The sequence below is a fragment of the Armigeres subalbatus genome, chromosome 3, assembly GCF_024139115.2.
Source record: "Armigeres subalbatus isolate Guangzhou_Male chromosome 3, GZ_Asu_2, whole genome shotgun sequence".
Lineage (NCBI taxonomy): Eukaryota > Metazoa > Arthropoda > Insecta > Diptera > Culicidae > Armigeres > Armigeres subalbatus.
The window spans coordinates 73,509,346-73,581,434 of record NC_085141.1 but is presented as its reverse complement, the minus strand read 5'-3'; the positions used below and the strand labels follow the sequence as shown (position 1 = coordinate 73,581,434).

Here is a 72,089-nt window from a genome sequence, read left to right as displayed (position 1 = left end):
CCCCGGATCAGAGAAACGACTGGTATGACGGCGAAGTGAGCAGTTAGTTGAGGAGAAGAATGCAGCATGGGTGAGATTGCTGCAACACCGCACGAGGGCGAACGAAGCACGATACAAACGGGTGCGGAAAAGACAAAATTAGATTTTTCGGAGGATAAAGCGCACGAAAGTTCTAGGAGTTCTCAGATAAACCGTTCACGTAAGGGCCACGTGCCACAGCCCGATATGTGTAAGGACATAAACGGGAACCTTCTTACAAACGAGCGTGAGGTGATCCAAAGGTGGCGGCAGCACTACGAAGAGCACCTGAATGGCGATATGGCAGACAACGGTGGCGGTATGGTAATGAACCTAGAAGCACGCGCGCAGGAATTGCGACTTCCGGCTCTGAATCTCCAGGAAATCGGCCGGCTGAAAAACAACAAAGCCCCTGGAGTTGACCAACTACCAGGAGAGCTGTTTAAACACGGTGGTGAGGCACTAGCTATAGCGCTGCACTGGGTGATTACGAGGATGGAGGAAGCCTACATCAGACTGAAAAGCGAAGCTAAACGGATTGGACTAGTCATCAATACGTCGAAGACGAAGTACATGATAGGAAGAGGCTCAAGAGAAGACAACGTAAGCCACCCACCACGAGTTTCTATCGGTGGTGACGAAATCGAGGTGATTGAAAAATTCGTGTACTTGGGCTCACTGGTGACCGCCTCATCACGATACCAGCAGATAAATTCGGAGACGTATCATGGCTGGAAATTATACGTACTTTGGACTCCGCAAAACGCTCCGATCGAATAGAGTTCACCGCAGTAGCAAAATGACAATCTACAAAACGCTTATTAAACCGGTAGTTCTCTACGGACACGAGATCTGGACGATGCTCGTGGAGGATCAACGCGCACTGGGAGTTTTCGAAAAGAAAGTGTTAGGTACCATCTATGGTGGGATGCAGATGGCGGACGGTACGTGGAGGAGGCGAATGAACCACGAGTTGCATCAGCTGTTGGGAGAACCATCCATCGTTCACACCGCGAAAATCGGAAGAATGCGGTGGGCCGAGCACGTAGCCAGAATGTCGGACAGTAATCCGGTGAAAATGGTTCTGGACAACGATCCGACGAGAACAAGAAGGCAAATTGCACAGCGAGCAAGATGGATCGATCAGGTGGAGTATGATTTGCGGACCCTCCGTAGACTGCGTGGTTGGCGAAGTGTAGCCATGGACCGAGCTGAATGGAGAAGACTTTTATGTATTGCACAGGCCACTCCGGCATTCCGAATTTCTGTTTCTATCGGCCTCTGGTGACAACGACGATGAAGTTCGTTGATTGAGATCCAGTTGTAAGGCCACAAGGCCCGAACTATATATCCCAGGCATCTGTCGATGAATACCTGCAACCCTTGAATGTTCTCCACTGATACACACCATGTTCCGCTTGCGTAGAACAGCACAGATTTCACGTTAGAGTTGAAAATTCGAATTGTATTGAAAATTCGTTCACTTATCTGCCTGTTTTCCAGATATTTCTTTTTAAAAACAGGCAAATAAACGAACGCAGAAAAATCCAAAGCAAAAGGTGAAAAAGGTCTGATTTCGAGGAATAGGAGAATTAGAATTCCGCACAGTTGACCGAATTGCTGGCACTTCATTCAAGTATCACATCTACTACAGTGGCGGCGAGAAGGCGGAGCATGGAGTTGGTTTCGTAGTGCTTGGTTAGTAGCAGCGTCGAATCATTCAGGCCGTTAAGTATTCGCATCTGCGTGTTGAGAATGAAGGGCAAGTTCTTCAAATACAGCTTGATCAATGCGTACGCACCAACCAACGGCGAGTTCTATGAGCATCCAGACAAGACCTACGGAGAATGCCCAAAACACGACGTGAAATTCACAATCGGTGACGCAAATGCACATGTCGGAAGGGAAGAGTTTTTTCGCCCAGACATTGGAAAGGAGAGCCTCCACGCAACTAGCTGAGGTCCGGTTTTCGCGACCAATCGGTAAAACGACCAGAACGAATGTAAAAACGAATGAGTGACAACAAAGCGAGAATCATCACTTTTATCCGATTTTGATTCTGCACTTGTATCCTACAAATTTGATAAATTTGTTTTAATGGCTTATTATGATTCGAAACAGTGTTCGTCTTTCTTTTATCGTTGTTCGTTATTTATTGAGAGCGATTTCTGCAAACCTTGATCATGGCATCAAAAGTCGGCGGCAGCGACGATGGTTGCATAAGACAGCTGCAGAAAGGCTCAAGCAGCATCGTCATGAGCGACAAGCAACTAAAGCGGAAGCCACGGAGGAATTAATGCTATGACATCTACATTTACATCGTTGATGGCGTCCAGCATCATGAACTGCTTTGTAAACGACAAATTCGAGCGAATCGTGGCTGAGGCTTCCAGTTTGGCCTACTATAGCAAACGCTCAATGATCTCCAGCCGACTCGGCTAAACCAAAGCCGTCACCAGCAACACCAGCACCAAGTGAACGAGAATGAGAACGTAGCTCCACCCAAATCGGTCCTTTTCAAGGCTTCTGCGCTCACAGAAGAGAGGGGATTTTTTACCGCCTACTTACTCATGGATTATTGATGATTATGGATTATTGAGACCGCGTCGCCATGAGCCTCTGGGTCTGTCTCTGCTGCAATGTTTAGCTGGATTCCAGTCTAGTGCTTGTTTGCAAATTTCGTTTCCGTCCCTACGTAAGGTGTGACCGACCCAGACCCACTTCCGTTCCCGCCTGGTGACAACTACGATGAAGCTCGTTTTTTGAGACCCAATTGTGAGTCCACCAGGCACGAACTTTATTCTACAGGCATCTTTTAATGAACACCTGCAGCTGTTGAGTGTTCTTCACTGATACATGGTATATGTTTCGCTAGGGTATAACAGCACAGATTTCACGCTAAAGATGAAGATTCGGAGTTTGGTGCGTTCGCTTATCTACCTGTTTTTCCAGATATGCCTTAAACTCGCAAAGGCAGCCCTTGGATTCTTGATTCGTGCGCCTATGTCGATTTTAGTACAGCCGTTTGACGCCATTTGGCCAACATATTGCAAGCTCTCATCATTATCCGCGGATTGATCAGCTACTGTGAAGCTGGAAGGGTTCACCGTGTTCACATCCATCGATTTGGTTTTGTTGACGATGATGACTAAACCTGCTGAGAAGGAGCGCGTTCGGCAAGACTCTGCATATCAGAGCATCGTTCAGCTAGGAGTGCAACGTCACACCTACCAGAGTCTTGTCGAATACGATGAGGAACAGTAGCGGTGATAGAATACATATTTGCCTCACACCGTCTACGACCCGTATGGTGTCGAACAAGACCCCGTTGTGCAGCACTCTACACGAGAAAGTCTCGTACTGTGCATCGCTAAGGCCGATGATTTCCTCAGGAACCCCCTTGCGTCTCAGAGCGCCTAACATTTTCTCGTTATTGAGACGATCGAAAGCTTTTTCGTAGTCGATGAAAAACAAATGAAGGGTGATTCGTTGACCTGCTCCAAAATGATCCAATCTGCTGACACCAACGTCAGCCACTCGATTATTTACAGCTGAAACACGATTTTGTAGCGTCTGACGTCTCTGACGAGTGCTTGCGCTGCTACCGACGGACAATTTCTGCCGTCTATTATGATTCGCGCTTTGAAAAATATTTGTCTCGGGTCAACCTTCTCTTATGTAATTGTAAATTGTAAATTGAGGTTCTGAAAAGAACCGATTTTCAATCCAAAATGCGCTTTTCTAATCGCTTACAGCAACCAAACGTTAGTCCGGACCTTGCGTAAAAGTTTCACTTGACTGCTGCTGCTGTTCAACAGTCACTCGATGATTTTCCGCTTAGACCATTTAGAATACATTTTCAGTACCACCACTGATATCCCGGAACCGAAACCGACACCATTTTTTTTATTCAGCCCTTTATTCTCATAAAATGTTGGTCCTAAATAGAACCGATTTTCTTTTCACAATGCGCTTTTGTAATCATTAACAACAACAACCAAACGATGGTCTGAACCTAACGTGCTGCTTCTGTTGCCGACGGCCTCAAGATGATTCATTTTCTGCTGGGACTGCTAATACCGGCGACATCGTTGTGACAGTACTGTGCGGCTCTCGTGTCATCTCTCTTGTGAAGTCTGAATTCTCGCTTAACTTTTCAAAAGGACCTAAGTAACATTTTTTTCATGAATTATTTTGAATAGCGCAATCATAAGAAGAACATGAAAGCTATTGATTGCAGTATTCAAATTAATTCATGAATAAAATGTTACTTAGGTCCTTTTCAAAAGTTAGGCGAGAATTGTACTGAGGATTATAATCCAGCCGGTAAGATGCACGATTTTGATGTGTTTGCGATGCACATACGAGATTAGTTGGTTTACCGATTTTTAACAGTGACTTGCGAAAATCGATTTTTCAATAGATTGGCGCTTTGAAACAGTGGGTTTTGATAGTTGAGCAAAATCTTGAAGAGTTCAATTCACACTAAAATCTTCAAAATCGCTTGGAAAATTAGCTTAGATACTTATTAGTCCATACTTCCTGACTTTTTTTCGTGACGGTCTCAAATTTGAATCTGCCCCCTATCTTCCCGAAAGACGTTATCCTACGTCAAAAATTTTGTTTGTTCGATTCCCGTGGGATGGATTTTTGACATCCTCCACTGCTATTTGCAACGATATTCGATTCAAGTAAAACTAACCATGTTTTCATTTAGCATTTGTGACCATGAAGGACAACCGCAAGTGATTGCTTTTCGTTCCCGCGCGTAAATTGGTGCCAATATTTGCGTAACGATTAACTACGTAACCTCAGAGTAGTGTTTTTCTCTTGAAGCAATCACGCTTGGAATTTATATAGGGAAGGTATAACTGCGGGCAGCAGGCACTCCACTCACACTTCTCTCAGCATCATCGCCAAAACAGAAACCAACCAGGCCTTACCCGGTAAGTGCAGTTCGAGCGAATATGTACACGAAAGTGCTGCGTGTGGAGGCTTTTAGGTAACCCTAACCTCCAGGTACCAACAATTTAAGAAGTCCTGCTCAAACACCGTAGCTACATAACCAAGACCCTCGAAAAGGTCTTGTCTTTACACGGCCACTAAACCACCCGATAACCAATGTGTGATCCACATCCATTAAATACCATGTTAAAAGCATCGTTCGAGCACAGCCCAGACAAATGTGGTTTGGATAATTATAGTACGTCACGATGTTCGATTGCACGATTCCACCGGCGACCGCGAACGCTCGAACCACACTTGAAGCCCAAGTCTCGAAATCATGAGCACGTTAATCTTTCGCTCAAGCGGTACATGAGATAATGAACTGCTCCAATCTTGACCAAGCCCAAAAAATATGTAGCTAAAATAAACAAAAACATAACATGTAAAGGGGAATCAGGTAGAGGCGCTCATCTTGAAAAGAATATCTGAAGTTTCAAAATTAACATTAAATCAGTTGTATGGGAATTACCAGTTAACTCAAGACACCTTGTCAGTTTAAGCTTTACGTATTAAATTTGAATTTGATAAACACAGAAATTATTTTTGTCCAAGAGTAGACAATACAAAATAGTAAAATCAATTTCAACTATTTCTAGGTGATCTTTGAAAGTATGCAGTCAGAACAATTGAACATGGGCATTTTTACGTGTTCTACCCGTTTGCCTCGCTCGGGCTTCTCACCCCCTATCCCCTACAGAGGAGTCACGCGAGGGCAATGTTCCAGTGATCCACTGACAACGACGACCATAGCTATCCACCCGTGTCCAGTTGAGACTGACGGGCTCCGTCATCACCGCCGTTTAAAGAAAAAGTAGGTGAAAATAGTTTATCTTGTTGAGCGAGACGCCATCACGTTACTGGCCGATAAACAGTCGCTGTCTTCGGTATGGTCTGGCAGCGTGTTTACACCGGCATACACATGCGGATTATGCAACGAGCTGGACAGCAACCACGCGCCCATCGTGACTGGCCCGTTGCTGTTGTTGGCTGTTATCGGAAAGCTCGATGTGTCGTAATTATGATCATCGTGGCGCGGGATTCAGAATCGGGTGGTTAGTGAAGGAGCAAGCATTGCTATTAGGAATATGAAAGATGAAGTAGTTGATGATCACTGTTTCATTAGTTGTAATAATTTATTAGATTAACAATTTGTCTGATAGCAATTCATGATTTTTAAAATGTTACTTTGGGAGATTACGCCAGTATTGCTCTCTTGTAAACAATAGTTCATTTTAGGTTGAATTCGAAACACGAGGTCTCCAATAGGGTGCAAATGCCTAGACAAAAATGCAGATACTAGACATACAGCCGTCAGCAAAACCTCAAATATTAGCAACATCGAGATACATATAGCATGATTATTAGCATGAGATTAAGTTTCTTGTTCCCATGTTGTAAAATATTAGTGAAGAGGACCGTGTGAATGTTAAAACTAAATTGAACATATTTCAATTCCTGCCTTTTTTATCATTATTTATTACCCTATAAATCAAATTAAATGATCTATTAGATTTCTGTCAACGAATACTATCACAATGGCTTCCCGTACGCAAGTAAACAATGGTAAACAATCTTTAATAAAAAAAAAAACAAAAATGTTAGCTGAAAAAAAACAAAATCAAGAGGAAAGAAGTCTTTTATTTCAGAAAATCCTTCGCATACTTTATTCAAGAAATGATTGAATAAGGGATATGGCAAAAACACTAAAAAATAAATACTAATGCCGATGCGACCCATGCAAGATCAGTTTCAATAAAACTAATTCTGATAGCGAATGAACTTAATTTTAGGACAGAATCAAACCGATATACCGAATTTTTTTTTGGTTGGTGCAAACAATATACACATTCTTCGTATGCAATGAAGAAACATCCAACAAAAATCAAGAGCATTGTTACATGCACTATAGTGTATACACTATTCGGATGATTTTCATTCAGGTGGCTGTGTCAGATGCACCAGGCCAGGTGTCACTATTTTAAACTTAAACATTACCTAGGTTAATAATGAAGAAAAAAGCACCACCGTACGCTATATGGTCGTGCTAAGCTTTTATATAATTGTATGCAAGTTAGCGCCACACACCACATACATTTGAGGCTAAAGCCGTGAGCTCAAGTGCTATAATATATAACAAGCGCGGCGAAAAGGCGAAAAAGCTTCGATCTGGTTAGCTCTAGTGTCAAAACTTTGAAAGTCCGATTAACTCAGATGCTTGCTTATGAATCTGTATACAGGGTGTAGTTTACGTCTATTATTACCAGGGCAATTCTGTCGAGCTAAGGCAGTAATTCAATTTCAATCAGATTAGCGAAACAAAGCGGGTTTGGCAGTCATATGGCTACTGCTTCTGCCTCATATGCAGGAGGTCGTGGGTTCAGGAGGTCGTGGGTCCGTTCCATTCTCCTACTTTGTATCTTTCTCTATATTTCTCATGTTCTAGCAATCGCTAGAACTGGAAATGGACTTCCATACCGTTTCCATCTCAATTCCTATACCTTCAACTTGAATATTCTAACAGTAATCTGCTAGAATTGTAAATGAACTATAAAACGCGTATTACGAATCATGATCACTACTACTACGACTCCTAGTACCTCTAATCTGTATGACACACGGCTATTTTACCTTGTATTTACTGTCAAGCAATATAAATAAATAAATTAAAAAAAAACTAGAAACCGTATCCGGAACAGAATCTATAAACAGTTTTTAATCATGGGCGGATATCTATTCTTAAAGAAATCAAACTACTCGAGAACGTGTGACCTTTCGGATCCTCAATAGCACCATACTTATTGCACACTTAATTCTATTTACTGAGATCGGTTATCAAATAACCGATTTCTCAACAGCTGAGCTCTCGGCAGTTACCTCAGTAAAAAGTTTGAAAATTTACCGAGGTCCCGGTTCTGCATGTCCGGTGGTGAAATGTCAATTATTACCGAGTTGTTCTGTACAAAATAACTGAGCGCTCGGTAAAAATACTGAGAGATTCTGCAAAAAGTAATGCGGACTTCGGTAATATTAGTAATAAAAGGAATGTAAATTAGTAAATAATAAAGCTATAGACGAATTTCGCGCCAACCCTTCTATGGGGCTGGCAGCACCATCTCAGAATCGAATGAAACTTGGTGGGCATAAAGATATGGTATTTCTAAGCCACTCTGCATACTTAGTTTTTCAAAAATTGTCAAGAGTAACATTTGATGAGGGCCTAATTTTTTTCATGGATTTTTTATAAATCGATGTAACTCTAAAATGACAAGACCTACAAAAAAGTGTTGTATGGCGGACTGTCGTGAAATTCCCAGAAGTTTTTTGGAAAAATATCCAAAAAATAAAATACCGATTTCTACACTGAAAAAAATAGTTTTAAAAATTAAAATCGATATTACAAAAAAACCTCATCTCAGAAATCGATGAAATTTTTTCTGCAGATAGGTATTTTAATTATCTAACTTTTCTGGAAATAATGTTTTTGTGACATATTTAAGGAAAAAAAGTTTTTCTAACAAAAACTTTTTTCATGTCCATATTGAGTGAAAATTTATCAGCGTGTTTTATGCCTACAGCGCCAATCATAGGTTCAGCAGCCTATCATCAACCAACTACACATTTTGGAAGTATCAAAATTTTTTTGGGAAGCAATTTAGCATAATCTAACATAATTGTGGACTAACATTTGAAAAGGGTTTATGTTTTATTTGACTTTTTTTTCGAAGTAACTTAAAAACAATTACAAAAAAATAATTACTTTGAAAACGGGCAATGTTGCCGAAACGAAACTGAAGTGATATTTAATTGTAATAGTGGAAAAGATGTTTTTCAGCAAAGGCTAACCACTGAACGGTGTAATTTAGAAACCGTTATAAAGCCTGTAGATGATTTTGTATCGTATTTTATTGAACAAATTGATAAACTTAAAACTTATGACATTATTTGCAAACAGCAATACACTTGCACTGTTAGATTTCTCTGAAAATTATTCATTCATTATCCAAAATGCTGCTCAAGGTTGGAATAATTCCCAGGCAACAATACATCTATTCGAAGTTTACTTTAAAAGAAACGGTTAATTAGAAAACGTTAGCTTTATTAATCAGAAGTAATGACCCATGACACAAAATCTGTTCACTTATTCATTTCAAAATTAATTGACTTTTTGAAACAGTCGATCGATTTTACAAAAATTACTTTTGTGTCTGGGTGAGCTGCAGCACATTATAAAAATAAAAGGAACTTTGCAAGTCTGTGTAATTTAAGTTCAAAATATGGCTTAGAAGCAGAATGACACTTTTTTACAACATCGCACGGAAAAGGCCCTTGTGAAGCTATTGGTGGCACTCTCAAACGAATGACAAAACGCGCAACTCTTGCCAAAGATTATGGAAATACTATCAAGACTCCTCGGGAGTTGTACGAATGGGCGAATGGGCACGTTTTCAATCAAACAAAAATATCACTATATTACATTTTTGTTATATCACGAATGAGCAATAACGCCATCGGGGGTGGCAATGGGTCTGGGGGTGAGAATGGGTCATCGCTCTCACCGCGAGCATGGAGGGCGTAGAGCAAAACCGTTCAAAAAGGTCTCTTATATTTTTGTCTTCTTGTCCTCAGATACATCCATTCTACAAGCATTCTAAGTAGTTGAAACAGTGACCCATTCTCACCCCCATTTGACCGATTGTCACCCCCGACGACGGTACTCAACAAGAGTTTGATGAACTTTTCAAAAAAGCAACTATAATTGGCACACAAAAGCTTCATTCTTTTATACCAATCGCTCATAATAAAATCCTAGCTTAAAATATTCCAACTCAGATGAAGACCCAAAAGTCTTTGAATTGTTCGACTAAGTTTACAAATTAATGAGTATTCAAGTAGAAATAAGAATTAAATGCAATAACAAATAAAATTGAAGAAATAATTAAAAAATGCGGAAAATTTATTATTCTTTAAATGTGCGTTTACCGGAAATCCCCCTAATGAAATTACCTACCGAGCTTCATCGTTTGGAATCAAAATATTTATCTGATTAAAAAAATCGACCTCCATTTTTTTTTTGCTAAACCAATTTTAATCTTTACATTCATTCATTAATTTTTCTCGGTGAACGAAACGCTCTTTTATGTTTCAGACTTCATAGTTCAGACAAATTTACAAACATCACAATTTTGTAAATCTGGTCATTTGTGTGTAACATTGATATAAGCAATCTAGGAAAATATACGCCCTTTCCAAATGTTGGTCCACATTAATGTTAGATTATGCTAAATTGCTTCCTAAACAAATTTTTATACTTCCAAAATGTGTCGTTGGTTGATGATAGGCTGCTGAACTTATAATTGGCGCTGTAGGCATAAAACACGCTGATAAATTTTTACTCAATATGGACATGAAAAAGTTTTTGTTAGAAAAACTTTTTTTCCTTAAATATGTCACAGGAACATTATTCCCAGAAAAGTTAGATAATTGAAATACCTATCTGCAGAAAAAATTTCATCGATTTCTGAGATGAGGTTTTTTTGTAATATCGATTTTTATTTTTAAAACTAATTTTTTTTAGTGTAGAAATCGGTATTTTATTTTTTAGATATTTTTCCAAAAAACTTCTGGGAATTTCACGATAATTCGCCATACAACACTTTTTTGTAGGTCTTGTCATTTTAGAGTTACATCGATTTATAAAAAATCCATGAAAAAATTAGGCCCTCATCAAATGTTACTCTTGACAATTTTTGAAAAACTAAGTATGCATAGTGGCTTAAAAATACCATATCTTTATGCCCACCAAGTTTCATTCGATTCTGAGATGGTGCTGCCCAACCGCTGGTCGAGTTGGCGCGAAATTCGTCTATATTGAGAATTTTTGATTTTATTTATTATTTAATACATCCATTAAATACACAATATTAATTCAATTGCAATTTATTGTTTTGAACGGTTCAATCCAGCGATCGAAGCAGCGTCTGCAAAAACTGTCGGTACAATTGTAGGTCATTGCGGGTCATTGTCTGGAACTTTATTAATATAAGTTAATATCAAACCAAATTTGCCAACTGGTAAAAGGGTAAAAGTTTCCTGATGGGTCATACAGGCAAAACATTTTTGAACTTACCTGAAACCGGAACCAAATTCGTAGCAGCAGCACTAATAACGCACTGAATACAAAACACATGTATGCAGAACGGACTGCAGAACTTTTTGCAAAAAAAAAATGGCGTCGTGTCAAGCGGCATGTGTTTCGGAACTGAGTGCTCGCTATCTACTATACCGGGTATACTGCAAAGCGCGTTGATTTTTATTTTTTGAAAAGTACAGAATATTTTCTTACAACTGAGTTGATCGATAATAAATATTACCGAAACTCAGTATTTAACTTTAAATTACTGAGAGATCGACAAATTTTTTTTCAAAACTCAGTAAATTCACCAAAATTAACTGATCACTCAGTAAAAATCTTTTTTTACCGTATAAAATCGGTAAAAAATATTATCGAGCTGAAATTCTTGATTTAAGTGTGTGGGGACGTTCGACCATCGAAAAGAAGAAACACGTAAAAGTGGGGTCACACCACGCAGAATTGTCTATATGCTCAAAAAATCACAAAATCATGAACACCCCCTTACGGTGGGGATTTTAGATCGCCCCCTAATACTGTTCTTCTTGCGGGCGTCCCACCAACGCAGAAGAAGAATCTCTTGAATTCGGGCCGCTAAATTGTGATCATACCGATCCACAAAAATACTATTCTTCTTGTTTCGCAGAGAAAGAAAATCTTGAATGCAAACTTCTCACCAGGTGGAACGTTCGCCCATGAATCCCGCCTGGTACTGCCCCACGAACTGTCTTGCAATTGGTGTAAGTCGACGGCATACAATTTGGGAGAGTACCTTGTAAGCGGCGTTCAGCAATGTGATTGCGCGGTAGTTGCTGTAATCCAGCTTATCGCCCTTTTTGTAGATGAAACACACGACACCTTTTATCCACACCTGTGGCAGTATCTCATCCTCCCAAACCTTGGTAAAAAAAACCAGTGCAGCACTCTGGCCAGTGCAGTGCCTCACGATCGTGTTTAAATAGCTCTTCTGGTAGTTGATCAACCCCAAAGACTTTGGCTTTTTCATCCGACCAATCTTCTCCTGGAATTCTTGGAGATCCGGAGCCGGAAAACGTGTGTAATGCGCGCGTGGTCCCCAGTTCGCCACAATGCCGCAGTCGATCTCTGCCACATCTCCATTCGGAAACTCTTCGTAGTACTGCCGCCACCTTTGGATCACCTCACGCTCGTTCGTAAGAAGGGCACCGTTTATGTTTTTACATATGTCAGGCTGTGGTACGTGGCCCTTACGTGAACGGTTTTATTCATTTACTACTTGTCTTCGAACTAATCGTACAGACAGATACTACTAACTAATTATACTACTTTTAAACACACACTTGGTCATATTATTATTAAAATAAACATACACTTCATTAAAACGTTCATTAAACAAATATCAAACAGGTTATTTTGTCCAAAAACGATGCGGTGTGCTGGAAGACGTAGGAAATCTGTATGGCGGGTTGATCTCGCTGGAACGTTGATGTTGACATTACTCAGCAGCGTCGAACAGTCAATGTTATGAGACAGGATATCGAACACGAACAATCGTTGAAGAAGGATTCTCCTGCTAGCCAGAGATGACAGATGAATTAATCCACAGCGATGCTCATATTGTGGAAGGCGGACGGGGTCATTCCACGGAAGTCGACGAAGCGCAAATTGAATGAAATTTCGTTGAATTCGCTCGATCCGATTACTCTGCACCACATGATATGGAGCCCACACGAGGACAGCGTATTCCAGTGTACTGCGGACCAGGGCACAGTAGAGAGATTTCAAGCAGTATATATCTTCAAAATCCTGAGCGTTTCGTTTTATAAATCCATTTTGCTGCTCATACAACTTTCGTGCGTTATTAGTGCGGTACAATTACTCGGTCTCGATCTTCCTGCTGACGCTTTTTCTTCCGGAAAATCGAGTTTTGTCTGTGCGGTGTTGCAGCAATCTCGCCGGTGCTGCATTCTTCTCTTTCACTAACTGCCCACATTCGTCGTCTTTTTATTTATTTATTGCCAGACTAAGGCCGGAGTGGCCTGTGCAGTACACAAAAGTTTTCTCCATTCAGCTCGGTCCATGGCTGCACGTCACCAACCACGCAGTCTTCGGCTGATCCGCAAAACGTCCTCCACCTGATCGATCCACCTTGCTCGCTGTACACCACGCCTTCTTGTTCCCGTCGGATCGTTGTCGATAACCATATCGATAACCATGTCGATAACCAGTCTTTCGATTTTCGGGGTGTGAACGATGGATGGTTCTCCCAACAGCTGATGCAACGCGTGGTTCATTCGCCTCCTCCACGTACTGTCCCCCATCTGCACTCCATCATAGATGATACGCAGAATTTTCCTTTCGAAAACTCATAGTGCGCGTAGGTCCTCCACGAGCATCGTCCAGGTCTCGTGTCCGTAGAGAACCACCGGTTTAATAAGCGTTTTGTAGATTGTGAGTTTGGTACGGCGGCGAACTCTATGCAATCGGAGCGTTTTGTGGAGTCCAACGTACGAACGATATCCTGCCATGATGCGTCTCCGAATTTCTCTGCTGGTATCGTTATCGGAGGTCTCTAGTGAGCCTAAGTACACAAATTCTTCAACCAACTGGGTGGCTTACGCTGCCCTCTATTGAGCCTCTTCTTATCATGTAGGGGATCGGTTCAGCACTTCATCTCATAGCTCCCATTTCCATCCCATCGAAAACAAAGCAATGAAAAGGAATTTAATTTGTTTTTTTTCAGCAGTGAGCACGCATGTTAGCAAAAAGAAGCGACAATATTGGTAATGTGTTTCTCTGTTTTGCAATAAGATGAATATATGTTCAGTGAGATGGAAAATGAAACAATTCCCCTACTTCGTCTTCGACGTACTGATAACTAGTCCAATGCGTTTAGTTTCGCTTTTCAGTCTGATATAGGCTTCCTGCATCCTCTAAAAGTTACGTGCCATAATATCGATATCGGCGGCGAAACCAAATAATTAGACGGACTTCGTGAAAATCGTACCACTCGTGTCAATCCCTGCCCTTCGTATTACTTCCTCCGAAGCGATGTTGGATAGCAGACACGAAAGACCATCTCCTTGCCCTAACCCTTTGCGCGTTTCGAAAGGACTCGAAAATGCCCCTGAAACTCGAACTACTCATATCACCCGATCCATCGTCGCCTTGATCAACCGTATTAGTTTATCCGGAAATCCGTTTCCGTGCATTAGCTGCCATAGCTGGTCCCGATCGATTGTACTATATGCGGCTTTGAAGTCGATATAATACACGAATTGGTGTTAGTCGGCGGCATAAATTTTGGGTGAGTACCTTGTAGGCGGCGTTCAGCAATGTGATTGCGCGGTAGTTACTACAATCCTGCTTATCGCCCTTTTTGTAGATGGGAAACTCAACACCTTCCATCCACTCCTGCGGCACAAGTTCATCCTCCCAAACCTTGGTAATTGAACTTTCGTGTGTTTTTAGCGCGGTACAGTTGCTCCGTCTTCTCGAATTCTCGATCTTCCTGCTGTCGCTTTTTCCTCCGTTAAATCGAGTTTTGTCTGCTCCGCGCCCGTTTGTATCGTGCCTCGTTCGCCCTCGTGCGGTGTTGCAGCAATCTCACCCATGCTGCATTCTTCTCCTCAACTAGCTGCTCACATTCGCCGTCATACCAGTAGTTTCTCTGATCCGGCGACAGCGTGCCTAATGCAGCGGTTGCGGTGCTTACAATGGCGGATCGAATATCTCTCCAGCCATCTTCAAGAGACGCTGCGCCTAGCTGCTCTTCCGTTGGGAGTGCCACTTCCAGCTGCTGCGCGTGGTCTGCGGCTAGTCTACCGCCTTGTAGCTGCCCATTGTTTAGCCGCGGTGGACGACTCTAATGCGTATTGTACACCGTCGAGAGTTTTGAGCGCATACATAGTGCAATGAGGTAGTGGTCGGATTCATTATTCACACTGCGGTAAGTGCATACGTTCGTGATGTCGGAGAAGAATTTACCGTCGATTAGAACGTAGTCAATTTGTGGATATTCTTGCTGGGGAAGAAAGTGCTTCGGATTACCATTCCGCAAAAGGCTGATGGCACCGATGGCCGTTGTCGTGATGCGGTATGCAGACTGTCCTGTCCGATGACCGGTCTATACATTTCTTCTCTTCCTACTTGACCGTTCATGTCGCCGATGACGATTTTGACGTCCCGCAGAGAGCATCCATCGTATGTCTGCTCCAGCTGTGCATAGGACGCTTATTTGTCGTCGTCGGGTCTCCCTTCGTGTGGGCGGTGAACGTTGATGATGCTATAGTTGAAGAAACGGCCTTTTATCCTCAGTATCCTTACGTTGATTGGGTGCCACCCTATCACGCGTTATCGCACCTTTTTATTTATTTATTTTTTCTAGGGAGAATGCATTTACACACTAATTCAGCATACGTGCATTGTAGTTGCCAAACTGGAGTGTCGGACTCGACCGTACCGGTAATACCTTCTGGAGGATGGCAGTACTTAACGTACTCGCTCATTCTCGCTCACACAGGCACCCGTTCCATGCGAGTCTTAGTTGGGTGCTCGCTCTATCGCACGATCTTACACACCCTACATGCTCTGTCACACCCTGTGAGTCTGACTTGTATGCTCACCTTTTTCATGCCGTGTTAGTCTGACTTGTGTGCTCACCCTTATCATACGTTGGCGCATCTTGCCCAGCACTATGAAGCCGGTTCCCAGATCGTTAGTGGTGCCACAGCTTTGATAGAAGGTAGCCGCTCGAAGCCCGCTTTTCCACACTTTTTGTTCAGCAGATTTTCTGCAGCGCTATGACGTCGAAGTTGCGGGGATGTAATTCATCGTAGAATATCCTGTCGGAGTCTGCGAAATCTAGTGACTTGCAGTTCTGAGTTCCGAGCTTCCAATCGTGATCCTTTATTTGTCGCATGTGTCAGGTCTGTTTAGTGTTCCACCTAACACCAGGACTTGGGCTTGTGCGCTTTGAGCGGTACACGGTCGCTTTGGCGGAGCCTGCTTGCGGATACATGCAGCTTTTTATAGAAGCTTAACAGAGCCCACTGTCGGACTCCACCACATTCTGGGCATGCACCACAAAATAATCAAATGCGAACTTGTCACTATTTCCGCAAACACAAGACATAATGATGATGCCGTTTATCCGAAGAGTCCACTCCGCCACCATCGGATAGTGATCCGAGCTGAGTTCTTGGTAGACGACCGGCAGTGAGATGAGAGCGTTCATAGTGGTGATGAAAAGATCGATTGTATCTTGGACATGAGGGGGAATCCGGGCTCGTGAAGTGACCGTGAAGTGAGGGTTGCAGGTGCATTTCAGAAATGTTCGACACGTGTGTATCTTCTTCTCCTCGAGAAAATCCGTCAGCTCGATGATTTTGCTTTTGAGTAAGCAAGCGTTCCAGTTGGCCAGGTTTGATTATGAGCATTCCAAGATTATGAGATTATGAGCATTCCAAGATTGAAGACCTCGTCTAAACGAGTCTTGTAGCTGCGCAGACGGGTGGTGGCGAGCTGAGGAAAGATCAGAGTCAATTCCTCAGGAGTGTAGAGCGGTGCTGATTCTTTCGGAGAAGGAGTTTAATTCTCTGGCTGGCTGAAGTGGCGCTATTCGTTGTCGGAGCAGCTGGATGCTGCTGCAGCCGCCAGTCGCTTACGTGGTTTCAATAGTGGGAATACTGGGGATCACTCTTCGGGGAGCTAGGATAGCAGGAAAGTTCGCCTCGTCACTAGAAACCTCCATCGTGTCGCACTTATCGGTTAAGTGACGGTCGTCATACTTGTGGAGCAGTAGGTCATATGGTAATTGCAAGTGCCATGCCTAAAATTGCAGCAGTTTATGCACTGTGTGAGTGTGTATGACAATCCACGCGAAGCCTGACCTACTCAAAATTGTGTCGAATCCAACTCATTTTTCTTAAAGATTATTTATCCCAAAAATTTGTTGGGATGATTAATTTTTAGCATATCCAAATGTTGGAAGATCATTCTTCACTAAACCATCATTTTACACAAGTAGTATCTTTTATTCAATTTATGCTTTGTTGCATTATATGAGAAAGTGAGTCGAAATCGGCGTAACTGTCAGTTAGGATATACTCAGTAGGTTGGACTTAGCGTGCATTTTACTTTGTATTACAATAATCACGTTTACTTCGACCCATATCTCATTTAATGTTATTGCGAAGACAATAAGGTTTGTAAATATCACGTTATTGTAGATAAACTATTACCAGATAAAGTAATTGGGAAGAAAAGAACTTACACATTTGTGTTTTCAATATTCAATTTATTAAATAAAAATGTTACAATTTTAACAGTATTTACACCTCTCGGAAGCGTTTCTCATCGCGATATGTTTACCGCTCTGTGCCATAATGTATGCAATAGTTAATAAGTTGATCACCATTTTGCTAAAGTTAAACTTAGCGTTTTGATTTAGATTTCCCTCTGCAACCTACAATCATTTTTGTTTGAAAGTATTTTTTTGTCGCTTACTCTAAAATCGCTCTGACTGAGCAGGAATGTCCCAAACATTATGGGAATAACACCTCCTCTGGGAATCGTTCCAGAATTTTGTTCCCCGTCCGCTTGAATATCCTCTGGAGGGCCTTTTCGATCAGTGGGATCAGCTCGTGGCTCAGAAGGGAAAAGTTCTGGTTGATCGTTTGGTTAATTATTTCACCTGAAAGCGAAAGTTGTATTGCGTCACGTTTGTCCCTTCGATGGCGAAGGGTGGTTTCAATGTGCACGAGTCCTGCTCACCTAGCACGCGATCCCCACCGAACAGGTTTTCCAGCTTGATTTTCCCGTCGCCGACCTTGATCTTGATGTCCAACTTGGCAAGCGAGAGGTGATTCCTGCCGTTGATCACTTTTCGGTCTCCCTTGATGCGCACGTTGCCGAATCCTTGCGCTGTGTGGGGGAATGGGAGATGTTTACGTTAATTGTTTCAATTGTTTAAAAAAAAATCCAAATGCGGTAGATAAAAATATCGAACATTAAAAAGGAAAATGCCTAGACCAGATTTAAATTTAGAAACTATCCACGTTTTCTGAAGACCGTGTTAGTTATATAGGGGAACTACTCCTGGAATTCATCTCATGACTCCGGTATTCATCCCATCAAAAACAAAGCAATGAAAAGCAATTTGATTTGTTTCTTATTTTTGTGATTTTTTTAGCAGGGAGCACGCATGTTGAAAAAACAAGCAACAAAATTAGTTCTGTGTTTCTTTGTTTCGCGTTCAGTGAGATGGAGATCGGGACAGTTCCCCTATATTGAAATTGTTTTTGAGCGTATTTTTTAAAACTTGTTGAAAACAATACGTGAAAACCACAAATCATTGTATAACCATGAGATTCGATCTATAAAAGTATGAACAAAGGCTGATTAATTAGCAACAAGCACTTACTGAAGTTTCCGGTGAATTTGCCGGCGCCCTTCACTGGCAGTAGAAGAATTCTACCATCCACTACGTATCGTCCTTCGACGTACAACTGAGGAAGCTCCAACTCGAAAGTATAAACTTTGCCGTACTCAACCACACTGAAATAAAAAATATATGATATAATGAGCCAATTACTAATACCTAAACATTAATTTGAGATTTAAAAAAAAATGAGCAACAAGCATCATCATCATGCGTTGTAATAACTTGTCGAAAGGAGTTCGGTTCATTATTCACTTAAGCTTCTTCAGACGATAGTTGGACGGGCCGTAGGCTTTGATGTCCTTGGCCGTAATGCTGATGCCCTGACCGGGTACACTTTCTGCCACAATTAGGTCCCCCAGGTTGATGGGTTCGATGGCGGGTATGTCCAGCTCCGGAATGCCCCGTGCCAGGTAAGGTCGCAGCGTTTCAATCGATTCCTTCATACATTCGGTCAACTTTGGGTCCTCTTTGTGGCACACGTGCAGGTATTCGGCTAAAGAAGGGTAATGAGATGAGTGTTGAATTATTAAACATACTGTATCGCATTGGTAGCATGAGAGCGGATCTAAGGTTTACGGTTTTCTAATATCGTTGAACTCAGCTCACGCTTTTGAAGGTTGAATGGGTTTTGAGAAGCAGAAAAAAGTATCACTTGCTCTGAAACCTTGACTCATGGTTTTGGATAATGGCTAATGAAGATGGCTATTGGTACGGATCCATTCTCAAATAACCTTAAAGTTTTGAAATTATAACTCATTATTATCTCTTTTTAGGATGTCTAACGACAGGAAACATTTTTGCCTTCAACAATTTTTTTTACCGATTTCCCTTGAATATGTTTTGTAAAAGCATTCAAAACGTTACATACGTAGATCAAGTGATCGAACAGATTCTATTGAAACTAACACCACAAGGGTCCAAGAGAATGGTGACGCCCACATTTTGTGATCTGCAATGATAAAGGAAAGTGAAATTGTTTAAATATCAGAATACGTTTTTTTTGTTGAAGGTATATAATAGATGACAAACTAAAGAGCACATTACGTGGTCTAACTATGAAAGCTCAGTTGTAAAATGATGCATGACACATGTTTACCGGCGCATATAACAAGATGTATTGTTCGGTTAATAAAATGTCTACGGCCATAAAGATCTTATCGCAATGTAATTGCGATCATATTGCTCCATCCGGATAAATCTGGCAACAAAAGTTACCGAACACAACTTTATTGCAGGTTATCAGCGACTGCAGCTCAATACAGAAAGCGTTATGACTGATATCGTAATTTACTTACTTCTGATTTTCTGAAAACAAACTTCAGGTCAAAAGGTGCATATAATTTGAAATGCACGTGAATTATGATTTACAGCAAGCAGATCCGCAGGCCTCGCGCGAAATAATCCTAGCAATCATATACTGTTGTTACTTTGAAACTTATAGATGTAAGTGTAAGATTTTTGCTCAAAACATATACAAATTTTTAACTTGATCCAATTATTTTCTGATCATGAATTGATGAGTTCAGCCTTATACCAAATTTAAAGGATCCTTACTTTCTCATGAGTCTATCTCCATCTACTGGCAGTACAAACTAAATACTATAGCTCTCATGACATCTAGCCTCAACTGGACCTCATTCGGCAAGGATGTGCATCTTTAAGAGCGCGGATGTGCATCGTGAACAAGAAGGTTGTGGTTCCCCATAAACCTGACTAAAATACTAAATGTGATATCATCCTGCTGCCCAACCAGTTCTGAACTGTTGAATTTTTAAAAAGGTTAGAAGTTCATCCAGATAACCCGTTTGGTTTTTAGATTATGTGAAATATGACATTCTACCTGTTCCTTTCCAATGGAAGTTCGTAACATTAGGACTTATTTACCACTAGTCGACCCGGCAGACGTTGTCCTGCATAGTAGGCGAAAATGCGGCTGCCCATGCGAAATTTCCATACGATTCATAATTTTAGTTATTTACGATTTACTCAACTTACTACAGTCGACTCTCCACATCTCGATGTTCTATATCTCGATATCTCTCCCTATGTCGATGGTTTTCTTAATCCCTTCAATTTACATACATTTGGGCATTCTATATCTCGATAACCTCCCTATCTCGATATCTCTCTATCTCGATGTGTTCTGGTCATATTTTGTTCAGGATTCTCTCTCCCTATGTCGATATATTCATATTTCTAGGCTACTAGACGATTTTTGGACAATAACATTACAAGAACAACAAGAGATGACATTTGTTTTGTTGTCATTTTTCATAGCAACGAACTTTTTTCAATCTAGTGCCCATTTCAATTTTCCTTCCATTCCTCGATCTCTCCTTATCTCGATGGTCCCTTCAATATCGAGATGTGGAGAGGCGACTGTAATGATTTTCGACTGAGGAAATATCATATAAACCCGTCGGAAACGATAACGGACATATTTGCTGAAGGAATGGAGAAAATCTATCCAGCCGTTTTCGAGTTATGCGGATACGAACACAGACCATTTCATTTTTATTATATAGGGAAAAGACGGCGTTGGCAGGTTTTGTTCTATTATTGGCAGGGGGGTTTTTGTCGACCAAATTTTATGAAATTTGGCCACAATATTCTTTGATATGCAAAGAATGTTTAGGCCAAATTTGAGCTTAGTCGGTCATAAAAAACCCCCCTGCCAATAATAGAACAAAACCTGCCAAAGCCGTAATTCCCCCTAGAAGAAGAAGAAGATTTCACTTAGTTTGACGAAATTGGCAAATGTGTGGCTGTTCGGCTAGGAATGTTCTTTAGTAGATCACTGATGTGGTTGGTCGCAGCGATATATAGCGCAGCGTCCAATAGATTGACAAAAATAGTATAGGGTGTCACATGGTTTTTTTTTCATTTCTATGTACGAGAATTTCAGAAAAAAAATCAAGCGCTGCTAACAGTGCTAACGGGTAAGACGGTATAATATGCCCCCCCCCCTTCTAAGACAAACTTATGATAAATTTTTACTTTTCAATGCAGTTTATGGAAACTTTGTATTATTTGGTAGTACACTAAGTCGCAAATGCATTGCCTGTGAGTAGTCTTATAAAAATATTATGGAGAACACGTAATAATGCTTTTTTGAAAAGTCCGGAAAAATGGATTCAAAAAGTGCCTGGGCAATACGCCCAGCCTTAACCACAGACGTTTCATAGTCCTTCATAAGTATTTTATCTATCCCATAATAAAAAAAAGTTACAAATCCTTATGTGTTTGACATTACAAAACCAACATAAGTCCATTTGAACAGGTGTGAATTACATTTCAATATTCTCCATATCATTTGGAAGCAACTGTTGCTCGCTGCGCTTAATGCATACCTACTGGTCGATCGCTGCGCATGCATACTAGTCGACCCGGCAGACATTGTCCTGCGTAGTAGGCGAAAATGCCCGTCGTGATCTGCCCATGCGAAATTTTTTAGTTTTTCACGATTTACTCAATTTTACTTATGATTTTCACATGAGGAAATATCATATAAACCCGTCGGAAACTATAACGAACGTAACTGCTGAAGGATTGAAGAAAATCCATCTGGCCGTTTTCGAGTTATGCGGATACGAACACAGACCATTTCATTTTTATTGGGCTGCGAAATGGTGAGTTGACATCCGGGAAGGGGCGCCTAACATAGCTCTGGTCCTCACAAGTTCCAATACTCACGCTTCCACGGGTCTTCCGATGACAATTGACCACCAGCTAAGGGTTGCGTACTTAGCTGGTAGTGCAGCCTGGGCACTGTTGTCCTTCTGACATCAGCTAGAGTGAGAGGGTGCGTCCTGTGGGGTCTGCCTAGGATGTGGTGGGGTTCGACAGTGGGCTCTGTTGAACTTCTATAAAAAGCTGCATGTGTCCCCAAGCAGGCCCTATCAAAGCGACCGTGTGCCGCTCAAAGCGCACTAGCCTAGTCCTGGTGTTGGGTAGGACTTTAAACAAATTTGACCCGACTGATCGAGCGTCTGTCCACCAAGGAGGTGCGGCTCCAACAGCGTCTGTTCTGGCATCCAGCGGCTGAGTATGAAATGCTATTCCCCGGAAGCTATACCTAAGATGGCAGCCCCATCCCGGTGGATAGGGAACCTTGGGCCAACAACCTACTGTTCCCGAAACATCAATTTGTTCGAGAATCCGATAATGAAAGAATACGGACTGATTTTACGGCGACGACTCTTAGCGCGAAACAACGGACACGAATAGGAACATGGAACGTTTTAACCCTAGCCCAGCAGGGTAAATTGGCACAACTTGCCAATGAGGCACGCCGCATGAAGCTTGAGATCCTGGGACTGAGTGAAGTCCGTTGGCCAAACTTTGGAGAACACAGAACGCCGTCGGGACAAGTTCTGCTATACTCTGGTTTACGAGGTGAACACGCTCCCCGGCAACGCGGAGTTGGCTTCCTACTAAGCGCTCAGGCACACTCTGCGCTTATGAAGTGGGAACCTATAAGTGAAAGGATAATCGTTGCCAGATTTAGAACACGGGTCCGAAACCTTACTATAATCCAATGTTATGCGCCAACCGATGCTGCCGATCTGCAAGACAAAGAGAACTTCTACAGTCAACTCAATGCCGTCGTAGATAGAATTCCGAAGGGTGATATCAAGATCTGTTTGGGCGACTTCAATGCGAAGATCGGATCCGACAACTCGAACCATGAGCGCATTATGGGACGCCATGGTCTCGGAGAAATGAGCGAAAACGGAGAGCTGTTCGCAGAATTTTGTGGTAATAATGACATGGTGATCGGGGGATCGCTCTTCCCTCATCGACCGGTTCACGTGGGTCTCCCGTGACGGCTTTACAGAAAATCAAATCGACCACATCTGCATCAGCCGAAAATGGAAACGGAGCCTTCTTGATGTACGGAATAAACGTAGTGCCGATATCGCGTCTGATCATCACCTCCTCATCGGCGAAATACGCCTGCGCATTGCGCGGATTCGTCGGCAGGAGGAAAGAGTTGGACGACGATTCAACACACGCCGACTGGAAGATGCCACGGTGAAACGGTCCTTCGTTGAAGAACTGGAGACGCGTGCTGCAGATATTCCGGAAGGTGGCAGCGTGGAAGACCAATGGACCGCCATCAAGAATGCCTTCATCGCCACCAGCGAGAACAATCTGGGCGAACTACGCACCCAGAGAAAACAATGGATCACCGAGGAGACCTGGAGGAAGATAGAGGAGCGAAGAGAAGCCAAAGCCGCGATAGAGCGATCAAAAACCAGAGGAGCCAAAGTTCTAGCCCGCCAACGATACGCGGCTCTTGAGAAGGAAGTAAAACGCTCATGTTGACGGGACAAGCGAGCGTGGGCAGACTCTCTGGCCGACGAAGGAGAGAGCCGCCGCAACCGGGGACATTCGCCTCCTCTACGATATCTCACGACGCTTAAGCGGGGCGAAGATGAATGCAACGATGCCTGTGAAAGACGCGAATGATCAGTTATTGACCGACCCAACTGACCAGCTGAAACGCTGGTTTGAGCACTTCGAACAACTTTTTCAAGTGCCAGCCAGGCCATCACCACCTCGGCATGATCTGCCTAGGATCCGACGTATAACACGCGTCAATACCGAAGCTCTATCACTGCTAGAGATTCAAACAGCCATCCAAAGCATGAAATCGAATAAAGCCCCAGGGGTCGACCGCATATCAGCCGAGATGCTCAAAGCTGACCCCATGACATCCGCTCAACTACTGCATCGTTTATTTCATAATATCTGGGACACGGCAACTTTCCCGGTCGACTGGATGCAAGGTATCTTAGTAAAGGTGCCCAAAAAGGGTGACCTGACTGTATGCGATAACTGGCGAGGCATTATGTTGCTGTGTACCGTTCTCAAAGTTCTGTGCAAAATTATCCTAGCCCGGATTCAGGAGAAGATCGATGCGACTCTCCGGCGGCAGCAAGCCAGATTCCGTGCCGGAAGATCCTGTGTGGACCATATTGTCACGCTCCGCATCATTCTGGAGCAGGTCAACGAATTCCAAGAGTCCCTTTACTTGGTATTCATTGACTACGAAAAAGCTTTCGACCGTCTCAATCACGAGAATATGTGAAGCGCCCTGAGACGCAAGGGAGTTCCTGAGAAAATCATCGGCCTCATCGAAGCACAGTACGAGGCCTTTTCGTGTAGAGTGCTGCACAATGGGGTCCTGTCCGACCCTATCCGGGTCGTAGCTGGTGTGAGGCAAGGATGTATCCTATCACCGTTACTGTTCCTCATCGTAATCGATGAGATTCTGGTAGGTGCGATTGACCGTGAACCAAACCGCGGGCTGTTATGGCAGCCTATAACCATGGAGCATCTAAACGACTTCGCATTGGCTGATGACGTTGCACTCCTCGCGCAACGGCGTTCTGATATGCAGAGTAAGCTCAACGACCTTGCCGAGCGCTGCTCTTCGGCAGGTTTAGTCATCAACGTCAACAAAACCAAATCGTTGGATGTAAACACGGCGACTCCTTCCAGTTTCACAGTAGCCGGGCAACCAGTGGAGAATGTTGAAAGCTTCCAACATCTTGGTAGTCAAATGGCGTCGGACGGCGGTACCAAGATCGACATAGGCGCACGGATCAAGAAAGCAAGTGCTGCCTTTGCGAGTTTAAGAAATATCTGGAAAAACAGGCAGATAAGTGAACGCACCAAAATACGAATTTTCAACTCTAACGTGAAATCTGTGCTGTTATACGCTAGCGAAACATGGTGTGTATCAGTGGAGAACACTCAACGGCTGCAGGTGTTCATTAACAGATGCCTGCGGTATATAATTCGGGCCTGGTGGCCTCACAACTGGATCTCAAACAACGAGCTCCATCGTCGTTGTCACCAGAGGCCGATAGCAACAAAAATTCGGGATCGGAAGTGGGCGGAAACGAAATCTGTAAACAAGCATTAGACTGGAACCCAGCGGGACATCGCAGCAGAGGCAGACCCAGAGGCTCATGGCGGCGAAGCCTCAATAAAGAAATAAAAGAAGTCGACCGAAATCTAGCCTGGCAACAGGTTAAAGCGATAGCCGGGCAACGCTCAGGATGGAGATCTTTCAAGTCGGCCCTTTGCACCACCGGAGGTGTACAGGATCCGTAAGTAAGTAAGTATATAGATTTACCACTGAGAACAGTTATTTTGTTGCCCAACTGAGTGTTCCAGTACTAGTTTTGCGAACAGTATACTATACTAGAGTCGCTCCAGAATGTTGATCAAACAAACATTAAAAGTTGCATCAAAACTGTAACTTTTTGTATTTTGCTATTATTTTCATTTTGTAATACTAAATACTTCCACATTCACATAGCATGTTGGTTTTACAAATATTCAAAGGTACCAACTGATTTTTACCCTTAGTTAGTTATAGTTTTCTAGAAATCAAGGGGGCGTTTTGGCCAGTTTGGGTCATTATACCGTCTTACCCTACTAGAACAGTTAAAGCTAACCCACTATTGAAATATGTCTAACTTATTATTTACATGTTTTGATAGAATGGTTGGCAACAACAACTCAGAAATGCGATGACCGATCAGGCTAGTAGCGAAAATAGACTGTAGGATCTTGATTACAGCTAAACCTCTATGAGTCAATGTTCTATGACTCGATATCGACTCATGGAAGCAAGTACCCGACCAGTTAGTCATAACAAAATTTTATCTCAATTATATCAATATGTGTTACAAATAACAAAATTTGCAATAATTTTGTTATAAATTCTCGGTCAAAAATGGAGGAAAGAAAAGTTTTATGATCGTCATAACATGATTATAACATAATGTGTTATGTTTATTTATACCGAAAAAAATTGCCTACATTTTTGGTAGATAGGAATTGGAAAGAAAACGAAGGAACCACCTTCAGTATAGCTTGAACCTACATTCTAAGTTGAACCAATTGGGCAAAGTTAATTGCCTACATTATGGATAATCATAATCTTTTCAATAACATAATTTGTTATAGTATAAGCTATTTTCGCCACTTTTTATGTAACACATCGAGTTATATTTTTGTTCAATTAATAACATATTTAGTAATATTTTTGTTAAAACTAGAAGAGATTTTGTTACAATTTTTGTTATTTTAACTACTAATGGTACATGTTTTATAACAACCGCTGTTATGAAAAACTGCTGTAACAGAATAACAAGTTCTGATATAAATCTGTTACTATGTACTGGTCGGGTACCCTGTGAGAAAAAATAATTTTAGAATCAAGACATAGTTTGACGTTTATATTAAGGACTGTGTGCTGAAAAGAGGAAGAACATCGTACGCATTTTATCGACATCTTCTGCCACCCTTATACTTCTGTTTTTAATGCCAATTACACCACCTGAAAAAAATGCCAATACTTGAAGTTATTGATCATTATTGATAATCACCCATATTCTTGTTTACGTACGAACGCGCATTCGAACGAAAGTTGATGCGCATTCTCGTTTACGCCAGCAAAAGCAAATAGGGAAACGTTTCGAACGAATCGCATTCGTTCGAAAGTTTCATTCGTCCGTAAACAAGAATAGGGGTGAATAATAATTAAGCAAACTAACAAATTTTTATTATTTTTGTACTTGTTCGTTATTCCCATTGCAAATACATTTTATTATATTCTACCCAATTAACTATCAATTTTTTAATTCATTTTAGTTTAATTTTATTAATATTCTTTCCTTACCATATTGAAAATATTTTTGCCTTTCTCGTATACTAAGTATACGTAAGGGCTATATTTTCGCTCCAAAACCAAACTTTTTATAGGAAGACCTCCAGACCCATAGTGTTACATACCAATCGACTCAGTTCGAGGAATGAGTTGATGTCTGTGTGTATGTATGTGTGTGCGCAAAAAGTCTCGGCCATGTCTAGACACTTACTCCTAACCAATTTGCTTGCATTCGACGCAGATGTCCCATGGTTTCCTATTGAAAATTAGCCAAGTTGGACTATGGGATCAGAAATTACGGCCAAAATACTATTTTTTACGCCAAAAAGCATGAAAAAGCCTTTTCCAATGACGTTTATTTATATTAAATTCGAATGATACTATTCTTAAATCTTTTCGAATGATTGATATGATATGATTGAATGATTGAATTAAATTGATATTGATATTTAATCTTGGAGAGAAAAGTATAATCAGTCAGCGGAAGTTAAGAAAAGACTAAAATAAATACTCCCCCTGAACAATTAGAAATTTTCCATAAAAAAATTGAAAATTGCCAATAAAAAAATCAGGGTATGAGCAATAAATAAATATAAAATTATTTTACAAAATGATCAATAAAGAGCTATAATAAAATAAGAAAATTTCCATAGAGAAATATAAAAAAGCAATCAAACTGTGCTTTTTTCCATAGATGACCCCTTCTTTAAAAGCGTTTAAAGTTCATGTAAACTTTCATCAGCTTTATTGCTTTCCTGTATTTTTATGGAAATTTTCTTGTTTTATTATAACTCTTTATTGATCATTTTGTGGAATAATTTTATATTTATTTATTGCTCGTACCCTGATTTCTTTATTGGCAATTTTCTATTTCTATGTTATTGCTTTTTATTGATTATTTTGTGGAAAACTTTTAATTTTTAGGTAAAAAATATATTTATTTTGTGGAAAATTTTGTAATTGTTTATTGCTAATATTGATTTGGAAATTTTGTATTTTTTTCGTGGAACATTTTCATTTCGTTATGGAAAATATTGCTTTTATAATTGCTATTTTTGCTTTTAAAAGTGCTTATTTATTTTTATTTTGTGGAAAATTCTTAATTGTTTATGAAAATTTTGTTTTATTTGTGGAAATTTTATATTTTTTTATTGCTCATACCCTGTTTTCTTTATTGGCAATTTTCTAATTGTTTATGGAAAATTTCTAATTTTTAATGGAAATTTTATTTTGCTGCCGTTAAGAAAACCCCATAATCCGGTATCATCATCGGGGTGAGAATGCACCAGCGCCCTTACCAACAGTATGGAAGTCGGATAACAAAATCGTTAAAAAAAAGGTCCTTTATAATTTAGTTTTCATGCCCTCAGATACATCCCAAGAAACCAAAAGTTCGGATAACAGTACATTTCTGGCTTAATCAGCATCAGGAGAGATCCTGAATAGAATTCTATTCACTTGCTTTACTTATGGATCCTGTACACCTCCGGTGGTGCAAAGGGCTCCATCCTGAGCGTTGCCCGGCTATCGCTTTAACCTGTTGCCAGGTTAGATTTCGGTCGACTTCTCTTCCCGCTGGGTTCCAGTCTAATGCTTGTTTACAGATTTCGTTTCCGCCCCTATGTAGAGTGTGGCCGACCCAGCCCAACTTCCGATCCCGAATTTCTGTTGCTATCGGCCTGTGGTGACAACGACGATGGAGCTCGTTGTTTGAGATCCAGTTGTGAGGCCACCAGGCCCGAATTATATACCGCAGGCATCTGTTAATGAACACCTGCAGCCGTTGAGTGTTCTCCACTGATACACACCATGTTTCGCTAGCGTATAACAGCACAGATTTCACGTTAGAGTTGAAAATTCGTATTTTGGTCCGTTCACTTATCTGCCTGTTTTTCTAGATATTTCTTAAACTCGCAAAGGCAGCCCTTGCTTTCTTGATCCGTGTGCCTATGTCGATCTTGGTACCGCCGTCTGACGCCATTTGGCTACCAAGATATTGAAAGCTTTCAACATTCTCCACTGGTTGCCCAGCTACTGTGAAACTGGGAGGAGTCACCGTGTTTACATCCAACGATTTGGTTTTGTTGACGTTGATGACTAAACCTGCCGAAGAGGAGCGCTCGGCAAGGTCGTTGAGCTTACTCTGCATATCAGTGCGCCGTTGCGCGAGGAGTGCAACATCATCCGCCAATTCGAAGTCATTTAGGTGCTCCATGGTTATAGGCTGCCATAACAGGCTGCGGTTTGGTTCACGGTCAATCGCATCTACCAGAATCTCGTCGATTACGATGAGGAACAGTAACGGTGATAGAATACATCCTTGCCTCACACCAGCTACGACCCGGATAGGGTCGGACAAGACCCCATTGTGCAGCGCTCTACACGAGAAGGCCTCCGTACTGTGCCTCGATGAGGCCGATGATTTTCTCAGGAACTCCCTTGCGTCTCAGGGCGCCCACATATTCTCGTGATTGAGACGGTCGAAAGCTTGTTCGTAGTCAATGAATACCAAGTAAAGGGACTCTTGGAATTCGTTGACCTGCTCCAGAATGATGCGGAGCGTGACAATATGGTCCACACAGGATCTTCCGGCACGGAATCCGGCTTGCCGCCGGAGAGTCGCATCGATCTTCTCCTGAATCCGGGCTAGGATAATTTTGCACAGAACTTTGAGAACGGTACACAGCAACATAATGCTTCGCCAGTTATCGCATACAGTCAGGTCACCCTTTTTGGGTACCTTCACTAAGATACCTTGCATCCAGTCGACCGGAAAAGTTGCGGTGTCCCAGATATTACGAAATAAACGATGCAGTAGTTGAGCGGATGTCATGGGGTCAGCTTTGAGCATCTCGGCTGATATGCGGTCGACCCCTGGGGCTTTATTCGATGTCATGCTTTGGATGGCTGTTTGAATCTCTAGCGGTGATGGAGCTTCGGTATTGACGCGTGTTATACGTCGGATCCTAGGCAGATCATGCCGAGGTGGTGATGGCCTGGCTGGCACTTGAAAAAGTTGTTCGAAGTGCGTTTCAGCTGGTCAGTTGGGTCGGTCAATAACTGATCATTCGCGTCTTTCACAGGCATCGTTGCATTCATCTTCGCCCCGCTCAAGCGTCGTGAGATATCGTAGAGGAGGCAAATGTCCCTGGTTGCCGCGTCTCTCTCCTTCGTCGGCCAGAGAGTCTGCCCACGCTCGCTTGTCCCGTCGACATGAGCGTTTCACTTCCTTCTCAAGAGCCGCGTATCGTTAGAATTCTATTCAGCTCACTTTTTAAGTAGTTAACCGAACTATCAAGTTCACATTAAGTTATTTTCAAGCTTCTAAAGTGGATATCGAAGTTCACAAAAAAGTTCGGTGAGAGTCCTATACGGTGAGTTCATATTTAGCTATTCAGCTAGACAATGAACTTAAAGTGTACTTTACAAAATAAAATATAAACCAGAAGGCGATGTACCACAAGAACCACTTTTATTATTTTTTCAATGATTGTTCGCTAGAACGTAGATGCTGCACGCAAAAAAAAAGCGTTCATGAGTTCGTGAACTAACGAGTTCATGGTGTATTTTTTCGGGAACAACAGTCACGGACTCGGGAATACAGTCACGTTTTCTGGAATGTTCTGAAAAACGTGACTGGTGTTCCCGAATCCATGATTTAAATCACGGTGTATTTTTGCTGGTTCACGAATTCGGGAACGCTTTTTTTGCGTGTGTTGTTATTTAGGCTGCGAGAATCCACGTGACGATGCGCCTACCACAAGTATTAAACTCCAGTTCTCCTCTTATAATCCGGGATGCGTACCACTGCTCCATATGACCGACATATGAAGTGGCAAAATGTGGCAAAGTGACTTCATATATGACACTTGTGTCAAAGTTCACCATAAGTTCAATTAGGATAAAATGTGAACTAGAAAGTTCGCAATAAATGTGAACTTTATGTCACAAAAAGTTCATATACCGAACTGATTCTGAATTTCAAAGTTCACGAAAAGTTCGTATGGAGCTTGATTCTGAACTTTAAAGTTTATAAAAAGTTCATGTGGACCTGATTGGCGGCTTTGAACAGTTTGACGTTTGTTTTGTTTTTGTAGCAGTGTGCCTATGCTCAAATTCGTACAAGGTATTATTCAGAACTGTTTGTACTTGTGAAGTGAAAAAAATATTTTGTGAACTTTTAAGCCAACAACAAGTTAAGCTTGTGCTATCGTGGCGTAGCGTGGTGTGAACTTTAGTTCGAAATAATATTGATTTTTAAAGCTGATTAGAAGTTCGGTTAGTACTTGAACCGAACTTCTTGTTAGAAGTTTGGAACAATAACTTAAAGTAGCATAACGTGAACTTAAAAGTTCAGATGAGAGGAATAAGCAACTTTTTTTGAACTTTCAAGCTCATTAATACAGGCATACCTCGATAGTACGTACACCTCCGTAATTTTAGTGTACGTACTATCGAAGCGTACGTACTATCGAAGCAAAAAAATACCGAACAAAAAAAATTTTTTTTCGCCTTTCTATTTATTTGGGAGTGGTGTAATGTTTATAAAACCGTTCGGAAGCTAAAATTTCGATACAAGGCTCTGTATCCTAAGCAAATTTATATTTGATATAGTACACAACGGACCAGCATGACTCAGATTTTTCTTGAAATGGTTCCTACATGTAGCATTGCGCAAAATTATCGTCCTTGTAAATGTGAGGCTATTGTGCTATTGTTTTTATGAAATATTGTATGTTAATGCTTCGGAACATCCATAAATTACGTGATATTTGTGACGTTTCAAAGATATGTTACACATCATGCATAATAATGCATGTTACTACAAAAAGTGACGATTGGGGGTGGATCACAATATTTTTACGTGACGTATTTTATGGATTCCACCTATAGATTTTATGTAAATGAAAAGTTTTAAGGTTGTCCTGGACTGTCACTGTCGTTGCGATTCTATTTGCTCCATTGACGTTTCCTTACCAAAGCGATTTTAATTTTCTCGTTTGTAGAATCGTTTATACCTTTCTCGTACAACAATATGTAACGAAAAGGCTATAAACTGCAAAAACGATTTTTTGATAGGAGGCCTGGAGGGCCGACTTTTATACACAGGATTTTGTTTTTACACGATTTTTTTCGCTCGTATTTTTGATCGTGTGACTTCAATTTGCCACCAAACTCTTCGCAACATGTTTCAAAAAATCCAGAATAAATCAAAGAAAAATCACATGATAATTAATATACGTTAAACATTTAGGATGAGTGGAAAATTGAGAAAATGTAAATCGTGTAAAAACAAAATCCAGTGTATACTTGATCGGTATCAGCTTGATGAATTGAGGTACCACAGGTGTTTGTCGATAAAGTATTTGAATCTAAATCATTGGATGTTGATCTACTCACAAACTGCAACTAGCGTGGATCTCTAGCCAAAAAGTGCGACGTGGGATAATTTTTGGCAACATGGCCACTATTCAATACATTCTCGGCGAAACATAAAGACACTTTTTTTTCTGAAAATGTGGGTTTGTTCTTCAGGAAACTAAGGAATTACTCCAAGAACACCCTCTGAAATTCTACTAAAACTTTTTTCGTATTTTAATTTGAAATTATTTTAAAACTTTATTTGAAATTTGTTTTGATATTCATAAATATTTTCCTCTGAAAATTCCTTAGGAAATTCATTCAAAAAACTTATTTTCAAATTTCTCTTAGATTTGTTTCAGATATCCTTCTTGGATTTTTTTTCGGAGAATATCTCCAGGAAATCCATAGGTAAATTCATCAAGATTTTTCGAAACTCAAACTCAAACGAAGAAATCCAACGCGATTTTTTTTTCAAAAATTACTGTTTTTACTCCTATTCTTCCTGAAAAAAGAACTTGTGGGAATTCCGAAACGAATTCCCGGATAATTCTTGAAGAACTTTTCGGGGGTACTTTAAAAGAGATTTCTGAAGAAGTTCTTCAAGTACTTATATCTGGGGAAATTATTGGCGGATTTTTTGGGGATACATGGAGGAATTTCTGAAATAAAAAGTGAGAGAGTTTCTCGAAGAATTTTCGGGGTTATTGTTTTAAGATATTGCTGCGAATTCCTGAAAAAAAATTCTCGGAAAATACTGAAGGGCATTTTGGATATTTTTTTATAGAAATTTTAAGCAAAGTACAGTAGAAATTTGTAGAATGGCTGCAGGATCTTCCGATTCTTAAATAATTTCCAGAGGAATTTCTAGGGGAATTTTTGTAGGTAATTCCGAAAGAGTTTTGACCAGTGGTGGAAATCTGTGAACCTTGTTCATAAAACAAAAAGTAGGCCATGCAAAATACTCGCGAACACTTGTTTTGCCTTTTCTTGCCTACCTACTACTCGCAGAGAAAACAGAAAAGCGAACCCCGAAAAATGTTCGTGGAGCTTCGCGAGTCATTCGAGTTATTGCAAAATGTCATAAACCAACCTCGGAACATGATTCTCACGGATGTCCGAGCAAGAACACATTTCTCGCGCTTAGTTTCAAAGGGGCGTAACTGTATAGATCGATCTAATTTCGTCGATGTTTTCATTTTATTATTGTACTGAATTGCGCTAGTTTGTCGATGATTTAATGGTTTGGTGTGATAAAGGATGATTGTATCTTGCACCAGAAACAATAATTACGTTTGAAGCTTTTGAAACAATTGAGTTATTAACAAAATATAAAATCGATTAAGAGAAATTGATCAATACAGTTACGCCCCTATGAAACTAAACGCGAGAATTGTTCATTATTTTTGTGTTTATGTCAAGTGAAATTTCTCCATTTTATTCGAAGTAACCTCAAATATTCGCGATCGTGATTTTACTCCTGAAAAAATACTGCCTTGCTTTTTGTCATTGCTCTGCTCGTACACGCGAACAAATTAAGCGCTAGAAAAATGCAGGCAGTAGGTTCCCACGAGTATGGCATTTCTGGTAACAAACACTCTATTCTTCCCTACTTAGCCGTGCGGTAAAACGCGCGGCTACAAAGCAAGACCATGCTGAGGGTGGCTGGGTTCGATTCCTGGTGCCGGTCTAGGCAATTTTTGGATTGGAAATTGTCTCGGCTTCCCTGGGCATAAAAATACCATCGTGCTAGCCTCATGATATACGAATGCAAAAATGGTAATCTTGCTTGGAAACCTCGCAGTTAATAATTGTGGAAGTGCTTAATGAACACACTAAGCTGCGAGGCGGCTTTGTCCCAGTGTGGGGATTTTTTTTTTATTCCTTTCTTTATTTGGTAGGCACTCTGTGTTACTTAACCGCTACTGTGCCGAGATCTACTGTGGTATTCTGCTGCCAGAATCCACACAGAATCTATTTTTAGATTTTCCATTATTCATTGTTGTTGTCGTTGCTGGTCCATCTCACCGTGAGTCCATTGTGTGCATTTGTCCGTGTCGTGAATCCAATGATCGTTGCGCATTGTTCGGTTGCCATTAATCCAGGTACGGTGGAGGAATGCCTCCGAGAAGAACAATTTGTCAGTCGTCATCAGGCAGTCGTAACGGTATGGGCGCTCCCCAATACGCCACCGTATAGGCTGCGCATCCGGCGACTGACGAGGGTTTGGTGGAGGGGCTGGGAATCGAACCCATGACCATTCGCTTGTAAGGCGAACGTGTAGCCAACTACGCTACGGGACCCCGCTCAGTGTGGGGATGTAGTGCCAATAATAAGAAGAACAAACTTTTCTTACACGTGAAGCGAGTATTTCCAGCACTGGTTTTGACGAAATTTAATTTTGCATGGAATTTCCAAGAGAATTCCCGAAGAAAAAAGGGAACAATTTTCCGGGAGAGTTCTTACAAGAATTTCCGGAAGAATTCCCGGGCGTAAGTATCAAGGGCTTCCACGTGAGTTTCTGAAGAAATTGAATGAAAATTTCCGGAAAGACCTCGAAGTAATTAATGGAGAGATCTTGATGGAATTGATTCACGCTGACTTACGCCGCCGCTAATCACCACCACGTCACTGCCACTGGGTGAAAATGATCTAATCACGCCTCACCGTCGATAAAATTTCAATCGGCGCGCAGGTCTTAGAATATTGAGTTAAATCATGTATGGAATTTTCGACCAAACTACCAAGGTATCCCAGGATGAACCCTTGGGTTGAACTACTGTTCCAGGATAAGCTTCTTCGGAAATCCCAATAAGACGTCTCAGAGGAAATTTTCGACCAAAATTTTTCCTCATTTTAGTAACGTTGCTAATTTGTTTCTCAAGAAAAAAATGTGGAACTAAACGTAATGTAAACTTAATTAAATAGTAAAATATCTTGCCGAAGATTCAATTTTATGAATCACCATTCCCATGATGGAATTAATTTACTCCTCGGGGAAATATTTTCTGGTCTATCAGATGAACTAATGCTTGAGGAAGGGTTCTAGAACTGGAACTAATTTCCTTGATAGATAAAATAATTCATAAACATAATAATTGTTCAATTAAGTGGATAGCTAGTCTGCTTTCTATGAAAATCATACCCATACAATTTCAATTATTGCTGATAACACTCTTATGCCGGTGACAAACTCACGCGAGTGCATGAGCGAACGCGTCCAAGACAAAAGAAATCCTCTTGCTGATATTCTGCTTTATGAGGGCTTGGACGCGCTCCGCATCGCTCAGCTGTTTCAGATGTTTCTTCAATTGTTCAAAATGATAGTATAATATGTGTTACGTAAGACTATCAAACATTTATGACACGTTGCTTTTTTCAAAGTGTTGCTACTAAATTTGCTATAACCTCACGATGGTGTTAAAATCAGTTGTGAAATTATTACGTAACATATGAAGGACCTCGCATGTGCCATATTCAAATTTTTACTAAAATCGTACATAAAAAAGAACGAAAAAAAAATTTTTTTTGTACGTACTATCGAGGTAAAATGTACGTACAATCGAGGGTACGTACTATCGAGGGTACGCACTATCGAGGGTACGTACTATCGAGGTATGCCTGTAGTATTAATTGAGAGTTAGGTTCGGTTAATGAACAATGGAGCTATATTCGAACTAAATGTGAACTTCTTAATTCGATCCTCAAGTCTGATCTGAAGTTTTGATTGCTGGGAATTAAATCTATTCTACAAGCATTTCATGCAGTTCGGTAGCTGGGATGATGGAATTTTGAAACCATTTGTTGAACTAATTGGACATATACCGGTGTAAGCAGACTACTGACATCCTATTGTTTAGGGCCAATTTCTTCACCTCCGCTCAACTCTTAAGCGATGCTTACCCATACGATTAAATCTGGTTTAAGCACTAAGCGGAGGTAAAGAAATCGGCCCTTAGTTCATCGCCAGATCGTAGTCAGGATGTCCTGGGTACATTTTTTCATACTGCGTTTCAATGATGTCTGTTAATGATGGCCATGTTTGTTAATGATGATGACATCGCGCTTGTCACAGGCTCGGGTGTAAGCGATTCTTAGTCAACTTTTCAGAAACAAAGTAAAGTGTGAGTTAAAAGATAACGAGTTCTGACCAGAGCAGTTCAAAATATCTAGTCACCCGCTTATTTTCCGGCTTAATCCACTTCTATCACTAGCGCCTCATACGCAACAGTGTATAGGCTTTTGCGTTAATTTGTCAGTAGGGAATGGAGGGGAATGTTAATGTGTAGTTATTGTTGCAGCTAGAGACCGAGAACACCTCTGCGTTTCAAAAAAAAACATGAAAGGCAAATTTGTTAATTAGGTAGGGTAGATGAACGAAATATAGATCGAGGATTCACCTTGGAAAGTGATGTAGCCAGCGATTTAATCCGCCCCCTCTTGCTTATAAAGCAGCAACAGTAGTCACTAGATCACCGAGCGCATAGCGTTTGGTCGAAAATGTCTTTTGGCCGAACATTGATACTTGATACTGGATGGGCTACAGCTCTTCGATGAACCTACGCCGAATGGAGTATCCTTCTCCACTGGACTCGATCCTGCGCCAATCGCTTCCAGTCGCCCTGAACATTGAGCGCCTTAAGTCCTCTTCAACTGCAAAAAGCCATCGTGTACGCGGCCTTCTACGAAGCCTGCGGCATCTTCCGGGTTCTCTACTAAATATTATCTTCGCTTGACGTTCTTCTGGCATACGAACAACATGACCAGCCCACCGTAGTGTGCCGTGTTGTATAAGCCTAATAATACCCAGCCCTTCATACACTGTTCCGAATCATAACAAGCCATGATAACAAATTTATCAAACTTGTATACAAGTGCGAAAAAAACAGAATCGGATACGCAGCTATCACAGAAAAGTGATTATTTTCGCTTTGTTTTCGTTTATTTTGTGTTCAGGAGCCGCACAGTTGTGTAGAACAAGTTGAAATGCATCATCAGAACTAGTGCTCCCCGCGTTTGGAGCTTTTTAAAATAAATTTATCATGGGGTATAGGCCTCCGAATTAGTGCTTTATCATGACAGCTTGCGAAAAAAGTCTCTCACGGTATGCTATTATCGTACCTATATATATATAGAGAGATGATAGGTGAGATACTTTTTATTTATCTTTTGAAGTCAATCCCTGCCAGAAACCAATAAATGACATAAAATTCTTGATGCCAAGCTCTTCCCTACACGCAAACTAACAGTTCATTTTGTTAAACTCACGTTCTTTAGTTAATATCCACTACAAAGTACCTTGCGTGATACATTCGTACATAAGGAACTGACCCTTGACACTGAACTGCTATCACTTCGTTAAAATACATGTGTTCTTTGCAACCATCCGGTGACCCCGAAAACCGGCCCCCAACGCAACTAACGAGAAACCGAAACAAATCAAACAAAAGACTGTCCGAAAAACACAGCTGATGAGCCGGTGGAAACCGGTTCAACGGTCAAAGTGCTGCACCGCTTACCACGCCTTCTCAACATATTCGGTTTGCCTTCGTGCAAAACTAAGGTTCACCTCAAAATTCCGAGAAAGTTAATCTCCGAGCCGCGTATAGTGACAACGCAACGTCTAGGATTGGGCGTAAATTTCTCAAACGATCCAAGAATAGCAACCGGAGGGCCTTCATCGGCCAATGAGAGCACCGGATCTCTAATCACAGTCAGTCACCACAAGTGCAACTGCAGAATCAGACCGATCGTCAAAGGTTTAATGCACCCTTATGTGGTAAACCTTGAACAAACGGTGTGCCACAGTTTTGCAAAGTGCCATTCTAGTAAACATTAATGGTGGCAACGTGTGTGTCACCCACAGACTGCAGCGTTAAAACCAATCATCTAATCAGAAGCACGTGGCTGGCGGATTGAAAGCAACAACCATCCACGCATTGGGTCAGTGGAAATCTGAAGGTTTTGTTTGGTTTGATTTAATTGATTTAAATGATCATAGTAATATATTAATACACAATTTTTTTTATCTTTATTAGAGTGATTTTTTTAATATTAAGTTCATCACTGAGCAATTCACCTATTGGTGACGGTTCTCGTGCCTTATGCTGTAACGTCTTCAGAGGTGGCAATGGGTCAACGCTCTCACCGACTGTCTGACGATCGGATAACAAAATCGTCTCTTATAATTTGAATCATTTGTTTGAGAACCTGCATATATCTTTTTCTTTCTTCTTCTTCTCCTTCAATGGCTCTACATTTCAACTTCGCCGGCTTTTCAACTTAGTACACTGGATTTTGTTTTTACGCGATTTACATTTTCTCAATTTTCCACTCATCCAAAATGTTTAACGTATATTAATTATCATGTGATTTTTCTTTGATTTATTCTGGATTTTTTGAAACATGTTGCGAACAGTTTGGTGGCAAATTGAAGTCACATGATCAAAAATACGAGCGAAAAAAAAAATCGTTTAAAAACCTGTGTATTCTATTAACATTTCCATAGTTATTAATTGAAAGCTTTCTATGCCCGCCAATGCATGAATATCAGGGTGGTTCAAAAAATCGATTTTGCTCCACAATGCTCATCTTATTCTTTACCATGTTCTGAGTGTCCTATGAAAATTTGAGCTCATTTGGATTAAAACAGATTTTGCACAAGCCGTTTCAAGTTTGCATGCAAATTAGTATGGGGAAATTTATTTTTTCATTATGCTGTTAATGACGTTTCCCCATTAAGCCCAGGTTAAAAGAAAACCTACATAGCTGAAATGGGTACTCAGCCTTTACCCAACGAAAACCGCATGTTGATTATTCGTCCTAATAATTAGTTATCGATTTTAAGACAGGTTGCGAATCTTTAGTCATGATCGTAAAACTTCTTTGAGGGCATCACTGAAATGTGCAGTGCAACATAGAAGCCTGAATTTGTGTGTGCTATCTTTCGCGCCACGAGCAGCAATGCTGCCTGTTGATGAATTATGCAATTAGCTCCAGAAAACCACGGTATAGATTAAATTCGATTACTAATTATTGGAACGAATAATTGAGATGCGGTTTTCACTGAGTGAAAGCTGTTGAGTATTCCTTTTAGCTATGTAGGTTTTCTTTTAACATGCGCTTGATGGGGAAGCGTCATTAACAGTATAATGAAAAAATAAATTTCCTCATACTAATTTGCATGCAAACTTGAAACGGCTTTTGCTAAATCAGTTTTAATCCAAATGAGCTCAAATTTTCAGAGGAAACTCAGAACATGGTAAAGAATCAGATGAGCACTGTGGAGAAAAATCGATTTTTTGAACCACCCTAATGAATATGTATCTTGTGTGGCAAGTACAATGGATACACTATGCCCAGGGAGTCGAGAATGTTTCCAACCCGAAAACATACGAGATCGGACCGAGAATCGAACTCGCCATCTCCGGATTGGCAATCCAACGCCTTTGCTCGCAAGGCTACTAGAGACCCTCTGCATATATCTATTTTACACAATTTCGAGAAAACAGCAAAAAACGGTTTTTGATCAAATTGGCACCCAATCTTTCGATTTCTTCGATACAGATTAATAGTTTTTGGCAAAACTCAACATCCTGAGGCACTTCCAGTTTTAAAACTGCACGCAGTACTTCATAATTGGTTTTCAAATTGCGGGCACATAGGGGAACTATTTCGTTTTCCATCTCACTGAACTATTCATCTCATCACAAAACAAAGAAATACAGCACCAATCTTGTCGCTTGTTTTTGCTAACAAACGTGCTCACTGGTGAAAAAAATCACAAAAATAAGAAACAAATCAAATTCCTTTTCATTGCTTTGTTTTTGATGGGATGGAAATAAGAGCTATGGGATGGAATGTCGAACCGTTCCCCTACACTGAACGAAAACATCAGCCCGAAAACGACTGATTCGTAATTCCCTCTGTCCGTGCAAAAGCTCATCCTGTTGACGTATGGCAAACTAGACCGGATGATTCACCTTCGGAAATTCGAATGACAATCATCCGATGAACGCTAGATTTTCATATCATTACCGTATATGCCATCACCCTGTTATAGTCACACTATATCGACAAAATATATTCAGTGAGATATCGAGTGATGATTAAAATATTCGCGCCCCATGACGACAATCATTCAAAATCGAAATGTTTCTTGGACTCTGCAATATCACAGCGGTGACCGAGGTGAGTTGCAGGAATCAGAAACGGTTCGCGCAGCAGCAGAGTCGCCATGTTTGCTCAACTTGTAGAAAGAGGAGAAAATCGCAGAACTTTATCTCGGTAAGTCAGAAGCGAATATATTTGAAATCGGGACCGCTTTGCGATTTGGGCGTAACTTATTTTGTAAACAAACATTGGAAGGCAAATTCCTGCTAAGGCAAGCATTTTCTAAGAAAACCACGGTATGTATCCAACAGAATAAGCTTTCCTCTATCGGGTAAAGGGATTAGTTTTGAATAAAATCGTTTACTTTCTACGGAATCCATACGACAATGTTTGTTTATACAATAAGTTACGCCCAAATCGCGAATCGGTTCCGAAAAGTGATCCGGAATCGTCAACTTTATCAGCAAAACATTTATTTATAGGAAATGTTTTTCATGGTGTTATCGCGGAAAAAATCCTTATTACTGGCAGCATCGAGGGATCAACATGGCCACAGTAAGCTGTATAAAAAGATAGAACCACTTAATTTCAATAGTGCACCACCGAGTGATTGGCTAATTGCTTTTTTTTAACGGTGAGACGTCAAACACGACAGAAATGTTTCGCCGCCTTCTCACCAACCATAACAACTTCAGCACCACCCGTGGCTTTTTTAGAACAACTTCATTGTGTACAGATTATATATAAAAACATGATACGTGAATAAAAATAAAACAATAAGAAAATAATAATGTGTTCAATATTTTTAGATTCCCCTCCATTTCATCAATCAAAAAAGTAATCGGTTTGGAAAAATCATTCTTTTATTATTCAAATTATGTTCCTCAGAAAGACGTTTGCATTACAGTCAAAAACAGTTTCCCTTACCATACAGTTCCAATAAGAAAATCTTCCGATCACCATATGACTGTATTATGAATGTTTGTCATCCACCACCAAATCAAACGAATGATCATCATCCAGAAAGCGGATGACAATCGTTAAAGGGCGGAGGCAATACACCTTTCAGTCGTTCTTGAGTGGATATTTTGGTTCAGTGTATGCAGTTTATTTACACCAACTTTAAATGTTTCTTTCTTTTCAGGTCAAATTAAAAGCACTCATGAATCATAGAAAGAATCATTCAGATCATCGATGCGGAAATCGTAAATTGCTTGTGAATTTGATTTAGCTTCTAAAGAAAAATGATAAATAAAATTAATTATGACAATTTATCAATAAAATTATGTTTTATTTTGTAGTAGGGGAACTGTTTCTGAATTTCTTCTCATGGCTCCGATGTGCATCCCATCAAAAACAAGCAATAAAAAGGAATTTGAAGAAGCGACTAAATTGTTGCCGCATCTTTCTGTTTCGCGGTGAGATAAATATATGTTCAGTGAGATAGAGAACGGACGTTCACCTATATTCATCCCAGCAGTATGAAAAATGGAATTAGTTGAAGATGATGATATATGTGTTCATTAAAAAATGATAGAAAAAATAACCCTTTTGACTAGTTTGAATGATTTATTTGCACGGAAAAAAATATCTCCAGGAGGCGGGGTGGGGGTAGATATGTCTGTGTGGGGGAGGGGGTTGGTGTACAAATAATTCTTTACCAAAATACCTGATTGGTAAATCAATATTCTTGTACAACATATTAAAAAAAAGGTGAAGGTGTCAGATTTGGCTAGGAGGTCATATAACTGCTTTGCGACCAATAAAGCTATAGTAACAAAAAGCAGTAATACTATCACATAATGTGATAAATTGCTGCATTCTCGTTTATGAACCATTGGCGATAAGCTATCATGGAGTGTGTGCTCCCGAATCTGATCAATTTTATATCAGTTGTGGGATTTTTTTTGCGTTCGGATTCAAATTCTGTTAAAAACCTTATTTCACTTAAGAATTGTGTGATAATGCTGAGGCATATATCATAATGTCTAACCAGCATAATTTTATGGTACTAAGCTAACCCGAAACCAGAAAATTATTGCATAGATTTTATTTTTATCTAGTGGAATTCTCATTTTTTTTATCGACATCTGCCTGACATCTCCATGAAATTAGACAAAATCCCAAGAATAGTGCCCCTTAACATGCTGAAAACTTGTCACAGTGTGGGAACCCCAAGGTCTGTTCACAAATAGCCCGGAACGATGTTAGATATCATAGTCGTTAAGCGGCTTACTATAAATCACGTAAACTCAATTTTCATGCCCCCATTCCCCCTAGCAGACTTTCATAGACTTTTCCGTAACCCCTCACCCTCGAAATCCCTCGATCGAAGTGTGCCGCGCTGACGAGAAGACGTAAAATTTTCTGCTCCCGTCATTTTTAAGGCCGAATACAAACAATACATTCCGACAGAATCCGTACGGACACAAGAACCCAGTGGAAGCATTTTTCAAAAAACCACCTTCTACATCGTTCGCTTTTCTCCACTGAGAATGTCCAAAAAAGTTGTCGGAAAGCCGCTCAAAGAAATCCAACCGAGCCTGCCAGCCGCCGTGTTGTCTGCAGCACTAGGACAAGATTAGAAACTTTAACAGGGTTTCTAAAGGTACGGCTATGCGAGTCGAACAGTAGTCGCAGTCTTTATTGAGAAGCCACTGCTGAAAGGTTTTTGCGAAAATCCGGAAGAATCTTCCCTCCAATCACAAAACCGGCCGCGCACAACAACATCACGATTAGGCCGAGGTTCACCGAGACTGCAGCGCCGGTGTTCGAAACCGGCGATGACGATCGTATGGACCTGCTGGGAGCTCTTTGGTTTATGTTAATGGCAGCATGGATGGACGGAAATAAACTGGAATACGCGATCAGCTTGTTTCATGCTTCCTATTTCATTTTTTCTTGCAAAAATTACAAAGGAAATTCATCATTTCTCCATCTTATGATGATATGGAAATGTTAATATCATTTTCCAAACTTAGACGCACATGTTCATGATAGAATTAGAGGCGAAAGTATAGAATTGATAGTTCCGTTAGGATACGGCAGGCATGAAGAATGTTTTTATAGAAGTCGATTTGAAAGCGAGCGGAGGGCAATATTTGTGATGGCACATATCACACGACCATCCTTCTGCCAAGCTCCCGTATGAAGGGGGAGGGAAGAATATCAGTGTGGAAGCTGAAGAAAAATAAAGATAAAGAAAAATAAAGAAAAAATAGAAACTTTATATAATAAAATAAATTTACAATAAAGAAATCAGGGCATGAGTATTAAATAAATAAAGAATTTCTATGCAAAACAGTAAACAGTTGAAAATTGTCCACAAACAATAATAAATTAACACTTGTAACATAGCATAGCATAGCATATGTGATTGTACAAATCGTGGGTGGCTATACAATGCTCAATTCAAGCTCCATCTGGAATAAGGGCGAATGTCGCAAGAGAAGACTCTCCCCGTCGACCCCCCCCCCCTTAAACAAAAGTGACAGGCAGCAGATCTCTCTGTGGTTTATCACTTCAGAACGAAAGAAAACAATGCGAACTTGCATTCTGAGGTGATAAACTGCAAAGAAACTCCCTGCCTGTCACTTTCATTCAAATGAGGGGAAGTCAACGAAGAGAACCCTCTCCTGCGACACCCGTCCCCAAGTCGACGAAGAGAACCCTCTCCCGTGACACCCGCCCCCCCCCACCAGACAGAGCTTGAATTGAGCAATCTACTGTATATTGTCACAAATTGGTATTTGGGACTAGTACCTTTTCCTATACAGTAGCAGTTGTGCACCTGGCCACGTCCTTACAATCACGGAAGGAAGGGAAGGAATGTTAGTTCAACATCTACTAGTGAAGATGCAGGGAACCCATACTACCTTCATAGATGTCTCGGGAAGGAAAATTTGTGTTAGTGGGAAAGGTGAATAATAGGGAGCTCTATTCGACAATATAGAGCGTTTGTCAATAACAGTATATGCTGTAAAAATAATAAAATATATTCATCAATTTACTTACGAACCGTCCTAAGGAAAAACAAAACACAAAATTTCGGCAAATCGCGCGATTGTTCTGCCGTCCGAAACAAGAGCCAACACGCACTGAACTAATTAACTTTATTACCGGCCGCGCAATGCAAAACACAAAATTTCGGCAAATCGCGCGATCGTTCTGCCGTCCGAAACAGAGCCAACACGCACTGAACTAATTTACTTTATTACCGGCCGCGCAATGCAAAACACAAAATTTCGGCAAATCGCGCGATCGTTCTGCCGTCCGATACAAGAGCCAACACGCACTGGACTATAATAAATTAACACTTGTAAAAGCAAAAATTGCAATTATAAAATAAGATATATAGAAATATATATATATATATAGAAATAGAAATCCATATAGAAATCAAAATGTTCCACGAAAAAAATAACAAAATTTTCATGAATAAATCAATATTAGCAATAAACAATTACAAATGTTTCCAGAAAAAAAAATATTCTTTTCCACAAAAAATATTTTTTTCCACCCACAAAATATCTTCTTCTATATACAGTGAACGTTCGCTAATTGGGTTTTTTCTAGTTGGGGCGTTTTTTAGTTGGGGGTTCGCTAACTGGGGCGAAACCAGGCATTGCAATTTATCCCATCATTCGATCTTCTGAGCCAAGATACAGATGATATAATGGTATATCGGTCTTAGTCATCTATTTACTCAGTCAACAAAGTGCAATGTTCGCCATGGTGAAAATTTTTTTCACTGCTTTTGTTGTAGCAACGTCCTCGCAACGTGAACAAACCCCGAAACGCGTTGGCTATCAGGATATCATCATCAAATGCTCAAATTATAATATCTTTCCAGAGTGCTCTTGGATTAGGGATAACATCTTTGCAAAAGCAAAGATAATAACCTGTGCACAGATGATATTGCAATGCCTGGGCGAAACCCAATAAAAAAGCAGCTAAACGTCAGAATGTGATGTCAAACGTTGACGTTTTATTTCCGTGTTTGGCGGGATCGATATTTTCTGGCGCGCAAAATTTTCCTTTGTTCAATGCAAAAAGTAAACAACATTGACGCTTGTCAAAACGCCCCAATTAGCGAACGATCACTGTAATAAAAATGAGTTGAGATTTTCTTTCTGACGATTTAACAATTTTGGGTCAGCTGTTGAGGAAAACAAAACAAACGCACGGAAATTGATCTAGAGTGCGGTGCTGCAAATAGTTCATTGTGACATTTGCAACACCTGGGCAATGATGGGTTTCTTTCACATCAATAAAGAGCAATGAAAAAGCTCTATTGTAGATTGTGAAAGTAATAAATGAAATCGCATCGGCTCAATGGACCTGCTTGGATGCTTAGCGATACATCGTTCAGAACTTGGTTGATCGGGTCGTTTCAAAACTCAGTAATATCATGTCTCATGATTACATAGATATTTGTGGATATATTCTCAGCTTAGGACATTTTGTTTCGTGGCATGATTTTTGATACTTTCGAGGATATGTGCTTCAGAGCAGTTTGGCCTATGACACCCGAAAAAAAATACGACTTTTCAGTTCTTTCTATACTAGTTTTGGCAAGATCGAGTGGAAAACCCTAAATGTGTACGTTAAATCCATCATCAAACATCATCAAAATGTTAGAATTCATGAAAATTTATAATTTCCATGCTGGGTTTAGTTTGATTTTGAAACAGTTGAAATTCCTGTTTTTGTCCATCTTCAAAATTGATCGGGTTAAACATATGTTTAAGTTACCTTACGTAACCTTACTTTTTTTTTAATTTTTTTTTTGTTTTTGAAAAACCCACGTGGTCATAGGAGGGGGAGGGCCCCTTACTCAAATAGTCACTCATACAAAACTTTTTTTGTAGGATTTGTCATTTTTCTATTTTTAATTTTTAGATTCGCGATTTGAAACTTTTTTTAGATTTATTTACGAAATACCAAATATGAAAAGTGACTTTTTGTGACAAAGTCAACATATGTAGAAAGTTTTGTTGAAATCTGAGTGGATGCTTCCAGCTCTGAATACGATTTGGCTCGAAATGCGTCTTGAATAAAGTTTAGTAGAACGTTGGACAACAGAAATATAGGCGCTAGAATAGATTCTCAAACACAAATATTTACGATGCACGCATTGGTTCAAGGCCAATGAATGTTAATTCAGTATTACGTTTATATGCTTGTCGCCATATTTTATTCATCTGAGATTGCTTTAATTTACATGTCCAAGCATTAAGACACCGATCGCAACGCAACAGAGCCGACGAACTGATGCAGTAATATTCATATTCGCATAACCAGTTACACTTTGTTTTCCGGTTCGATTCCCGGTTCAGTCGAAGGCATCTTTCAGTTTTGGCATGTCTTCGATTCCTTTGAGCTTAGTTCATATATATTAACGTGCTTGCCTTACGGTACACTGGAGTCGCTTTTTACGCGATTGGATTTTATCTTCTATCCACATTTTTTTAAATACCACTTGATCTTTCTTATTTTTGTGTGGGTTTTTTCGTGTGGTTAGCTCAATGTGTCATAAAATCCTCAGTTCAGAAACAAGAAAAAAACTAACCATGGAAAACGAGACCCCAGTGTATATATATTTATGCAGTAGTGTTAGAATCGGATGATTCGTAGGATTGCATCTCTAACACTAAGCTGAAAGTCGGCTATTAGGTAAATGTCATAAGTTGGATCACGCCATGCAATTCCTGAATTTTAATATCTCTGATGTCTACCAGTTTTATATTATATGTTCAACGAAATTTTCCCCCTTTGTTTTGTCGCTCTGAGATGACAATAAAAAAAACTGACCATTAAATAAGATTTGTTTACTGATGAAGCCGAGCTTCGGTAATGAATTCATATGCCAAATTTAGCAAATTCGTCACGCCTGAGATGATGCGTCATACTCAATCTATATTGCACCGCCTAAGACGACAAATGCACACTCTTCTGTCTGATGTAAAATAAACATCGTGCCAGCGAGTGCCACAATTTCTAAGAATTGTGAAAATGTAAAATTTACGAACTATTTAACATAAGGCTATTTGCAAACAAAAAAAAACTTCCTGTTTTCATTGAATAAAAATCGCATGGTTTAAGGTAAATAGTAATTGCTCAAGGTTTGCGCAGTTCATTTGATTTGTATTTGAAGAGGTGTATCAATTGCATTTTGAGCTCTCGGCAAAGGATCAATGCTTTTTAAGATCCGACATTTACAAATTTTACGTAACAGAGATGCGGCTTCAGAAAATCGTTAAAAAATATGTCGCTAACTAAATGAGCTTGCCAAAAATCTATTCTTCTTGGGTTGTAGCTTTAACAAATTTAAATTAATGTTTGTTATGTTGTAGGTTTTCCGTTTTCTATCTTAATGAACATATAGGGGAACATGTGGTAAAATGAACACGTTAAGGACTTGCGTTGAATTCAATCATAAAACGAGGAAAATTTGCCAGCTCTACCACTTAGACCAACAATTTAACTCATATTCTTATTGCACTGAACAATATTTTCGCTAATAAACATTGTTTTATATAGTTTTTCTACAAAATAAAAAACATCGAAATTTCGTATGTTTTAAAATAGTGCGGGTAAAATGAATATTTTTACCCTATTTTTACGGCCTCGTTTGATATTTCTGATAGTAGTAGCTATTCGTCCGGTTTAAAAACCAAAATATTAGCTCAGGTATCTTCCTTCTCTCTCTCACTAAGACGCTCTAAAATAATTAATCAGGTATTTTATTTTATTTTGACGAAGACATACGGCAGAAATTTCATCGCTTCTTTTTGCTAACATGCGTGCTCACTGTTGAAATAAATAACAAAAATGAGAAACAAATCAAAAACCTTTTAATTGCTTTTTTTCGTGGGATGAATATCGAAGCTATGAAATGAAGTCCAGGAGCAGTAACCATATATGATAGAAGTTACTTAGTGATATGAAGTTTCAAAGAGCAACATCTGGTGAAAGTTGTCTCAAGATACAGTAAAATACCATACAGATAAGTTTGTAGCTTTTGAAAGAAACTCATTCGAAAAAGAATCTTGAAGTTGACACCAATGAGGCCGTGGATTATCTTCCTTCAATAGATTCTGTCTTTGAAGCTTAGTCATGATCATTTTGGGTAAGGGTTGTTTGGCCTAAACCCATTCGGCCGAAAGCCATTCAGTCGAATGCCACTAGACCGAACAAACCATTAGGCCGAAACCCATCTGGCAGAAAGTCATTTTGCCGAATAGGACATTTGGCCAAAAAGGGAAGGGTCGTTTGGCCGAAAGGGTAATTTGGCCGAAAGGGTCATTTGGCCGAAAGAATCATTTGGCCGAAAGGGTCGTTTCTCCGAAAGGACCATGTGGCCGAATAGGACATTTGGCCGAATAGGACATTTGGTCGAATAGCTTATTTGAAAAGTGAGAAATTAGGAGTGAGAAGAGAAACGTCTCAATTCTCAATCCTCACTGTGAAAAGTGAGTAGTGTTAAGTCTCACGACGTCTCACTTGTCACTCTTCAATGTGTTGAACTCAATTTTAAAAATTAAAAAAACACTTTAATAAAGAGTTAAAAAAAAAATTCTCACTCTTCATTTCCCACTTCTCACTGTGAAAAATGAGTAGTTCGAAGTAGATAATGAGACGTTTCACTACTCACCTTTTACAGTGAGAAGTGGGAAATGAGGAATGAGAATTGAGACGTCTCTCTTCTCACAACTAATTTCTCACGTTTCAAATAAGCTATTCGACCAAATGTCCTATTCGGCCAAATGACCCTTTCGGCCAAACGACCCTTTCGGCCTAATGACCAATTCGGAAATGACCCTTTCGGACAAACGACTCTTTCGACCAAATGACCCTTTCGGCAAAACGACCCTTTCGGCCAAATGACTATCGGCCTAATGGTCTGTTCAGCCAAATGGTATATTCGGCCATACAACTTTCGGCCTAGTGATATTCGGCCAAATGTCTTATTCGGCCAAATGTCCTATTCGGCCAAATGACCCTTTCGGCCAAACGACCCTTTTGGCATCATGACTCATTCGAAAATTACTCTTTCGGCCAAATGACCCTTTCGGCAGAACGACCCTTTCGGCCAAATGACTTTCGGTCTAGTGGCATTCGGCCAAATGTCCTATTCGGCCAAATGTCTTATTCGGCCAAATGTTTTATTCGGCCAAATGTCCTATTCGGCCAAATGCACCTCTCAGCCAATCGACCCTTTCGGCATAATGACCTTTTCGAAAATAACCCTTTCGGCCAAATGACTCTTTCGGACAAATGACTTTCGGCCTAATGGTCTGTTCGCCCAAATGGTATATTCGGCGAAACAGCTCTCGTCCAAGTGGCATTCAGCTGAACGGTATTCGGCCAAACTATCCTTCCCCAAAATTTGTCGAGAGCTCAATGATATGTCTTAAAAGCCAACCTTCTTCTTCTTCTTCTTCTTCTTCTTCTTCTTCAATGGCTCTACATTCCAACTGGAACTTTGCCTGCTTTTCAACTTAGTAATCTATAAGGTTTGTATGAGTCATTTGCCAGAATCAATTAGCCAGAATGGACCATTTCCCAGAAAGCCGTTTGCCAGAATGCACCATTCCCCAGAATTGGTCATCTCCTATTTGCCATGTACGCGTTTGCCCAGCTTGCGCAATAATTTATAATTCCCTGAAATATTGGGATAACTGTGAAAAGCGTCAAAAAAAGGATGGGGGGGGTTCATTCAGCAAGGGACATTGTCTACAATTTTTTGTTGTTGTTTTCTAGTGAGGAATACACACCGCGATTTATAATAGAATTGAAAAGATTCGAAGAACGCATAAGCCGGGTTTAGCCACTTCTCCGGATTGAGGCAATGGCGGTTGTGAATCTTTTTTTTGAAATAGGTCTTTTCCCAGATTCGGGCAATGGTGGATTTGATCCCTTTTTAAAAAATAGGCGCTTGCCCTGATTAAAGCAATGGTGGATATTATCCCTGCTTCAAAAGAAGGCGCTTGCCCGGATTAAGACAATGGTAGATGTAATTCATTCTTTAAAAGGAGGCGCTAGGGGAGGCGCTTCCCTGGATTAAGGCAATTGTGGATATAATCTTTCCTTTAAAAGAAGGTGCCGGCCCAGATTAAGGCAATGGTAGATGTGATTCTTTCTTTAAAAATAGGCGTATGCCAGGATTAAATCATTGGTGCAAATGATCCCTTCTTCAAAAAGGCGCTTTCAGCCAAAATTTATTTCTTCTGATTCTTTGTCCACATATATAACTTTATATGTAGACGAAGAATCAGAAGGAATAAATTTTGGCTGTTACGCCCTTTTCAAATGTTGGTCTAGAATTCATTCTTTAAAAGGAGGTGCTTGTCCGGGCTAGGGCAATGATGGATGTGAAAATATACGTTTGCTAGGAAAAAGCAGTGGTGGGTATGATCCGTTCTTTAACAGTAGACGTTTGCCAGGATTCATGTAATGGAAGATGTGATTCCTTCTTCAAAAACAGGCAATTGCCTGGATTGAGGCAATGGTAGATGTAATTCTCATTTTTAAAGTAATCTTTTGCCCGGATTGAAGCAATGTCGGATGTGATCCCTTCTGTAAAAATAGGCGTTTGACGGATATGATCGGATATGATCCATTTTTTTTAATGAAGGCGATTGCCTAACCCCGTGTTTGAATATGGTAATTCCTTCTTTAAAATTAGACATTTTGCTAGACTATAACTTTTTCTATGAAAGCAAATAGCTGTCTAGTATGACTTAAAGTGATATTGTCCAATCGTAGATATGATTCAATTTTTGAAATGAAGTCTGCGTCTGGAAAGAGGCGAAGAAATACACTGCGGCCCTCCGCTAAATCCGGCCCTGAGAATGGTTATGTGTGCGCTGATATACATCATAAGTTAAATCACAGAGAACAGACGTTGAAGCTGCACTCGCCATGTTGTGATAACTTTTTACTGTTCATTTTGAAATAACTTTGGAATGTCGCCGAATGCATAATCAGCGCTAACCTTGAAGAAGAATTTACTAAAAGATTTTGTATGAGATTATGGGTTAGATGTTATTTTTCTCCAGGAAGTAATTTTCGAGAATTTTAATTTCATTCATTCGCCATTGTCAACAGAAATAATAAGGTCTTAGGTACAGCCATTCCAAACGGGAGAATTTTATCTGTGACCATTGCGAACACAAACTTCATTAACGTTTATGCTTTCTCGGGTACAAATAGAAAAAAGAGCGTGATGAGATGTTTCAAACAAGTCTTGCGGTACATTTAAATAAAAATAGTTCTGTGATTCTTGGCGGAGATTTTAATTGCATTTTGGAGCCCAAAGACTCCAAAAACCCCAGCAAAAATTATTATGCCGGCTTGAGAAGTGTGACCAACACTTTAAACCTCAAAGATGTTCTGCTAGTAGAAAAGACTAATGAGTACACGTTTCTTCACGGCGATTTAGCGTCAAGAATCGACCGATTTTATGCTCCAATTGCCATTATTGATAAGATCACTCAAACACAAGCCGTCACTGTAGGCTTTTCTGATCACAGAGCGGTGATTTTCAAATTGAGTGTGCAGAAAGATGATCTCGCCAAGCATGGGAGAGGATTCTGGAAAATTTACTCGTCGTTAATAGCAAATGATGAAATAAAAGACCGCTTTGCCCGACAATTTGAGAATTTAAGACATAGGCACATTTACTCTACAGATCGTATCGGGTGGTGGAGTTTTGCGTTTAAAAGGAGGTGTCGAAGTTTTTTTTTTCAAAAATGAGAGTTGGAATTTTAACAAAAGCATATTTTAAAGGAAACAATTTTTATCGAACGAGATGGAGCGATTGACTGGTCGATTGCTTTTAGGAGAAGATGTTTATAGTGACCTACAGATTGTTATAACATTTTTAATGGATATTGAAATGAAACGAATGTCAAGTGCTGTGTCCGAACTTGCACCTCAGTCATTGCCGACGGACGAGAAAATCAGTGTTTTCCAAATAGCAGCCCAACTAAATAAGTCCAGTGGTTGTTTACGATTGCGAGAAGGAGATGTAATCATTTCTGAACCAAATCAGTTAAAACAAATTATTTTCAATCATTTTTCCCAGCTCTATGAAACACCTCAAACCAGTGAATTGAACTGTAATGATGCTTTGGCCGATATTAACGTTGCTCTAAATGGTAATGATCAGGATAGGCTTATGGCACCTATCACGATTGATGCAATTCACAATACGTTGAAGATGTGTTCTACGAAAAAATCCTCTGGGCCCGATGGGCTAACCTACGAGTTCTATGTGAACAATTTTGATACGGTTAAAAATGAGTTGTTACACTTGTTCAACTCTTATTTGATAGACAGCGCTCAGCCACCAAAAGAATTTACTTCTGGTATAATAACTTTAATACCAAAAAAGGAGATAAACTTGATTTGAATAATCACAGGCCTATAAGCTTACTCAATACAGATTATAAACTATTCAGTAAAATAATTGCAAACCGGATTTCGACCGTTTTGAACAAAATAGTAGGACCTGGACAAGTTGCATGTATGCAAAACAAATCGTGTGTGGATAACCTGCACAATATACGTCGTATTATAACTAGATCTATTGATAACAGAAGGCTCAAAGGTTTCTTGACCTGCAAAAGGCTTTTGATAGTGTAAGACATGATTTTCTGTGGAAAAGGTGAAGACGGCGGTATAAGTCTTATTGACGCTGAAAGTAAATGTAAGGCCCTATTTATTAGAAATATTCTTTATGATAGTTCCGGAAATGACAATTTAAATGAAGAGTATTTACTGCGGTTAGAGTGTTTGACTAAGTTGTCAAGAAATGCTAAAGAATGGGTGTCAGAAGCTAAAGTTTTAAAGGAAAACTTTGCTTTGAAATCGGTTCGGCTTTTGTACTGGTACTTTGTTGACAAAAAAACACCATTCCCAAAGCAGAAATGAACTACCCTCTGGTTCCATGGGAAAATGTTTGGGAAAACATCAACTCAGTTTTCTTGCCGATGGAGGATAAATCGAAATTGTATCGTTACGTAAATGATCTAGTTCCCAACAAAGAAAAAATATTAAGCTACGGTATAGGTCGACTACAGAATGTTAATTGTGATGTCTGTTCATTACCAGACAATAATGAACATCGGCTAATGAAATGCTCTAATTCACAGCAGATCCGGGCCTTGGTAGAAGAAGCTTTAGCAAAACATTTGAAGATACGTTTTCAAAATCCAGATAATATTCTCTCGTGGAAAATCAATCCAATTTAAAACTATACAAAATATCAAATGATAGAAAAACAACTGAAAGCTTCTTCTGCAAGTTGAGAATCGACAGCGTCTCGAGGAAGTAAAGTCTAAAGTTTGCTATAGTTTGCAAAATAAGGTGAAATATGGTCAATATGTATGGACATGTTGGGTTGATTTCGGTTTGATACCAGGCGCTATTGACTCGTTAGACTAGTTGATATAAACTCCAGAAAAAAATGTAAAACCTAGAACATCTGCGTCAAACCAATATTATACGCTAGGACTTTAAGGACTTGCATGAACAAGCTGGGTTGATTTTCTTTATAAAGTGAATCGGAAAATTTTAGTAATATTGAATATGGTGTATTGAAAAAATTAATTCTAAATAACAGCATCCGACTCCAGCTGATCTTGCAAAAAAAGACATGAGGGTCCCTAGAAACATAACAAACTAGAAAACTACACGAAACTTTAGATGAGGTGCATAAGACAACCGTGAAAGAATTGTGAATATCGCTTAAAAAACGCCGGGGAACCTGGTGTTTGAAATCATGATTCTAATAATTTCTTAATCGCAGTATTCGACATGTTTACCAAGAACATGTACTTCCCAACATGCAATTAGGTTCAGGTTTCCCTTAATCCAAGTACAAATACAAATGCCTGCACACTTGTTCATTTATTTAATTGAACGGATGTGTTGAAATTTGCATAAAAACTTTAGTCACAAGATGAATCTCCGCACAAATATACCATGCATCTCCATATGCTTTTATGCTAATATGCTGCTGAACAGTTTTCAAAATGCCTACCTATCAGGTTTTTCAGAAATCTCTCTCAATAGATAACGAACAACGATAAATGAAAGGCAAAGACTGTTCCGAATCATAACAAGCCATGATAACAAATTTATCAAACTTGTATACAAGTGCGAAAAAAAAAAACAGAATCGGATAGGCAGCCCCCATAGAGAAGTGAAGATTCTCGCTTTGTTATCGCTCATTTTGTGTTGGCGGCCGCACAGCTTTGAAAAACATATATGGTGTCGTTCAAAAGAAATAATTAGTCGCTTATCACGGCGATTTCCAATAGATTTCCTTCTCAACTAGAATACTATTCCTTTCCAGTGCGATCATGGAGATGCAGAGGATTCCTTGTTCTCTTGTAGCAATGGGTGTCGAACTAATTTTTCTTCCCTTATCCAAATTGGCTGTGAGGACATAGCTGGCATCGTTATTAGTTTTTAATTAAAGAAACTTCGAAGCATGAACAGTGAGAATAGCTTCTAGTGCCGAGAAAACTATTCAATTAATGAGCTGCGCATATTTGTTGTTTCTCGGCCAATCACGACTAGCAACTACGATGTGTACAGTCAATAAAGCTAAGCTATGCTAAGCTATGAATTTATATGAAATAACATATCAATTGCTACCATCGGGTAGCGAAATAACTTTCATATAAGTGCTTAATAATCATATTCTATTGATTGTAACTATCAATACTTAATGATTTTATTTGGCTAAGCTTTGTCTCAAATGCGGAATACACGAAGTAAAAATTGTTTTAAATTCCAAACACCACATTAAATAAACTAAAATGCTAAATTCCAAAGTGATCTCATTGCCGGACAATAATGATCTGTTCGACTGCCGATAAAATTCGTTTTTTTTGCAATAATAGCGAAATGTTTCAAATAATTCTCTATGTTGTGAGTGTTCGGAATACGAGTCTGTTCGGTATTTGAGTCAAAACGGTATAGTGATCGTTCACTTATTGTGGCGTTTTGACTAGCGTAAATGATGTTTAGCTTTTCCATTCAACATAAGAAAATTCTACACACCTAAATGTATAGATCCTGCCAAAAAAACGATACGTCAACGCTGTTTCAACATCAGATTTTGACTGCTTTTAATTGAGATTCACCCCAACTAGCAAACCGCCAACCAAAAAGCACCCCAACAAAATAAAAACCAATTAGCGAACGTTCACCGTACAATAATAATTCAAAATTTATCTTTTTTTTCAATTTGATTACCAAGCAAGAAAAATTTAAAAATTTTATTTTTTTTGCGAAACTTCATTAAATTCTTAAATTTTCTTCAATTTTTCAAAAAGTTTTGCTCAAAATCATCGAACCCCACGCACGAGAAAACCAAACACATTTACAATTAGGTGGTAAGCATCGCCCTTGAGATGCTCACGATAATTTTATGAATGTTTAGTGGATACACGATGTCCATGGAGCAGAGAATGTTGCCCATCTTGAACATCCTGGTCTGAACCGAAAACCGAATTCGCCATATCTGGATTGGCAATCCACACCTTTGCTCGCAAAGCTAACTGGAGATCCGTATTTCTCATATACCATCTTCCATACCATCCCATCATAGATGGTGAGTGACACTTCGCTTTCGAAGACACCAAGTGCGCGTCCTCCATGAGCATTGTCGTAGTCTCATGTTCGTAGAAGCATAGGGGAAGGAGAGGCAATATGCCCTAGCTAAGCAAAGACTACTTTAATGTCTTATCTGTTACGATTTTCATGGGTATTTTTACCTCATGAAACAGTTCAACAATATAGCTAACTGGTGCCATCTAAAAATCGTAGAAAATCTCAATCATTATGATAATATTCACATTTAAAAAAGTGGTGATATTTTGCTGTCGGAAAACTCATTAAGCAAAACGCCTTCTAGCTGGCAGCTATTAGGGAACAATGCATCACGCGTCGGCGAATCAGCATTCTGGTATAGACAGTGCGTGGAGACGCTTAGTACATTGTGTACAGATGTGTCATCAAAATGTGGAAAATCTCGATTTTTCCAACCTTCCTTTCTTTTATTTTGACACTGTTTTCGCCTGGCCTGCATAATTTTAGGTCTAGTTTTGTTACGGCCATACCAAATACGGTATATATGAGGGAATACCCAAAAGACGTTTTGCCTCGGAGGGACGTTTTGCGGCCTCTTCCCCTAAGCGCTTTGTAGATGGTCAATTTTTCACGATGGCGAGCTAGATTAAATTGAATAATCTTGCAATTGCAATTTGCATGTGATGCGTCACCGAATATTTCTGTTGGTATCGACCAACGATTTTTTTAGTGATAAATATTTCTTTTGGCGAAGTGGACAATCTTGTTTATAGATTCGGCAAACATATCCGAATGACATGTTTATCGAGCAACTTTACGTAATATTCTGTTTAATGTTTAACCAGTTCTCGGTGTAGAGTATCACGTGTATTAAGCATGATATTGAATCATCCAGAATATAAAATAAGTTGTTGAAGAGCATTTCACATGCGACATAATATGAAATATTTGCTCAAATTTTATTGGCCATCGTAGAAGTTAACACTTGATAATGGTACTGTCTGAGATGGACAACATCTGTTATTGTTTAATTCTTGGTTTGAAACACTTCAAACCAAACAATAACATTCTAGTTCAAACCCCGATTTAATATGTCAGAGGCCTCTCTTGTTGTGATTAGTTTTATAGATGCGATACTAAACAACAAAAGTATCAGAACCGATCATTTTTATTCCAATTTAGATTCATTCAGTACAAAGGTCTAATTCCCGATTCGATAAAATCGTTTCCTGATCATGGCCAAGATCAAATCACTTCACTGCAAATAGTTTCAACGAATTTTTGCAATCACAAATCATTGAAACGGTGTCCTAGGGCATTAAATGTAGCAGCTGTGTATGCAATGCAACTCGTTTATAATTCCAAGGTTGACTCCATACCATCCAATAGATAAATCCAATTCGAATCCTTTCACCAGCATCATTCAACAGTCTTCTCTGTAACCCACCAATAAAGCGGTGCATGTTCGGCGCGAAGTTTTCTTCTCTCGATGGTTCAAGGATTTCACAACGAGCGCGAAATGGCACTAGCTTCATGGTGCTGGTTTCTCCTGCCACCGGTTTTAGGATGGAACCCAACTTCGTGAACACCACACCGGGAAAATACCCGGGTCTGAACTTGACATTGGCATCAAAACATTTTTCAAATGGCTCACCTTTTTGTTTTGATTTGGTAACGGTATCTTCTGCTGGTTTGGTAACTAATCAGTAAGTATTGCACAATGCACCACCCGACCAAGCTGACAACGGCGACTCAAACGCGATTTAAGACGCAAACCTTCCGAACGACGAGAACAAACTGAACGGAACGATTAGATACGCGAATTTCCTTCCACGCTCAGGCGGTCGGAGTTTTCCTTTCGGCGCTCGATCGATGGCGAAGCCGACGTCGTCGGAGTGCTGTGCAGGAAAGACTTGCTTCGACGGAGGAAGGGGAGCTAAGGAAACCGCATAGAATGTCACACGCGCGCCACACACAAACATAAGACCGACCGGTAACCACTGGCGCGACTGTTGGCTGGGTGGATCGTTGGAAAAGAGTCGTACATTGCGTATATCTTTGTTTAATAAAGAAGTTCCTATGTCACGAAACTTTGTCTAGTATTCCCACCGTTATCGCTGCACCCAATCAGCATTTGTTAGATTTTCTTCCAATTTCTACCAACCTAACAAAATCTGTTTAAGAATTGGACTGGGCATATGTTAAACTGCTTGATTATTATACAATTATTGTATGAGACCTTACAATTTTGCAAGCTTTTCTAAAAATACCTGAAAACACTCTAATTTTTTTTCTGAATATGAACCTAGAAATTTAGCATAGGTCCAGTTTTTATTCAGATTCTGGTAAGTGTTTATACAGATGTAGTAAAATCTAACATCTGCTGGTTGGGTGTAAGATTACATCATCTGCAATATTCGACAGACTAAAATATGACAAAGAGAGTAATTAGGCTTGATTTATGATTTTGCACACTCATCCAACAAGGCTTCATTATTTCAGACATAACATCCGTTCCTATTTTAGATGGGAAACATAGTAATGATATGTCTTGCCGATTACAATTTGTTGTGTGGAACATAAGGCTAATATAAGAGCTTTTCAGTTCTCCTAATACTTTAATTTAATATTGTTTTAGAATATTTGAATCTAGATCACTTAAATAAATGATAATACTCATCATATCTTTCCATGAAATCCATTGAGCTTCTATGTTTCGTATGAAAGGTACAGATCGAAAATCGCAGTGCATTGATAAATTGTGGAAGTTTCCATTATAAATCACTAAAACTAGCATTTCCAGTAGTCTGCATCAACCAATCGTTATTAGGGTCAGAATCAGATAAATATTCAAATTTCTAGCCAGTGAACTGCTCGTTATCGATTAATTCTCCTGAACGATTACGTCTTCCATGAAAACTATGATAGGTCGGTAAATAACGAACAAGTGACTCCGGAACTCGGTGAAGGTTGATGGCATGGCGACACGATGCATGTGGCTGATGTGGCTAATTAATAGCTTAATCGGATGGCAGTGAATGATTGTGGAGAATCAAGTATATTTATTCCTACAATCACAACCGTTAGGGCAGAGATTCCCAAAGTTGTCCTTTTTCGAAGATTGAGAAATATATGTTGAAATCTGGAAACAACGAGCTAAAATAGTCAAACCAATTTCTTCTAACAGCGAATGTACATTTCAACCAAGTTACAAAATTAATTATTGATACCAAATTCAAATCTTTCCATCAAGTCACAATGATTTACATCTATTTATATGCATTTTCGCTCCTTTAAGTTTGGTTTTCCTAGGGCAAAAAGCAGTGTTTTTGCAACATCTTATTTAACAACGCAATTATAGATTTTTATTAGAAAACAATTGAACCGTCGACTTGAGAATCCAAGTAGCTTTATTTATTTATTCATGCAATCTTAACCGCAAAAGCAGAGTTTCCCAAACATTTTAGGAGTGCGGCCAGCCTAACAGAACCCCATATTACTTGCAGCACAAGCAAAAGCTTTTTGGGCAGGGATTGGAAATATCCTATTGAGTATATGATGATCTCTAATGAAGAAATCATTCTTTCATCAGTCATCAGTCTTCCGATTTTCGCGGTGTGAACGATGGATGGTTCTCCCAACAGCTGATGCAACTCGTGGTTCATTCGCCTCCTTCACGTACCGTCCGCCATCTGCAGATTGTGCGCAGCACTTTCCTTTCGAAAACTCCCAGTGCGCGTTGGTCCTCCACGAGCATCGTACAGGTCTCGTGCCCTTAGAGAACTACCGGTCCAATGAGCGTTTTGCAGATAGTTAGTTTGGTACGGCTGCGAACTCTATTCGATTGGAGCGTTTTGCGGAGTCCAAAGTACGTTCGATTTCCTGTCATGATGCGTCTCCGAATTTCTCTGCTAATATAGTTATCGGAGGTCATCAGTGAGCCCAAGTACACGAATTCTTCAACCACCTCGATTTCGTCACCACCGATAGAAACTCGTGGTGGTTGGCTTACATTGACCTCTCTAGAGCCTCTTCCTATCACGACTTCGTCTTCGACTTGTTGATAACTAGTCAAATCCGTAAAGCTTCGCTTTTCAGTCTGACGAGGATTCCTCCATCCTCTCAAAGTTACGGGCCATGATATCAATGTCGTCAGCGAAACCAAATAACTGGACAGACTTCGTGAAAATCGTACAACTCGTGTCAATCCCTGCTCTTTGTATTACTCCCTCCAAAGCGATGTTAAATAGCAGACACGAAAGACCATCACCTTGCCGTAAACCTCTGCACGTTTCGAAGGGACTCGAGAATGCCCCTGAAACTACGCACATCACCCGATCCATCGTCGCCTTGATTAACCGTATCAGTTTATCCGGAAATCCGTTTTCGTGCATTAGCTGCCATAGCTGGTCCCGATTCGATTGTAATCTTTGAAGTCGATGAATAGATGATGTGCGGGCACGTTGTATTCGCGGCATTTCTGTAATACCTGACGTACGGCGAGCACCTGGTCTGTGGTAGAGCGTTCACCCAGAAATCCCGCCTGGTACACTGCCCCACAAACTCTGTTGCAATTGGTGTTAGTCGGCGGCATATAATTTGGGAGAGTACCTTGTAGGCGGCGTTCAGCAATGTGATTGCGCGGTAGTTGCTACCAAGATGAATACACCACTAGGTGTTCCAATCTGCCAAATTCACGATTCAGCCATCTTGGATTTTAGTATGGGAGAGCCAGCCGGTTTGTTTATGTTTTGCACCGAAAATGAATTTTTCACCCCCGCCTTCTTCTCGTCCATAAATTGAGCACATTGAAACACCTAGCTGTGTATTCATCTTGGTTGCTACAATCCAGCTTATCGCTCTTTTTGTAGATGGGGCACACGACACCTTTCATCCACTCCTGCGGCAAAACCTCATCCTCCGCGCGCGTGGTTCTAGGTTCATTACCATACCGCCACCATTGTGGACCATATCGCCATTCAGGTGCTCTTCGTAGTGCTGCCGCCACCTTTGGATCACCTCACGCTCGTTCGTAAGAAGGTTCCCGTTTATGTCCTTACACATATCGGGCTGTGGCACCTGGCCCTCACGTGAACGGTTTAACTTCTCATATACCTTTCGTGCGTTATTAACGCGGTACAGTTGCTCCGTCTCTTCACAATCTCGATCTTCCTCCTGGCGCTTTTTCCTCCGAAAAATCGAGTTTTGTCTGTCCGCGCCCGTTTGTATTGTGCCTTGTTCGCCCTCGTGTGGTGTTGCAACAATCTCGCCCATGCTGCATTCTTCTCCTAAACTAACTGCTCACATTCGCCGTCATACCAGTCGTTTCTCAGAATCGGGGCCACCGTGCCTAGTGCAGCGGTTGCGGTGCTTTCGCTGGTGGATCGAATATCTCTCCAGCCATCTTCAAGAGAAGCTGCGCCTAGCTGCTCTTCCGTTGGGAATGCCACTTCCAGCTGCTGCGCGTAGTCTTGGCCTAGTCTACCATCTTGTGGCCGCCCAATGTTAAGCCGCGGCGGACGACTCCGACGCGTGTTGTACACAGTCGAGAGTTTTGAGCGCAGACATACTGCAACGAGGTAGTGGTTGGATTCAATATTCGAACTGCAGTAAGTGCGGACGTCCGTGATGTAGCAGAAGAATTTACCGTCGATTAAAATGTGGTCGATTTGGTTTTCCGTTACTTGATTAGATGATTTCCATGTGGCTTTGAAGAAAGTGCTTCGGACTACCATTCCGCGGGAGGCTGCACAGTTTATGCATCGTTGGCCGTTGTCGTTCGATACGGTATGCAGACTATCCGGCACCTGAGCGTTCATGTCACCGATGACGATTTTGACGTCCCGCAGTGGGCATCACTGTCGGAGCCAGCTCTTGTTTTTTGGTGGGGCACCACTAAAAGCAAGAACAATGGTGTGATTGCATCGCGTGGTGCCCCACCTCTGTCTCCGCCAGTGGTGGGCATCCATCGTATGTCTGCTCCAGTTGTGCATAGAACGCTTCTTTCTCGTAGTCGGGTCTCCCTTCGTGTGGGATGTGCACGTTGATAATGCAATAGTTGAAGAAACGGCCTTTAATCATCAGCTTGCACATCTTTGCGTTGGTTGGCTGCCACCCAATCACGCGTTGACGCATGTTTCCCAACACTATGAAGCCGATTCCCAGCTTGTTGGTGGTGCAACAGCACAGAAGGTAAGGACTGTACCGAAAATAAGTTATCCACTTTCAAAGTGTTACTACTCAGAAGCTCATGAAGGTATTGGTTTGTTTTACACTGCATTCGATGTATTCATATGTAAAGTTTCAAATCAGAATTCGTTTGTTTGTTGAAAATTTGTTGTTTCCGATGTATCGCAAATTGAAAGTGATATTGAAATTTTAGTTTTGGACACATGGCTCCGTAAGAACGGCATCGAGATGGATAATTTGACCAAGCGTTTCGCTATCCACCCCCAAGCTTGAGCTTGAGCTTGAGCTTGATTGACTGCTCGTAGTTGCTACTCCATTATGACCAGATCAGCTGTTCTTGCACAGGGAACCAACAGATGTTTGCTTGGGACCAGCACACATCTTCAATGTACAAGAACTGGTGATCTCATTTGTTAGGTCATACTGGCGCCTGCCACGTCAGAATGCAAGTCAATGTAGGGAAGAGGGAGGAAATGATGATGCAATCACTCGCCCACTGCAAGCCGAATATACCTCTGCACTTGCCACGAGTTCATGCGGAATTTGTTGGAATTTCTGGGTTAGGTTGGAGAGGCAGAGATCCGTCTTGGTTAACGAGCTGCCAATGTGATAGATAGGAGAAGGTAACTGATGGAATTTCTAATTGGATGTAGGAAACGAGCTCTATAAGTTCATTTCCAGTTCTAGCAGATTACTGTTAGAATACTCAAATTGAAGGTATAGGAATAGTAATGGAAACGGTATGGAAGTCCATTTCCAGTTCTAGCGATTGCTAGAACATGAGAAATAAAGAGAAAGATACAAAGTAGGAGAATGGAACGGACCTGGGATTGAATTCACGACCTCCTGCGTATGAGGCAGAAGCAGTAGCCATATGACTACCAAGCCCGCTTCGAAACAAGAGAGACCACGCACTGAACTGATTAATTTTATTACCGGCCGCGCAATGCAGAACACAATAATTCGGCCGACCGCGCGATCGTTCTGCTGTCCGAAACATGAGAGATCACGCACTGAACTGATTATTTTTATTACTGGCCGCGCAATGCAGAACACAGTAATTCGGCCGACCGCGCGATCGTTCTGCTGTCCGAAACAAGAGAGATCACGCACTGAACTGATTATTTTTTTTACCGGCCGCGCAATGCAGAACACAATATTTCGTCCGACCACGCGATGAACTGATTATTTTTATTACCGGCCGCGCAATGCAGAACACAATAATTCGGCCGACCGCGCGATCGTTCTGCTGTCCGAAACATGAGAGATCACGCACTGAACTCCCAAGCGTTTCGCTATCCACCCCCAAAGGTAAAAATTCATGATCAACAAGCTTGGGGAATACTACACGTTCACTAACCTGTCGTAAAAGGAAGAATATCAAAATCAAGTGACCGTAATTTGGACCAGAAAGTAATCATTTTATAAAACGAGGCAATTTTATGCCGATTTGTGAACCGGAAGAAAAATGCTTGAAAAAATGTTGGAATAGTGTAATATTTATTCAGTATTATATTTTTTCATAAAACTTAACAAACAGAATTAACATATATTGCTAGACAAATTTTAATAAATTTTTAAAATTTATCCGATTTTATTCAAATAAAATAATGTGGATAACTTATTTTCGATACAGTCCTTAGCCGCTCGATGCCCACTTTTCCACACTTTCTGTTCTGTCCAGCAGATTTCCTGCATCGCTACGACGTCGAAGTTGCGGTGATGTAATTCATCATAGATTATCCTGTCGCAACCTGCGAAGCCTAGCGATTTGCAGTTCCATGTTCCAAGCTTCCAATCGTGATCCTTTATTCTTCACCTATGTCGTTGCCGATTGTATCGAGTCGTATTATCTTCTATGTCGTTAGTAATGGTTGTTTTTAAAGGCGGCCCATTGGGCCTGCGCAAACCTCCTGTCTTTAGAGTCCCACCTAACACCAGGCTTGGACACACGGTCGCTTTGGCGGATCCTACTTGCGGATACATCCCAGACAACCACACATCGCATGTACGATTTAAATCGTTTACCGATCCAAATTTCATCAAAATCGCATTGTGGTGCGAAGCTCATCAGTTTGTTTATAAATTTTCCCGCACAGTAGGCTATTTTGCGTGTTTATTCCAGCTTCATATGTCGACATCGCATATTCCTGCAAACAAACTCAAATGAAATCGGATAAGAAATACGCATATATCGCCTCCACTTTTGTACGCAAAAAGCGTTTTTGCGACTGCTAAACGATGAAATTTGTGCGCATAGGCATCGCATAACAGAAAAACAATTCCATTATGCATTTTGCTTGTCTGGGATGCATCTTTTTATACAGGTTTAACAGGGCCCACTGTCAAACCCCACCACATCCTAGGTAGACAGGACCACTCGCAGATCGCCTGGGGAGGGATCGTTAAGCCCTTGGACATAGTCCCTGCTGCCCCCGCCACTGTATGTGATTCATTAAAACGAAGGTAGACGTCGAATGAATCGCCTGCTTACAGCAGCACACTAGGAGTTAAATTTCTGAAATCAGTATGGCGAAAGGCATCTAAGGCTCAATTTCTCAAAATTAAGCACCTTCATCGAAAATATATCTGGTAGACATTGTAGCGGACACCCTCCTACATAACCGGTACCAAATAGTTTTTCATGAAAAGTTCCTATTTTTGAGAAAACTTGCGTTCGATGTCTTTCGCCATACAAATTTCTGGCGGTTAACTCATGCTAGCTATTTTGCGCATATACTATAGCGCCTGGACGTGGTAGCGGCGGGTAGAAAACCAGTCACTGCCAATAATGAATCCCCTGCTTTTAACATGCTTACAACGGCAAACTAGGAGTTAACTTTCAGTTGCACAACAGTGTTAGGGGTATATGAGGCTGGCTGTTTTAACTTGACATTAAACAGCAAGCTTATTTTAAGGCAACAGGCTGACAAACCAGAACTGTGAGCTACAACAGCAAGCACGTGGTTGCGATGAGTGAGAATGGATGAATGGGAATGGTTCACAAAATGCCGTAGAAGTCGACTTGATATACCCAAAATTATTTAGTTTATCGTAGCATAGTGGAAGAGAACCAGTCTAGCGTACTCTGAGGTGTGGGTTTGGTTCCGACCGGTAGGCAATGGATGTTTCACGTATTTTCATAAATATTCTTCTTAAAGGCTGCGACTTGTAACTTTTGCTGCTGCTAGAGAGATGGCGACTGTAATAGCTGAAGCGCAGGAGAACATGGATCAGAACTAGGTATATGCTGAGGTCTTACGGCAACTGGCAATAGGACGAGACCAGTGGCATTCTAGCTAAAATTCCGGTTGAGGCCCTTTCAAATCATTACAACAACACTTGTACTAAGAAAATTATTTTGACCTATTTAGTGGAATATCTTCACTTGTCATTAGACGAGTTTGTACAATCCTATTGAAATTCCACCACTTAATTGTATCTTGACAGATACGTAGGGGAAGGGGGGGCAATATGCCCTAGCTAAGCAAACACTGCTCTATTGTCTTATTTGTAACGCTATTCATGGGTATTTTTACATGATGCATCAGTTAAACAAGATAGCTTGTTGATGCCATTCAAAAATTGTCAAAAATCTCAATCATATTGATAATATTCACATTTAAAAAAAGTGGTGATATTTTGTTGCCGGAAAACTCATGAGGCAAAACGCTGGCGGCTCCTAGGGAACAAAGTACCACGCGTCGGCGAATCAGCATTCTAGTATGGATAGTCCGTGGAGACGCAAGTACTTTGTAGGTTATTGCCACTAGGGCGTTTTGCCTCGCCAAAATGTTAGATGTTTCTTCAAAATGTGAAAATTTTCGGTTTTTCCGACCTTCCCATGCACTATTTTGAAACTTTCTTCGCCTATCCTACATAATTTTAGATCTAGTTTTGTTACGGACATATTAATGACGGTAAATATAAGGGAAACCACAAAAGGCGTTTTACATCGGGTGGGGGGGGGTCGTTTTGGGGCCTCTTCCCCTATTTCTACCTCAACAGTAAGGCCGTTGTTGAGTGTCTCGTACTTGACTCGACTCGAGTCGAGTCAAGTACGAGAGTCTTTACAGCCATAAAGAAATTTGTAGTAAACCGCTTGAGTTTAGTATGGAGCTGTATTCAGATCTCATTTATTATTTAAAGTTGCAAAATGCAATAAGGGTGTTCGGATCTCGAGAAAACTACGTTTTTGTTGCAGCTTTTGGTATTGCAGCTCAAAACTGAAATGTTTTATATTTATCTATAGTTCAAATATAAACTTGTTAATAATTTCTTACATGAATAGTTTTTCACTACTTTTCCCGCTTTCCGACACTTTCTACTCTGGCCTTTAACTGTATTAGCTCAATTACCGTAAATTCTCAATTAAAAATTCAATTAATACTTACTTTTACTTTTCACTACTAATTAATTTAGGATTCTCCGCTTCTCGAATAACATACTTTAAACCACAAAAATATCAATTTATTACCATTCACCATCTAACGATTATGTTTTGTTTTGATTAACTTCGTTTATCAATGTTGACAGCAGTCCAAGAGAAGTGCGCTGAATTCTCCAACCAAACTTTATCCACCGCACTTTTCACCCACTGTTCGCATGGTGTTGCCTGGTGCCGCAACAGCCCCTTCCGTAACTCTGGTACAGGGCTTACGAAGCCAGATGTTTCGTCATAAAACATAGGCACCACAATCTTGGATAATGACTTCTTGCACTGCGTGTCACCAGCTGTTTTATGTCTGATTCTGTAATCTTCTTCTTCCACCTTAGCGCCCAATCTGAAAGTCCGACTCTTACGTTTCCTATGAATCGACGTTTGTCCATCTTCCGGTAGAATACAGATTTGCTTTGCCACGTTTTATTTTCCTCTATGTGCATTTCTCCGGACAGCACAGTCAACTGGTTGTCCATGAGAGAATTGATTACTTGACCATTTTCAATTAGCTTCATAGCCTCTTCCATCTTCCTATGAGTATGATATCGCCATTTTCCCTCGATCCTATGGTCCTCACCCAGATCCGATGTAGATGAAGGCTCAAGTCTCGGCTCAAGTGGTATTTTCTCCTGTGGACCATAAATTGTCCATCCAAGAGTGGTCCTCACCCCTATTGGTTCTCCTGGATTCCCGATACGAGACTCTATTGGAGCAAACAGATGTAAATGCTCTAGTCCAATCAATATACGTGGCGTCTCCATTGGATAATCTGCCGCCGCTAAATCTCGTAGATGCCGAAACTTTTCTGCCATTCCGGCAAACCGCATAGATTGTTTCGGTAAACCTAGTTTTCTCACCGTATGTGCACATCTTATTACATGTTTTTTGGTAGAATCTACTCTTGACACAGTCAGGTCAACTGTCTTTGATGTTCTCTCTAGCCATGTCATACCAGCTGTCCACGATAAGTTCAATGGTTGTACAAGTCCATCACATCCCAACTTCCCTGCCACAAAATTTTCGATTAACGTATAGCATGATCCTTCATCCAGGAACGCTAGTATCCTCATCGCCTTCGAACCATTATGTAATACCACAGGAAGTACACGGGAGATCATTGGTGATTGTTCTATGCTGGTATGTAAGTTGCATGTGGGATACGCGTACGGCTGATGTAGCAATGTGTTATGCCTCTCTTGACAGTTTTTCACCATGCAGTTGATGTTCATTTTACACTCCAAATCTCTGTGAGCATTGGGGCAGCTACTGCAAAGCTTCCATGTCTGAACTGCTTCTAATCGCTGTGCCAGATCCAGTTTGTAAAACTCCTCAAAGTTGCGCAATCTGTGATCTGTTCCACCACACATATTACAAGGAACTCGAATTCGATTTCCGCCATCTCGTACTACTCTCTAATTCTAGTTGTGATTGCTTCCAAACATAGTCGGCTGTTGCAACTGGCTTTGCTGTCGATTGCACTCTGTATTTGATGCACGACTACTGCTAACTTGTCCACCAATGAGATTGACTGCCTCCATCGCTATGGAAACTATCTCTGCAAGAAATTTTGCCATAGTACGCAGCGTCACTCTTCCTGTTTTGCCCAATTCGCTACGCTTGTAACAGATCCAGTTCATCATCGTGCTTGGAGGAAGTTTCTTCGCCAACTCGCTGATCAATAATGGATTCACAAGGTGTTCCACCAAATGTGTTGCTTCCATATGGTTGCAGAGCTGTTGAACTAGTCGACCAAAAGTTATAAAAGATGCCGATTTTTGGGCCGTCCGCGGATTTCTCCTTCGTCAACAACGTCTCCAAGATTTGCTCGGGTTGACCAAACTGTTCACGAAGCTCTTGAATTACCTTTGGAACAAACCGCGGTAGTTGCAGTCGCGATGCTACTGCTTCCAATGCGGCTCCCTTTAGACATTCCTGCAGTCGTACCAGGTTTTCCAGATTGGAGAAACCACACGCTTTTGTGGTCGTTTCGTAGCTACTAATGAAAATGGACCATTCTTCCGATTTCCCGGTCGGAGTTGATGTCTTCCTGCAGAACCGTATCGTACTTTGTTCTTTTTCTAATTGAACACATTCTGCGAGAACCTTAGCTATCTTCATACTTGCCGTTTTTTTCTTCCTCTCCATTTCTGCTTTCAGCTACTCTTTTCCTTCGACTCCGATCACAGTCGCCCCGTTTGCATCGTTGCAAATCCAATCGTTGTCCGCCTGTACTGCTGACGTCACTCTTTGGCAGCCGAAATGGAACCACACCTGGCAGTTGTCACAGAATACCATCTGGCTCTCATCTTCGTCTGGCCGGTGGCATTTCCCGCAATTGTAGGCCGTCTCATTCGGGTCGGAAAGGCGCGAATTCGATCCTTTATTCATTTTTAAGAATGTTCGGATCTCGAGAAAACTACGTTTTTGTAGCAGATTTTGGTATTGCAGCTCAAAACTGAAATGTTTTATATTTATCTATAGTTCAAATATAAACTTGTTAATAATTTCTTACATGAATAGTTTTTCACTACTTTTCCCGCTTTCCGACACTTTCTACTCTGGCCTCTAACTGTATTAGCTCAATTACTGTAAATTATATATTCAAATTCACACTTCTCTCTATTCTGATCAGTATGCAACTTACTTTTCACTACTAATTAATTTAGGATTCTCCACTTCTCGAATAACATACTTTAAACCACAACAATATCAATTTATCACCATTCACCATCTAACAATTATGTTTTGTTTAATTTCGTTTATCAATGTTGACAGCAGTCCAAGAGAAGTGCGCTGAATTCACCTACCAAACTTCATCCACCGCTCTTTTCACCCACTGTTCGTATGGTGTTGCCTGGTGCCGCAACAAAGGGTATAGAAAATCAGAAAAAAAAATTGTAGCTTTTCTACCTATAGGTCACATATCGCTGTGATGCTTAGTTAGGCTCTATCTTATTTCCCGAATTAAATTTAATCTTACTTAAAAGTGACAATTCTAAAATTTAAAAAATCACCCAGCTATAAGAAGGCTGCGTGCTACCCAGCACTTCCAAAAAGACATCGATCAAGAATGATTCGATATCTGTCAAAAGTAATCTTGCTCTGCGAGCAGAGCTATTCAATAATTATTGAACTGTCACTTTTAAGTTTAATTTTAGTTTAATTCTCCAAATGAGACAGAGCCTTAGTGAGAACGGGTGATTTGTCCTGTCCATACAAGAAAATTCATTTTACTACAAAGGGTCCTTTCACAAATAGCGTAACGCTGAAGGGGAGGGAGGGGGTCAAGCCGAGCGTTATGATCCATACAAAAAAATTAAACTTTCCATACAAAAAGTGTTACGATGGGGAGGGTGGGGGTTCAAAAACACCAAATTTAGCGTTACGTAATTTTAGAAAGAACCCAAATGTTGTGGCGCCATCTCTTTCAACCAGCACCTTTGGCCCTGTCCTATTGCGCGTGGCATAAAAGTGAGAACTTGACATAGTTGTTTCTTTAGGGTTGAAGTCGCAAATGTAAACAAATCGAGTTTATGCCATGTATCGAACCTCCTGGAAATGTGTTACATATATATAGCGTATTAAAAATGGCACAAAATGTTGTTTTTTTGCTGTAAAAACAGAAAATGCAGAAGGGCGATATTACATTTTCGTTGGATTTTTTTTCTTAGTGCGATTGCGCCCCGTTTTCTCCATGGCAGCAAAAGGGCTAAACTGTGTTTCATTTTTGCATTATGACACTTCGTTCTTGCATTAAAAACACATGTGAGCAAGAGGGCTAAACGATACTTTGAAAACACAACGGGCGGTGCAAACAGGCGATATTGACAAATAGTTTGACAACCGGGCGTGGAATTTGGGCGAAAAGGATGTTATCAAAAACATTATGGCGCATTTTTGAAGGGTGCAAGTGCACACTGTTAGAAAAAAGGACGACTAGTTCTTTAATTAGGGGAACGGTTCGCCAATTCATCTCATAGCTCCTATTTCCATCCCATCAAAAACAAAGCAATGGTGAGGAATTTGGTTTGTTTATTATTTTTGAGATTTTTTTCAGCAGTGAGCACGCATGTTGACAAAAAGAAGTGACGAATTTGGTGTCGTATTTCTTTGTTTAGCGATGAGATGGATATATGTATAGTGAGATGGAGATCGGAACATTTCCCCTATATTTTCAAATCGAAATCAATCCGAAGTAAATTTTATTTGTATGTGGCTTCAACGATTAGATATGAATGTATTTTGGGAAAATTATTAACATTTAAAATAACTGCTACTTTTCGAACTATAAATGAAAACTATTGAGAAATCGACTGTTTATTTTAATTTCGATTTTAAGGACGGCTACGCAGTCTTAAATTATTGAAACAAGATGTATATTTATCCGACGTTTCGACACCAGGATGGCGTCTTCATCAGGGGAAAATACGGTGTTTGTTCCTAGTCTATTGTTTAGTCTAACATTAACTGTCTGACGTGGATTTTTCTGGTTTGCAATGAGGCGGTATCTGAAAGAAAATTCGCGTTATCTGTTAGTGTCAATGTTTTTGAAATTGTTCTCGAAGCGAAGTGTTGCTAAAAACTCAAAATCTCAAAACTCATGGATGATTCAAATCAAGCGTGAGTTGAAACGCACCCAACTCAGCACCTAAAAACTCATGGTTGAGTTGTTCTCCTTCGTTAAAAACAGTGAATTGACGTTTGTCGCATAACGTATTTGACACTCTTTTATACATAAGCAATAAATTGCCCCCAAATTGATTTCAAATGCGTTTTTAAGCCAAAATGATTTTTTTGGCAAATGAGTGAAATGATGGGGTTTAGCATGAAAAATTCAAGCGTGATGCATTCTTTTAAAATCGCAGACGATTTCGTTCGCACGGGAGCGCTCGTTGATTGAGATTGATGAGTGATTTTACCAACACTGTCTCGAAGTTCCAAAAAAATCCACGCCAGACAATTAATGTTGGACTACAACAATTGACTAGAAACAAACACCGTATTTTCCCCTGATGAAGACAACATCCCCGTGTCAAAACGTCGGATAAATATACATCGTATTTCAATATTTCAAGATTGCGTAGCCGTCCTTAAAATCGGAATAAATGCA

General features: G+C 40.4%; 1 protein-coding gene across 1 annotated transcript; it reads right to left on the bottom strand.

Annotated features, from left to right (window-relative positions):
- Positions 1-17,411: 17,411 nt before the first annotated feature.
- On the bottom strand, positions 17,412-58,169 carry LOC134219893 (circadian clock-controlled protein daywake). The gene is made up of 6 exons (XM_062698789.1): positions 58,004-58,169; positions 19,447-19,527; positions 18,831-19,071; positions 18,558-18,691; positions 17,909-18,058; positions 17,412-17,828 (listed from the first exon to the last, which is right to left on the bottom strand). The coding sequence occupies exons 2-6, from the start codon at positions 19,517-19,519 to the stop codon at positions 17,680-17,682; spliced, it is 747 nt and encodes a 248-aa protein (XP_062554773.1). The 5' UTR covers positions 19,520-19,527; positions 58,004-58,169; the 3' UTR covers positions 17,412-17,679.
- Positions 58,170-72,089: the final 13,920 nt, after the last annotated feature.

What these genes read in the sequence shown, in the direction of transcription:
- LOC134219893 (XM_062698789.1), bottom strand. Translation starts at nt 19,519, where the DNA reads ATGTGGGCGTCACCATTCTCTTGGACCCTTGTGGTGTTAGTTTCAATA. An exon ending in TATCGTCTGAAGAAGCTTAA is followed by an intron (nt 18,692 to 18,830) that starts GTGAATAATGAA and finishes TTTTTATTTCAG; the next exon opens with TGTGGTTGAGTACGGCAAAG. An exon ending in CGGTGGGGATCGCGTGCTAG is followed by an intron (nt 17,829 to 17,908) that starts GTGAGCAGGACT and finishes TTTCGCTTTCAG; the next exon opens with GTGAAATAATTAACCAAACG.